The sequence below is a fragment of the Neofelis nebulosa genome, chromosome 5 (genome assembly GCF_028018385.1).
Source record: "Neofelis nebulosa isolate mNeoNeb1 chromosome 5, mNeoNeb1.pri, whole genome shotgun sequence".
Lineage (NCBI taxonomy): Eukaryota > Metazoa > Chordata > Mammalia > Carnivora > Felidae > Neofelis > Neofelis nebulosa.
In genome coordinates this window covers 155,299,071-155,369,095 of record NC_080786.1, presented here as the reverse complement: position 1 = coordinate 155,369,095, position 70,025 = coordinate 155,299,071, and the positions used below count along the sequence as shown (strand labels likewise).

At 54.1% G+C, this 70,025-nt stretch overlaps 1 protein-coding gene and 1 long non-coding RNA gene across 6 annotated transcripts; one reads left to right on the top strand and one right to left on the bottom strand.

Annotated features, from left to right (window-relative positions):
• Nucleotides 1–16,341: 16,341 nt before the first annotated feature.
• On the bottom strand, nucleotides 16,342–35,164 carry LOC131513219 (uncharacterized). Its single transcript, XM_058732552.1, has 6 exons — nucleotides 35,069–35,164; nucleotides 34,795–34,920; nucleotides 33,642–33,974; nucleotides 19,504–19,610; nucleotides 17,209–17,291; nucleotides 16,342–16,546 (listed from the first exon to the last, which is right to left on the bottom strand). The coding sequence occupies exons 1-6, from the start codon at nucleotides 35,100–35,102 to the stop codon at nucleotides 16,342–16,344; spliced, it is 888 nt and encodes a 295-aa protein (XP_058588535.1). The 5' UTR covers nucleotides 35,103–35,164.
• Nucleotides 35,165–51,199: 16,035 nt separating this feature from the next.
• LOC131512879 (uncharacterized) lies at nucleotides 51,200–67,641 on the top strand. 5 transcript variants are annotated; one of them, XR_009262353.1, is made up of 4 exons: nucleotides 51,202–51,432; nucleotides 51,523–53,775; nucleotides 55,257–57,176; nucleotides 67,237–67,641. It is a non-coding gene; the product is annotated as an uncharacterized LOC131512879 (long non-coding RNA). The 5 variants fall into 5 exon arrangements; XR_009262354.1 differs by lacking the exon at nucleotides 67,237–67,641 and adding an exon at nucleotides 65,855–66,365; XR_009262351.1 differs by lacking the exon at nucleotides 67,237–67,641 and adding an exon at nucleotides 61,142–65,464.
• Nucleotides 67,642–70,025: the final 2,384 nt, after the last annotated feature.

The window sequence follows — 70,025 nt, the reverse complement described above, 5'->3', positions numbered from 1 at the left end:
TGAGGTCACGGAACAAGCGTCTCCCTCAACAGGAAACGCGAGATGAGTGGCAAGCCTGAAGGGCAAGGGTGATTCCGAGCGAGCGAGCGATCCGCAAAGACAGGCTAACAGAATAGCCTCCGGGCTGCAGGGCAGCAAAGGAGGAGGGCCAGAGAGGTCCACGATCCGGGGCAGGGAAGCTTTCTGGCACCTTCTCCACTGGCTCAGGGCCACGGTGAGGTTGCTGGGAAGAGGAACCAGAAAAGGAATGGCTTCCAAGTGCCGAGAGCCCTGCCGCATTTAGACGGTGCGAACATCCGCAGCCTTGGACTTGCCCCTCGGTCATCTGGTGTAGCAAGTAAAATGGGATTTGGGTCTTGGGCGCGGAAGAGGCATTCTAAACACACAAGAATGAGCCGCCAGCAGAGAGAGGGGCCGGCTGGCGGGGGTCCTCGTCCGCCCCAGGCCGCACGGCCTCACCCGTGGATGCGTTTCTGGCCACGCTGTCCACGGAGGATGCGGCAAACTTGGAAAGAAGGAGAGAGAACCTGCTTTGAGAAGTGAGTGTCTCTCCCGGCACCTGGGTGGCTCAGTCGGTTGAGCATCTGACTCCGGCTCAGGTCACGATCCCACAGGTTTGTGAGTTCGAGCCCCGCGTTAGGCTCTGTGCTGTCATCACGGAGCCCGCTCCGGATCCTTTGTTCCCCCCACCTCAGCCCCTCCCCCTTTCACACTCTCTCTCTCTTTCAAACATAAAATAAACATTAACAAAAAGAAGAAGCAGGTGTTTCTCAAGGGCTAAGGTTAGAGCCCAGCGTTCACTCTGTCCTGCAGATGCACTGCCTCGGTGGGCCTTCCCCAAGTCCCCGGAGCTGCGAGCTTCCCCAATCCAATGTAGAGAAGAAGCTTGTTCATGCAGGCGGTTGGAGGCAGAGAGGGGACCCCAAGTTCACTCTGTCTGAAGCCAAAGTCGCTACACGTGCTGTTGGGGGAAGTTGAAATATAGGTGGTTTCTAATTTGCTTTTGGATTGTGAGCCCCTCACAGAGGGGGCTCGTCCTGAGCTCTGCCCTCAGCCTTCGCAAGTCTCAGAGCCTCTTTATTTGCTGGGAGGTTCAGGGGACATTGATGGCGGGCATGTCACAGCTATTAACGGTTGCCATGGTAGCGGCTGACCCCAGCTCAGGGAGCTGGTCAGCGATAGGCACCCGGGCCCCCCTCAGAAGACGGGTGCAGCTTGGGGAAGGTGAGCTCATGTGGAAGTGACCGGAAGGCTCAGGTACGACCAGATGTGCTATGCGGACACTCCCTTTGCAGGAGCCCAAGGCCAGAGCCAGGCTTTGCACAGGCAGTGGTGACCGGGAGACAGGCTGTGGGGGATTTTGGTGAAAGAGAAGGAAGAGGGTGCCCTCCATCACCAGTGCCTGCTGAGTCTGAGCCATCTGGGGAGATGGGGATTCCTCAGCTCTCAGCCCCGTGGGACCAGACACGCCCGGACAGACAGGACGGAGGAAGGGGACACTTTGTGGCACATGCAGCATTCTTTGCGGGACTTGCATGCCCAGATGGGACTCTTGAACTTCCTTGCTCTTCATGGTGCCCCGATAGGAGGCTGGCTGTCAGGTCCCAGATCCGCTAATCTGCCCTAACCTCTCCTTCTTATGCTGCTGTCTGCATTGACCCCACTGTTTCTCATCGAGGCCATCGCTTTGGATAAATTCATCTCCTTATGTCCAATCCCACCATCCTCTGGGTTCCATCCCTGGCTCTGACCTTGGGCAAATTACTTAAACTCCAGATTGTGCCTCAGTTTCCTCCCTGGGTGGTCATGAAGCCTGAGGGAGTTAGTGTGTGCGCAGGAAACACTGAGAACCTGCGGGCCATTTTCATGATTGCCCTTGTTTTTCCTGCCACACTGGAGCCAGCAAGCTGCCCAAAACCATATCAAATCATGTCACTTTCTGCTTTTCAATCCATAATTATTCTCTGAATGGTGTTGTGAAAGGATCTGTTTAGATCCTCTCCCGTAACTTAGACAAAATAGTCTGCCTGTGGACGTAACAGATAGGTGGAAGGATCTCAGTGATTTCCCCCCCAAATGGAGAGAAAATATTTAATTGATCTCAGTTCTGGGAAGGAATTGTTGGCATAAAATTAATGGAAGGAGTCATCAACAAAGATAAGAGTGTGTTTGTTTACATAAAATAAAAATCTCTTGGAATACCAATGATGCAAAGCCAAAATAAGTGGAAAATGTTGCAAAAATATCAACATAAATACAGCGAGCAAAGGGTTAACACCTTAACATCCAGCAGAACTCTTTTAAATTAATATGAAAAACACATCCCATTAGAAAAACAAAACCATCAAAAAGCATGCAATTTGAACATAAGACATTAAGGTCTGAGAACTCTGGTAACACAGAAAACATGGGGAACATTTCTGGAGGACTCGGGCCCCCCGACACCAAGCTGAATGCTTTGCGTATCTGTCTTGATTCAGTCCTCGAAAGGGCCCGTGAGGTGGGCTCCACAGCCCCCCTCTGGTTTGTTAACGGACCCAGAGGCCAGAGGGGTTACAGAACTTTCCCCAAGCCCCCCTGTTTTGAATCAGCAGAACTAAGATCTGAGCCCATCTTGGACTCTGAAGCCTTTAACCACTATGCCATATAAATAACATTTTAAAATAAACCAATTTGGGATGCTTGGGTGGCTCAGTAGATTAAGCATCCAACTTTGGTTCAGGTCATGATCTCACAGTTGGTGAGTTCGAGCCCCGTGTCGGGTTCTGTACTGACAGCTCAGAGCCTGGAGCCCGCGTCAGATTCTGTGTCTCCCTCTCTCTCTGCCTTTCCCCTGCTCATGCCCTCTCTCTCTCTCAGAAGTAAATAAACATTAAAATTCAAAAAAAAATTTTTTTAATTAAAATAAACCAAATTTTAAAAACGTAATTTCACAAAGAGTCAAAGAAAAGCAAATCAAAACACAGAAGTAATGTCTTCAGCTATGGGACCAACATATGTTTTTGAAGCAGTGATGTTCCACTCAGGGTGGGACAGGAAACCCTATACACGGGGAACTGAGCACAAATTGTACAGTCTGTTGGGAAAGTAATTCTGAAATTCGTAGGAAGAAACTTAAAAAGTGTTCTTCTCCCTTGACTTAGAGATTTTGCTTCTAGAAATCTATCGTAAGGAAGCAGAGATACGATCAAAGACGGTGAACGAGAAGGCTTATTACAACATTACTCATAACACAAATGTGGGAAACAACCCAAATGCTCCCAAACCAAGGACTGATGGAATAAATCATGGTGTGTCCATGGGGGAATACTATGCATCCATTGAAAAGCACGGTTTGGAAGGACACGGAAGAGCCGGCAGAATTGTAGCAGACCGATGGTGCTGTGAAATTCAGCAAGGAAGATGTTTAAACTGGGTCTTGAGGAGTAAGGGGAGATTTTGCAAGCAGAGGTGGAGGTAAGAATGCTCCAGACAGAATTCAAGGTGAGCCAGAACCAGAGGTATGAGAAAGCCTGGCGTCCTGGGGTTCTGTGGGGGGTGCTCCAGGAGGCCAGTGGCCCAGGGCAGCGGTGGGCGGTGGGCACGGGACAGTCGGTTGGGCCAGGTGCGGAAGGGGCTCGGGAACCAACCAGACTTTTAGGCAATAAGAAAACACTGAAGAGCTTTTGAGAACCTCCCACCCCCGATACAGTCTGCAGGTGGACAATTTGGAAGCTGTAGAAGGTACTAAATGGAACGAAACAGTTTGCTCTCATCTCACCAGCTTCGTGAAAGTGTTTATCACCCCAAGACAAATGTGCCCGCAACATTCTGTTCTGACGGGGATGGATGGGCAGATATTTCACAAAAGAAATAACTGAAGTTTTTAATAGAAAATCAATAATTCTTTTTTTTTAATTTTTTTTAACGTTTATTTATTTTTGAGACAGAGAGAGACAGAGCATGAACGGGGGAGGGACAGAGAGAGAGGGAGACACAGAATCGGAAGCAGGCTCCAGGCTCTGAGCCATCAGCCCAGAGCCCGACGCAGGGCTTGAACTCACGGACTGTGAGATCGTGACCTGAGCTGAAGTCGGACACTCAACCGACTGAGCCACCCAGGCGCCCCAGAAAATCAATAATTCTTCACGATCCCTTCTCTCCCTCGAGTGTGGACACCTCAAAATTGGGGGCCGTGCCACACTGAACTTTAGATTCCAAGCATCAGGTGCAACGCCTGTGGGTGGACGGGTGATGGGTAGGTAGGACTTTCTTCTGTGAAGTCCTATTTACCCAATCCCTGCCACCACCCCCCTGGGGATGGCCCTGCCACCCACTGACGGGCAGCTTGTGAAAACCTCAGAGGCCTCACTTTCCTTGTCCTGGAGATGATGACCCTGCATTTATAAACAGATATGGGGACCCTCTCGGGACCCCAGGGTTGGCATGAGGATTATTCTAAGCTAAGACATCTGAGATTCAACAGATGCAGACAAAGCCTCCTTGGAGCTTGCCTTAGGGGACTAAAAGCAGCCACTTCTGAGAAATGAGGCCGCCATAATCCCCTCTCTGGGGATTTACAGCCCTGAAGAGGACAGAAAGACCATTCATACCTGTTGAAACAAACATTATCACAAATCCTCTCCTGTCTGTTGTCCTAAAAACTCATTTGTCTTTCCTAAAGAAACCTATTTGTTTTTCCCACAGAAAAAGAAGCCCATAGAAGCTGTTTCTTCCCCTCCCTTATCCCTACTAAGGTAGATGTATGCGCCTTTAACTGTAACCATTTAATGAGTCAGCTGCTTTTGCGCTGGCTCCCACGTGCATATGGAGGAAACATTTTCCTCCTGTTGATGGCTCTTGTCAGTTTACTATGCGGGCCCTGCTACAAGAACCTAACAGGGTAGAGAAGAACTTTTTCCTTCCCGGCACAGGCAATGGCCAGACCATACATGGCGCGAGAATGACCCACAGCCTTTGCAGCGATTGGCCCGGAATGGTCAGGACTTGGTCAGTGAGTACCAGCTTCCCTAACTTTGGTCCTCACTCCTAATTTAGGGCCAGAGAAAGCCAAATACGCTCCCCTAAACCGATCCCGTGGATGACCCGTGAGTGTCTAGGGAGCCCGTCCCATCTCAGCCATGATGACAGCCTCCCCCCGGGGAACCCCTGAAGCTTTTTGTGTTTTCCACCATAACGTGTCTCCAGTCTCCTGTCTGTCTTTGAGTCTCTGCCGAACTCACGTGATGGTGGCTAACTCCCCTCATGGAGCAAACTCTGGATATACAGCCTCTGTGTGTTCTCGTCTGGGTGGCCTTCATGATTCCCACAGTGGGGACAACGGTCGCTTCAGGCATGTCAGGCTCGGACAGGCTCTTCCTGCTTTGGGGCAAGGAGTCTTTCCAAGGGCACTTCTCCACCCCACGGAGCCATCGGACAAACTGGAGGAGGTTTGGTCGATGTAAATATTCTCGTAAATGCTCTCTTCCCCAGCAGCTGCCCAGCAGAGAAACGGTGACCGATCGGGAAGAGCAAGAAAACGCTGCCTTTGGGAGCCGAAAGATGCCAGCAGTTTGGCAGGAAGGTGCAGGGCGGCTTTTACACGCACAGGCTCTGGATTCAGAGCTGGGTTCAAATCCTAGCTGTTCCCATCAGTAACCTTTGCCGGAAAGTTCTCTTGTCGCTAAAACAGGTCTGGGGTGAGTCTGGGTCTGGGGGAGCCCCTTGTCCATCATCGTCCCTGGGCCAACCCGAGGCTCCAGGCTGGGGCGGGGCCTGGAGAGATGTTTCCAGAGGGGCATCCCAGGGCCAAGCAGGTGCAAGGAGCGCAGCTCAGTCTGCTTGCCCGCCCCCGTCAGCAGAAGGAGAGGGGCTTCCAGCTCTTGCTGGAGGGACAGGATAAGGGAGGAACGCGGAATAAGGTCCTGGGAAAGTTCAAGACGCCTGAGCGGAGCCTCACTTCGGCTCTGCGTGAGCTGGGAGGCCTCAGGGGGAATGTCCCTGCACACAAGAGATAGTCCTGTTGGTTTTGAGGCTTCCCTGGGATGGCTGAGGTTTAGACCTCAGGGGGAGGGCCCTAGTCTGGCTGGAAGCAGAACTTTCTGGATCTCAGCCCGGCCTTTCACAAAGGAGGAAGAATCCCTGCCCTGCTGCCCCAGAGCCAGTCGGTGAGTGTGGAGTGATGGGAAATCGGAACGTGAAATGGCCTATGGGGATGAAATTCTTGTAGAAGCCCAGGCTGGGCGCCTTTGCCCTCCAGAGACGTGGGTGAGGCGTCTCAGAGAATGAGGGGAGCAGAGGGCCCCGTGCTGGGTGTTGAGGGGCCTCCATTGGCCCCACCTCCTTTGCTTTTAGCAAAACTCCCCTCTGGAGAGATGAGACACCCTCGTCTGAATTCTTACCCTGCCAGAAGCCACTGAGCAGGAATGATGGCACTCAGTCCACAATACAGGTGAGGTCCCCCGTGTGAAGGGTTAGGCCACCTCGTCTACAACTTCATCGTCAGTGAGGGGGAAGGATGGTTCCACCCCCTCCCGGAGAGGATCCACGGTCTCGTCCTCGGCCCACACTTGCCCACCTACGAAACTTGCCCTCTAGCGGGGCCCTGTTAACACTCAATGTCAAGAGCATGACCTCCGTGTTTGCTTCCTGAGGCAACTGTAACAAATGCCATGCATCCAGGGGCTCACAACAGCGCAGAGGTAGCCGCTTACAGTTCTGGAGGTCAGAAGTCCAAAATGAGTCTGGAAGGGGCCACACCAAGGTGTGGGCGGGGCTGGTTCCTTCTGGAGGCTCCAGGAGCAGCCTCGCCTCTCCCACCCTCTCAGGCCCGCACCTCTCTGACCGCTGTTTCTGTTGTTACCTTGACGCCCCCTCACTTGGCCCTCCTGCCTCCCTCTCACAAGGGCCCTGGAGATGACATTGGGTCCACCTGGATAATCCAGGAAAATCTCACCATCTGAGGTCTTTAATCCCGTCTGTAGCATCCCTGTTGCCAAGCAAGGAAACACATACATACGGGTCCGGAGATTAGGACACGGACATCTTTGGGGGGCAGTGTCGTAAGTCTCTCCACTGCACCCACAAAGGAGGGAGAAAAGTAACAAGACTGCCTTCGGGGTGTGACTGAAAGGAACAAAGATGCATCCATGGGCCACGGCATCCGCTCGCCTGAGTGGGTCTCAGGAACCGCTCTTGGGAAGTGGAGACTTAGAAGAGTTTCATGCCTGCATCGTCTGATGAGAGATCACACCCAAGTCTGATCGCAAGAACAAACTTTTTCCGAGAGCTGAGACCAAGCTCAAACGTGTCACCCCAGGGCGACAGAAAGCACACACCTCTCTGCATCTTCCAACTGCAAACGCTGAGGGCCGGGAGTGGGTCAGAGCGCACAGAGGGCGGGGTCTCCGCACGTCTGATCCAGCGTCCTTCAAGTCTTTGGTTTTCTGAGCCCCCAGCCTGGCCCAGGTGCAGAATCTGGGGGACGTTTGCTGGCATCCGTCGGTGGCCTCTCCCAGGTACCTGCTGTCCTAGGCAGACCTGTGTCAGGGCCGTCCTGACGTCGTCGCAGGCTGGACTTCTCGCTCCGACAAGCATTGTCACGGGCCACGGGAGTAGCCGCTTCAAAGCTGGTAAGAGATACGCAGTTCTTGGTGGACACAGATGTTACTGTGGCTCACTGGTCATTGGGGGTGTTTTCCTGATAACAAGGGTGCATTTGCCCCCATCTGTTCACACTCTTACAGCAGAAGTAGGAGGGGCGGAAGCAAGCAGGAGAGATGGAAGTAAGGGGACGTCCCCTTCCAACTTGGGTTGGCACACGTCTGTGGCTGGGAAGCGGAATGGAGACCCGACCCTCTAGAAGGTGCAGCGGAAGGCAGGGCAGAGGAACAGAGGGGCGCAGGAAACGGGTGAGTGTGAGTGGTGCGGGATGACCTCCTTCCAGAACAATCCGATGGCTCTCCTGCGTTGGAGATACCTGGGGTGTGGCAATAGTTGCCTCCTGTCAGTTAGGAGGCTGCCTACTATTGTTATAGCAGAGAGAGTGCGCTATAAATAGCGAAAAGGAACAGGAGGGAAAGCAGAAATGTTCGAGCGTCAACCACGGCCTCCTCGGCCCAGCTACTGTGACGCCAGCTGCTGAAAGAGGTTGTTAAAACCCAGGCATCCAATGCGGAGTGGGAGTGAAAGTGAGTGGGGGGAGGATCACCCTCCTTTCACCTGATGGAGGAGTTATTTAGATGCCAGCTACGTATTTCGTGGTCAAATGGGGGGTCCCAGGAGTAGCGATCCCTACCTTTAGCTTTGCCGTGGACATCTGTCACGCCTGCCGTAAGGGGGACAGTTGGCCTGCCAGGATGGCACTTCTGACACGGGCCATCTTCTCCCCCGGGCTCTTCTGGGCTCTGGGCGTGGCCACACGCTGCTTAGTCAGCCCTGGAAGGAGGCAGTGTGAGGGAAAGCGCCCCAGGGAAAGGGCGGGGACTTTCCAGCAGGGCCAGGCGGCATCAGCAGGCGTCAGTCTTGACACATGGCCGCCATGTTTGCTTTGCCCAAGTGGCGTTCTTGGGGAGTCCAGACGATGCCAGCGACCATCTTCTCTTGGTTTGACCTTCAAAAATCATTTAGCACCTGGACGCTCTTGCCCACAGCTCTCACCTCGCTGGAGTCAAATGCCACCTACCTTTTCCATATGGCTTTCCAGCACCCCCGCGGCTGCCGGCGCACCCCCACTCATGGGCCGTATCCCTGGGACCATGGATGCATGTCAGTCTTCAAGGCAAAACGAAAGCCCCTTTGCTTTAAATGCAAAATCCAAACTAAACAGGAGAGCTGTTTCTGTGCCTCATTTGGCGGCCAAATCTGGCCTGAAATGTGACTCATTTGGTAGGAGTTCCTGGCCTGAAATGACTATGAAAATATTATTTCATACCAGTCATCGATCCTGCTCAGGGTGAAGGGTCTTTGTTGCAGAAATATTGACAGAGCACCCGCTCCAGACCTGCTGGGGGAGGGGATTGTTTAGTACATGTGTCACTTTACCTTCTGGAAATCCAAGGATTCTGAAGGCTCTGCCCCTAAGTGTGTGAAGGGGGCTAGTGGAGGCATATAAGAGAAGAGGCTCGAGGGCATAAAATCCAACAAAGAAGCTCTCCCACCTGGTTTCCATGGTAAGCCTCACCGACCCTCAGGACAGCCCTTAGACGAGTGGCTTAGATCACCCCCATTTTACCGATGAGGACACTGAGATATGCAGGGGTAAGTTGCCCAAGGATCCATGGCCCAGCCAGAACTTGAACTCAGACATTCTGCTTCCAAGATCGATGTTCTTTTTTGTTTTTTTAATGTTTCTTTATTTTTGAGAGAGAGAGAGAGAGAGAGAGAGAGAGACAGAGTTCCAGTGGGAGAGGGGCAGAGAGAGAGGGGACACAGAATCGGAGGCAGGCTCCAGGCTCTGAGCTGTCAGCACAGAGCCTGACGCGGGGCTCGAACCCACGAACCGCGAGATCACGACCTGAGCCAAAGTCCAACGCTTAACCGACTGAGCCCCCCGGGCCCCAGGCTGCTTCCATATCTTGGCTGTTGTAAGCGATGGTGCAATAAACACCGTGGCTGTTCTCTTAAGCCACTGAGTTTGTGGTATTTGTTACAGCAGCCACAGACAACTCATAGTCCTGGGGTGGGGGCCGGCTGAGATCCTGGGGGGGGCTCAGGGGACCCAGGTGGCTGTCAGAGGGAATTGGGGCAGGATCAGCCCAAAGCCCCGCCCCCTCAGTGTCTCAGGAACGGAAAATGTGTGGGAAACTTTGCAGAGGTGGGGCAGAGCGGGGCTCTCTCCCTTCATCTTGGAGCTTCCTGTGGCGCTTGGATCGTCTACCGATGTTTTTATTTTTCAGAGTGTCATTGGGAGTTGCTTATCAGGGGAGCTTTTGTGCTTCCTTGTTTGTCCTTATCTCCTTTAAAAGGACAACTAGGACTCCCACCACCTGGCGAATGTCACATTTGTGAGTGGCTTACTCTCTCCTGGGGAATTTCGCATCACCCGCCCCTCCTCGCCCCTGCCCCTCCCGGCTCCTCCCTCTCCCTCCTCATATTCCTCCCCGTCTGGGAAATCACCCTCTCCTCCAGTGCCTGGAGAACCACCTTCCAGTCTATGGGCCCCCAGGTCCTCAGGTGCCTTCCTAAGGGTGCATTTCCAAACAAAGATGATTCCTTTTCCAAGCAGAACACCTGCCTCTTGGTCGCTTGGCATGTTTTCACCTCATTACACACATTCACTGCATATTTATTTTGGACCCTGCCAGCCGTTCAGGGCTTTGGAGTATTTTTCCTGTCTTCACAACCAGTTCATAAAGTGGCTAGTATCAGCTCAGTTTTAAAGATGAGGAAACGACAACTGTGGGAAGACTGGCCCAAATCGAGGCCACGACCAGGGTGTCCCGGGGCTGCAGGGTCTCTGGAGGGGCTTGCTGCCCTCGCCACCCCCCCCCTCGGCCTCAGTGGGCATACACAGAGGCTCGCGTGCCTCTGGGGAAGGCGCGAGGCTGACTTCTGACGGGCGCGACAGCACGCACAGGATTTGCACGGGGAGTCTTTGAGATTGGTGATGATAGGTCACACTGAGCCTCCAGCTTGACTGTTGTGGCCTCAGGGCATCCTCCCGCTTGCCCTCAAAGCCAGAGGCAGAGAGTGACGGGTCTTTTCTGTCGTCGCCGTCTCTGGGTCTCTGACTGTACGTGCGCACCCTCGTGGACCATAAGTGACCTTCAGTCTCGCTTCCCTTAGCCTGAAATAGTCTCTAGTGTGTGAAAACCTGATGCGGAAATGATAAAACCTGGTGTGCCTGTTGTACGGGCTCAGCACCTGTTTGTACGTGTGTATATGTGTGTATATACGTGTGCTGTGTGTGTGCCCTGTGTGCTGTGTATGTGTGCATGTGCACATGTGTATGTATGATGTGTGTCTTATGTGTCATAAGTGTGTATGTGCACACATGTGTGCCCTGTGTGCATGTGTATGTGTACATGTGTATATGTGTGTGCGATGTGTGTGCCCTGTGTGCATGTGTATGTATGTGTACATGTGTATATGTGTGTGCGATGTGTGTGCCCTGTGTGCTGTGCATAGGTGTGTTGTGCCCTGTGTTCACGTGTATATGTGTGTGTGCATGTATACATGTGTGTATTGTGCATGTGTATATGTGTGCAGGTGTGTATGTGTGCATGTGTGTGTATATGTGTGTGCATGTGTATATGTTTGTGTGCATACATGTGTATGTGTATATGTGTGCATGTGTGTGCCCCGTGTGCATGTGTATATGCATATGTGTGCATGTATATATGCGTGTGTATATGTGTGTATGTGTGTGTGCTCTGTGTGCATGTGTATATGTGTGTATGTGTGCATGTATATATGTATACATGTGTATATGTGTGTATATGTGTATGTGTACATGTGTATATGTGTGTGTTCCCTCTGTGCATGTGTATATGAGTTCATGTGTATATGTGTATATGTGTATATGTGTGTATATGTGTGTGCGCCCTGTGTGCATGTGTATATATGTGTATGTGTGCATGTATATATGTGTGCATGTGTATGTGTGTGTATGTGTGTGCTCTGTGTGCATGTGTATATGTGTATGTGTGTATGTATATATGTGTGGATGTGTGCATGTGTATATGTGTGTGCATGTGTGTATATGTGTGCACGTATATGTGTGGGCCATGTGTGCATGTGTATATGTGTGCATGTGTATATGTGTGTATGTGTGTGTGCCCTGTGTGCATGTGTATATGTGTGCATATGTATGTGCGTATGTGTATGTGTGCGTATGTGTATGTGTGTATGTGTATGTATGCATATGTGTATGTATATGTGTGTATGTGTGCACGTGTATATGTGTGCGTGTGTATATGTGTGTGCCCTGTGTGCGTGTGTATATGTGCACATGTGTATATGTGCGCATGTGTGTATGTGTACACGTGTGCACATATGTATTGTGCGTGTGTATGTGTGCGCATGTGTGTGCCCTGTGTGCATGTATATATGTGTGCATGTGTATATATGTGTATGTGTGTGTATATGTGTGTGTTCCCTGTGTGCATGCATATATGTGTTCATGTGTATATGTGTGTATGTGTGCATATGTGTATGTGTACATGTGTGCATATATGTGTGTGCGCGTGTGTATGTGTGCGTGTGTGTGCCCTGTGTGCATGTATATATGCATGCCTGGGTGCACGTGTATGTATGATGTGCGTGTGCCCTGTGTGCCGCATTCGTGCGTGTGCATATATGTGCATGCCCTGTGTGCTGTGCGCAGGTGTGTGTGTTCACGTGTGTGTTAGATGTGCATCCTCGGGCTGCTTACCGTGTCCCCAGCACAGCCAGCTCTGGCACCTTACGGGACAGACGCAGTGAGCAGGGCGAACGCTCCGGCGGGTGCGGATGCCGTGTGCTGACTCGGGGGGGGCAGCCGGGTGAGGATGGCTTCCGGCTTGTTGGTGGCCTCCGGTGGGCCTGGGTTGTCCCCCAGTCCCCCAACATATATTAGATGCCTTGTGAGGACAGCACGGGGGCCAGCGAGCAGCAAGAGGTGTGCTCCCCACGGCAGCCCCAGCCGCCAAGAGGAAGAACAGACGCTGACGTTGCCCTCCGAAGGTGCAACCAGCAACCCCCCCCCCCACCCCCGCCGTGTCCGAGCGGGGCTCAAGCTCCCGCACCCCGGAGGCCCCCCGCCTCCTCGGCAGCTTGAACATGCCAGACCTCGGGGCCTGGCACATCCGAGGAAGATCATTGCAGCCTGGAGGGCGGGCCTCCAAATGAGAAGGCGAGAGGAAGGAATGTTCCAGAAGAGATGGCAGGAAGCACTGGCTGGATAGGGGGCCGTGAGCAGCGACAGCTGCCCTCCAGCGTGGAGATGCACGGCCCGCCACCCCCTCGCTCCTCCCTCCCTGCGAGTGGGCTCCCCCGCTGCCTCCTGACGCCTTGCCTGTCCGCAGGCCAAGGCCGTGCCAGGCACCATCTGAGCTGCCTGACGTTTGCTTTTCTCATCCTAAGAAGCCGATTGCTGGTTTTCCCTCAGTCCCTCGTGGGTGTGTCTGCGCCGGGATCGGCTCAGTCTTCCGAGTCGGAGGTCAGACCCATTTTGCAGATCAGGAATCAGAGGCTCCGAGAAGGGAACGAGCGTGCTCCGGGCTCGTTCGTGAAGCTGGAGCTCGGGCCCGGCGGTCAGAGCCGCGTCCCGCTCTGGAGTGCGGTGCGCCAGCTGCCCCGACGGGACGAGGCTGGCGTGTCGGAGCTCGCCTGAGGGGCGAGTACCAGGCTCACCGTGGGGCCCTCTGCTCTCAGGAGCTCAGGGTCCAGCCAGCGATCCGGACACGCGGGTAGGTCGCGTTCCAGACCGGGGGTCAGAGCACGGCTACAGGTGGCCAAGAGATGGGGGTGACCGTTGTCGTTCCCGGAGGAAGCCCCCGCTGTCGGGAGTTTGCGGGGCCGACAGGTGAGGAAGGGCCTTCCTGGCAGGGAACAGCTGGTGCTAAGGCTTGGACGTGTGATGGTGGCTGCCGGGAGGCGGGGACAGGGCCGTGCAGGATGAGGGGGGAGCGCCGGGGCTGGCCCAGAAGGAGCCCGTGAGCCTTCTGGTGACCATTAAGCAACGGTCGGGGCGGCCACAGGATCTGGTCAGATTCCAGAATGTTCTCCAGCTGCTCCGGACCGGGTTTTGAGGAGAAGGAAAGTTCTTGTCCCAGGCTCGTGCCGTCACACATGGAGAGATGTAGCAAGGGCACAGGACGGAAGGTCTTCATTTCTTGGGGCGATCAAAGTAGGAAAAGGAGGTGCAGGTGCCCTTCGGGGTGCCCTGACTGCAGACCTTGCGCTGGGCCCTGGGCCTGAGAGCAGAGGCTGCTGGGAGGGCCCCGCCTCCCTCAGGAACTCTGCGTGGCTTGGGGGTGGGGGTGGGGGACTGTGCAGGTGTGGGGTGTTCGACTGTTCTGGAAGGGGCTCCGTGGCACTGCCTGATGCTTTCTCACGGCTGTGCTGGGCGGGCCCCAAATACCTGCGTTTCCTCCTTCTTCCTTCCTTTCCTCTGGAGCCTCTGTTCTGGCCCTTCCGGTTCTGTGAGTTCAGGTGATTGAACCGGAAGAGTCTGCATTTGGCCTTGACATCTTACCCACCTCGAGGTCCCCCCTTCTGGCCAGGATCTGCTCACTCCAGCTCCGTGGGAGGGGGGGGGGGATGGAAGGAAAGGAAGGAAACACGGAGCAGGGGGAGTTTCGCGCCCTTTGTTCCTCCTCCCCAGGTACGGACTTATGTTGTAAATAACACGTGACATCTGCTGCGTGGGGTAGGTGTTAGTGCTCCCTCCATTTTACAGATGAGGAAACTGAGGCAAGGAGGGGCTGAGCAGCCTGTCCTTGTCCGTGGACTCGGGCAGCCACGCTGCAAACTGGGCCGTCTGCACCAGAGACACACTCTATCCATGAAGCTGGTGGTTTCAAGCTGGGTCCCCAGCCAGCAGCGTCAGCCACACCTGGACACTCGTGAGGAATGCACGTTCTCGGGCCCTGCTCCGACCTGGGTTCAGATGATCGCTCCCGGGGATTTGGGTGCCGTTCAGGGGTTTCTTCGATTCGTTGCCGCCTTTGCTGATCAATTATTTGCAGCACAAGCCTTGTACGAGATGGTGGAAAAGCCACTTGTGACCGCGATAGAACCCCAGACGTCACCTGCCTTCTCAGAGCCTGTGGTGAAGAACCTTGGCCTTGCAGCCAAAGTGTCTGCAGTTAGGGGCAGCTTCGGATAGCTCTCTGCAAGCCGGAGGAGGGGCAGGGAGCCACCAGTTAAAGGGGAGACGGGCAGGGAGCCACCGGTTAAAGGGGAGACGGGCAGGGAGCCACCGGTTAAAGGGGAGATGGGCAGGGAGCCACCGGTTAAAGGGGAGATGGGCAGGGAGCCACCGGTTAAAGGGGAGACAGGCAGGGAGCCACCGGTTAAAGGCGGCTGCACCCAGGACACAGACAAGGGCATTTCAGGTTGGGATGACCTTGCTGGCTGAGCACGCCGGTTAAATATGTATTATCTGGGGACTTGTTTTTAAAATTTAAAGACCATAGGAGATTCGCGATGGCATCTGTGTGGACCTTGTGTCTTTGTTTCAGCATTTGGGCTGCTGGAAGATTTTTTTTTTAACTTTAAAAAAAAATTTTAATGTTTATTTCTGAGAGAGAGAGAGAGAGAGACAGAGCATGAGCAGGGGAGGGGCAGAGAGAGAGGAAGGCACAGAAGCTGAAGCAGGCTCCAGGCTCTGAGCCGTCAGCACAGAGCCCGACGCGGGGCTCGAACTCACGGACCGTGAGATCATGACCTGAGCCGAAGTTGGACGCTTAACCGCCTGAGCCCCCCAGGCGCCCCTGGCTACTGGATGGTTTTAAGAAGGAAACAACTCTCCCGTGGCCCACAGCCCCGTCGCACAGGTTGTAGGCGGGGTTTGCCTCCAGAGGAGCCTAGAGCCCGTGCTGGTCCTGAGCGTCTGTCCCCTCTAGGCCACCTCCTCCCCCTCCCATACTTAGACCCAGAGGAAAGTGCAGGCCCCCGGCTGCGAGACGGATCATCTTTTGCACAAAGAGCAGGGATAAGCTGAACGCAAGCAGGGACACAAGCCTAAAAAACGCCAGCTGTCCTTTGTATAGACGCCGCGGCCCCACCCCCAGGCGCCTTCTCGGACCCGCGTCCCTGTCCACAGGAGAGGAAGGGGGTCCTCAAGTTCTGGCTAGTCTGGCAAATGGGCTGTACCTGGAGACACTACCAATTCCAGTTCGTGGTTGGCCAAGGACACCGCGGGGCAGGGTGCACCCCGACCCAGGACCCGGTCTCCCACGGGACACTGGCACCGACGCTACCCCTCACGTCTTCAAGAGTGTGCTTCCCTTCCTCGGTGGGACCAGATGAATGGCCTTTGGCCTTGGACGGTCCTCTGGGCCGGGCCCTCTGGCCTCTCCCTTCCTAGCGGGGCTGTCCGTGGCCGGTCCCCGGGGCTCTGACCGCACAGCGTCACTTGCTGGCATTCTGCTGGCCAGTGCGGGTCCCGGGCCCAGCCGGACACATACGACGGATTCCGGGTGTCGGGGAGACTCCACCCCGGGCCGGGCAGCTGCACACCCACCTTGCGGGAGGGTGTGGACTCGAAGAGGTGGGAGTAATTGCAGCTCCTTTTGCAAACAATCTACCGCTGGGGCATCGTTGCATTTAATTCTCAAAGCAGCCCCGGGGGTCGGAGGGGGAAACCGAGGCATGGGGAGCTTCCTGGTTCCTGCCAGGAGCTGGCGGAGCTGGGACAGAAACCCCGAGTCTGGGCTCTCATTCCCTGTAGTCTGGGCCTGGGCTGCGTGCTGGGGAACCGAGGCACGTGAACCCGTTCTTGTCCCCAGCCCCCACCTCCCCGGTGCTGCAGTCTTCATGGGGCGTCCCGGAGATGGTGGGAGGTGGGCGTTGATGTGCTTCTGGCCGCTGGGGCTGCCCCAGAGAAGCGGCCGTACAATCCTTCCTCTCCCCCCGTCGTCCTCTGCAGAGGAGACCCGTGGCCCTCACTCAGGTGTGGGGTTGCAGACAGCCCGTTCCCTTGGCCTCCGCCAGAACCCCAGCAGTGTGCACATTAGGCTCATAAATAATTCCGGCTGGCCATTCTCCAGGGAGGAAGCAAACACCCGGCACTTAGAGCCTGGGCAGGCTGCGACAAGAGCCGCGGTGAGTCATGGGTCAGATGGAGAGGCAGGAATTCACGACAATATGCCGGGGCTAAGCCTCGCACTGGGCTCGTCCCCCAGCAGCTGTGGGGCCTAGGCCCCGAGGGTGCCCCCGGGGTGGGACGGCCACCCTAGCCTCGGCCCTGGCGCTCTCCCCCAGCCGCCCCCACCCCAGAGGACGGGAGGCTAACCTCTCTGTTTGGGCCACCAGGTAACGTGCTCATCTGCGGCCCCTGCCTGTGACTTGGACAGAGAGCGGGGACCTGGGGCGATGCCGGGAGGTGGGGCTGTGAGGCTCCAACAGGGACACCCGCAGTCTTCCTGTGTCGGGGGGAAGGACAGTCCCTGCTGTGGACGGCACTGTTGATGGCATTTTCTGTCTCTGGTGGCCGGTGCCACCCAGGGATCTGACCCGTCCTTTCCTGCTCCCTCCGTCGGAGCTGAGCCTGGTCCCCATCCCCTTCTGCTGCCCACCTCCCACCTCCAAGGCTTCCTGGTGAGGTCCTCCCTTACGCTACTGGACTTAGTCATCCAGAGCGCCTCCCTGCCATTGACCTCCAGCAGCTGTAAGAAAAATGGGAAAAGAGGGGCGCTTGGGGGGCTCAATCAGTTGAACGTCCGACTCAATTTCAGTGCAAATTAGGACCTCACGGTTCGCGAGTTGGAGCCCCATGTCAGGGTCTGTGCTGACTCTGGGGAGCCTCCTTGGGTTTCTCTCTCTCTCTCTCTCTCTCTCTCTCTGTCCCTCCCCTGCTTGTGCTCTCTCTCTCTCTCTCTCAAAATAAATAAATAAGCTTTAAAAAAAGGAAAATGGGAAAAGAGAAAGGAAATCAAGTCTGCACAAGAGCCGAGTCTCGGGAGTGGCCCGTGAGAAACAGGCATCGCGTGCCTTCGGTGCTGTGGCTCAGGATGTTTCATAGACTTTAATGTCCCTAAGGCTTTGGGTCCGGGTGTGACCTCTGTGAGTCCTTCTCCTCCCCAAGCCCAATTCCAAACCTACTCCTTCCACTGGCCAGGGATGTCCGTGGGGGAGGTGACGGCTTCTCCCACCCAGTGTGTGCCTGTCTACCTGGACAGGTCCCCTCCCCGTCACACAGGAGCTCAGGGTGCAGTGGGGGGGGGGGCGGGGAGGCAGCCTGGGGGCGGGGGCACTGGGCGCCACCACGCAGAGGCAGGGTGACGCCGGGTGCACCACCTGGCCTCACTCACCTGCTCCCTCATCGTTCAAGCAGGTGTCTACCTGAGGCGGTGTTGGGGGGCGTGTTCATGCGGCCCGGGGTCTGGGCATGCCGACCGCCAGCTGTTACTAAACCCCGAAAGGTTTCCTTTTCAGATGCCGCAGCCCTGTCTCCAACTGCCCCGGGGACAGTCACAACGCTTTGCCTGCATTCGATTGACCTGTGCCATTCTGTCTTCTCTTGTGGCGGCAGGTGCTTGCTTGCCAGCGCGGTTCTCGCACCCAGACGGGGCCCAGAAGAGAGGCGCTCGGTCGTCGGCGTGGACTCGAAGGTGGCCTGACTCGCCCTCCAGCCCCTCGCTGCCTCCACCTGCTTGCTCGTTCGTTTCTGCATCTGTACGCTCGCACGTCTTTTGTCAGACCTTCCCTAGGCCAGGAACTCCACTGCCTTTGATCCAGAACCCCCCCTCCAGGCTCCTGTCCCCAGTCGGCCTGAGGAAGACTAATTTTCACCTTTGCCAAACTGCTTGAGAATAACCAGCGGAAACAAAGATGGGCTGGCCTTCTAACAACCGAAGCGCCCTGCCCATAATCCATCCGCTGGGGATCGAAGGGCCCCCTGGGCCGCGTGTGACCGGTCTGTTGCTCCCCGCCACCCCCGGCCCTGGGGGACTCCGGGACTCTGCGTCCCCTATCTTCCTCTGGGAGCCCGGTGAGATCGGGCCCTGCCCTCTGATGACACATGACACAGGGAGCTCCTTCTGGAAGACCGTCATCAGACACAGCCAAGCGTCCCTGCAGACAAAACCAGAATCACTTTGAACTTGTTGTTTTGAGGCTGTTCCTTCCAAAGGGGCATCAGGGCCCCCACAGTAGGTGCTCCAAGCAGGTGCCCCGTGCACCGTGACAGCCGCCAGCGTGGCTGTGACCCCACAGTCCTCCCTCGGTTGCTGGGATACTCACAGGCTTGGTGACTGGATGCTCCACACAGGGCGGTGCCCCAGAGCTTGCCCCCCAGACGGGGTCTGGCCCTGCTGCCCCGTCTCTGACCCAGCGATCTCCTCGCCCCCCGCCGGGGGCCGCACCTCGTTCCCTTTCTAATGACGTTTGCTCCTTGGGGCTCATGGTTAATGCTTGCAGCTGGCACAGTGAGTTAATTACAGCAAATCATAAAATAGCCTTTAAATGGGCTGCCCCCCGGGTAAGCCGGTGGGCCAGCGAATGTGTTCCGCAGCTCACTTGTTGGGGGGTCGGGTGGGGCAGGGGGCAGGGGTGAGTTTCCAAGTCGGATTTAATAAGTGAGTGATTAGTCTTTTTCCCAGAAAGAGGGGCCTTTTCCGTCTGCCTCGACCAGCTACTCAGACCCTGCAGAAGAATCCTTACCATTCGTGGAGCTATTACTGTGTACTTTGTTTATTTTTTTTAATTCTAATCATTCCATCCTTGAAATCCTTATTTAGGCTGGAGGTGACCTCCACGTCCCAGAAGGCAAAGGGGAGGCTCCCTTGTCCGTCGTCAGAGAGTGAACATCTTCATTTTCCTCTGCAGAGCGTCCCCCCCCGCCCCCAACTCTGGGCTCTGGGTGTTGGGAGCTGTCACCTGCACGCCCCCCTCGAGGTGGCCATGTGCCTCCTGGCTGGTGACCCAGAGCCCCGCGTGGGCAGCCAGGAGTCCAGTCCGTCGCCTGGGGTCCAGTTGCATTACTCCTAAAATGAAGGACTGGAAATCGTTAATCACCACCGGTCTCTTCCCCATCTGGCTCATGGGGACCAAATGTCTCCTTACGCAGGCCTGCAGGACATTACACAGTCTGGGTCTGTGTTTCCAGTCATCTGTCAATCAACCGTGTGCCGGGGCCCTGAAGGAAAGTGGATTTCTCTCCTTTAAGCCTTTGGCCGTCATTATCTTGGGAGCTTTCAACACCCACCTTCGTTCTTACCTCCACCCATCAAAGCACAGCAAACCCAATCTGTAGACCACCTCCTCCAGGAAGCCTTCCAGGAGGCTCGAACCTCAGCACTCAGTTTCCAGGGAGAGACAACTCCCTACGGGGTTCTCGGTGGTCACATCTGTGTGCACACATTCCCCTCCCACCCCCGGCTCCTAGAATGTGGGCCAGGGAGGGGCTGGGACTGTCACTTGTTTATCTTGTCCCCTCCCTTAGACGTGGATTTGAATAGACACCTTTAAATAGATGCCGGTTGGATGCGTAGAACTTTGGCGTCGCAGAGGAGCTGGAAGGATGAGCAAAAGAAGACATTCCTCCACTTACGAAGTGGTTGGACCAAGGTCCCCAAAGACCTGCACATTCGCCAGATTTATTCAGTGCCAAAAGAGGTCATACGTCAACAGGAAAAACCCAGCCAGCACCAGCTTCATAGGAAAAACCTACCGCTCTCACAAGCAGGAAACACTTCCAGAACCCAGTCTTGCAGGAAGCGGGTCACTTCTGTGGCTCAGCAGCGTCCACAGGACCGGGTTCACCCCCGTCTGCTCCCCAACCCTGTGGTTGGCTTGTGCTTTACATCAGGATGCCCCGCCGACGGTCCTGAGACAGCGGCCGCTGTTAGCATCAGATGCAGACCACAATATTCAGAGAGGAGCTCCCCTTCAAGGACAGGTGTTCTCCCCGAAGCCCCCAGTGGGTCTCTGTGTCTCGTTGGCCAGAACTGATCACCTGCCTGTGCCTCTGTGTATTCATTTTGTTTCAGTTTCTTAAAACATAGACAAAATTTTCAGGCAGTTCTAGGTTCACAGCAAAATTGAGGGGGAGGTTCGGAGGGCTCCCGTATAACCCCCCCGCGGGCCCCCCGCACTGCCTCCCCCGGTGTCAGCCTCCCCACCAGAGAGGCGCACCTGCTATGGTACTTGAGCCCACACTGACGCGCCCTCGGCACCCAGAGCCCACGGCTGACAGTGGGGCTCGCTCGGGGCTGCTCGTTCTGTGGGTCTGGACGAGGGCGCATCGCTGCACGTCCACCGTCACGGCATCACACAGGCCAGCTTCACCGCCTTGAAGTCCCGTGTTCTTCCCTCCTTTTGTTTTCGTTTTAGAAGACATTTCGGACCCATTCAAAAGTGGGCAGACAAGTAAATGCATGGTGAGGATGTGGAAAAGAGGGTCTCTTTTGCCCTGCTGGTGGGAATGCAAGCTGGTGCAGCCACTCTGGGAAACAGTATGGAGGTGCCTCTATTTTTGATAGAACTGCCCTACGACCCAGCAATTGCACGACTAGGCATTTATCCAAGGGATACAGGTGTGCTGTTTCGAAGGGACACATGCACCCCCATGTTTATAGCGGCACCATCAACAATAGCCAAATGATGGAAGGAACCCAAATGTCCATCGATGGAGGAATGGATAAAGAAGATGTGGTACATATATAAAATGGAGTATTACTCGGCAATCAAAAAGAAGGAAATCTTGCCACTGGCGACTATGTGGATGGAACTGGAGGGTATTATGCTAAGTGAAATTAGAGAAAGACAAATATCATATGACTTCACTCATATGAAGAATTTAAGACACAGAACCGATGAACATAAGGGAAGGGAAGCAAAAATAATATAAAAACAGGGAGGGGGACGGACATAAGAGACTCTTAAACATGGAGAACAAACAGAGGGTTCCTGGAGCAGTTGTGGGAGGGGGGATGGGCTAAATGGGGGAGGGTCATTAAGGAATCTACTCCTGAAATCATTGTTTCACTATATGCTAACTGACTTGGGTGTAAATTTCAAAATAAATAAATAATTAAAAAAAAAAAAGAAAAGGACAATAAATGTAATGTGCCTGGCCCTGACCTCCAGATTCAGCACTTACCAAGACCCTGTACCTTGGCTTTGGCCATCTTTTTCCTTGGCTTTCTTCTTTGCTGAAGTATTAAAAAAAAATTTTTTAATGTTTATTTATTTTTGAGAGAGAGAGTGAGAGAGTGTGAGTGGAGGAAGGGCAGAGAGAGAGGGAGACACAGAATCCCAAGCAGGCTCCAGGCTCTGAGCTGACAGCGGTGAGCCCGATGTGGGGCTGGAACCCACAAACGGTGAGACCATGGCCTGAGCCGAAGTTGGACGCTCAGTTGACTGAGCCACCCAAGCTCCCCCACAAGGAAACTTTTTAGAGTGATGGAAATGTTCTGGATCTCAATTGCGATAATGTTACATGACTGTTAACGATCGCCGACTTGAGCAAACTGCACACTTAAAATGGGTGGATTTTATTAGATATAAATTATCACTTGACAAAACCGGGGGAAAGTGTATTTGCTCTGCCCCAAATCTGAGCTTAGAAAGACAAGAAAAAAACCACAATGATGTTATGCAATTGTCATTTCTAATAAAGCGAGAACTGCATTTACAGAGAAAGAATTAACTACTTTCTGCCGAATAAAGATAGCGTTTGTTACATTAAAGCAAAAAAGTTTGCACTGATTATCTGGATGTTAAAGAGCATCTACCTGCTGAGTAATAATTCTCGATAAATGTTCACTTTCTTCAATTAGTTTTTAATTTTATGTGATTTTTTTTGCCATGTTAGTGGCATATTTCAGAAGGATCTATTATTTTCAGAGTTGCCTCCTGACTTTTAATTTCTCATAAAATCGCCTGGAATCTTCCTCAAAAAGACATATTCGATATGGCTGCTATATTCGAATTTGCCGATGAGTTAAACAGAATCTTCTCTGTACACCCCGATGTGGTCAGGTGAGCCAGCGTTAGACGAGTGCTGCTCAAAGAACCCTGTCAGTGCTTTGGTAACGAAGGTATTCAGCCCAGATATTTTCATAAGCTCTCCGATTTGGCTTCCATCCAGAGAATCTCTCATAAATGTTTTTATAAGGCAAAATGTGTCCAAGGGTTTTTTGAATGTTTTGTCAGATGTATATGCTGACAATCATAAGCCTACTCAATTTTATTCCGCTGTGATCGTATATATACATATACAGATATACGGGTGTATATATGTCTACCCGATTAAAATGACCTCTATCAAAAATTCACCTCGGGGCGCCTGGGTGGCGCAGTCGGTTAAGCGTCCGACTTCAGCCAGGTCACCATCTCGCGGTCCGTGAGTTCGAGCCCCGTGTCAGGCTCTGGGCTGATGGCTCGGAGCCTGGAGCCTGTTTCCGATTCTGTGTCTCCCTCTCTCTCTGCCCCTCCCCCGTTCATGCTCTGTCTCTCTCTGTCCCAAAAATAAATCAAAAATGTTGAAAAAAAAAATTAAAAAAAAAAAAAAATTCACCTCATACACGGAGATACTCCAAAGGGCAATTTCAGGATTCCAAACTCATTCTCACTCACCATGCAATTTGTTCATTTCCTTTCTTTCTGTCGCAGCAATACATTTTAATAGTCTTTCTGTTTGCCATCTTTTATTATTTATTTATTTATTTATTTATTTTTTATTTCTTATTTAAAAAAATTTTTTTAACGTTTATTTATTTTTGAGACAGAGAGAGACACAGCATGAACGGGGGAGGGGCAGAGAGAGAGGGAGACACAGAATCGGAAGCAAGCTCCAGGCTCTGAGCCATCAGCCCAGAGCCCGACGCGGGGCTCGAACCCACGGACCGCGAGATCGTGACCTGAGCTGAAGTCGGACGCTTAACCGACTGAACCACCCAGGCGCCCCCATCTTTTTTTTTTTTTTAATTGAAACAATTTGTCAAACATTTCAAAAGAAGCAGTTTTTGATCATGTATTTGTTGAACAGTCTGACCAAAGAGTTCCAACTAATTTTGAACAAAATGCAACCAGAGCCTGGCGGACCCAGTTACGCACACCCACAAATCTAGCATCACCGTAAGCCATTTGGTGTGACTCGTGAACGACTTTCTGAAGGCTCCATGTTTCTAAAACCTGGCCGATGATGGCCCTCTGGGGGGAAGGGGCGTATCGCCACGAAAAGTAGTTCCTGTTTGTGAACTGTATTAGCTCTGTCACTGAAATTTTACTGTTCAGTTACTCTAACTCTGCATATGTCAGAAGGTTTGTAAGTTGTTTTTTTTTTTTTTTTATTTTTATTTTGTATTTATTTTTGGGACAGAGAGAGACATAGCATGAACAGGGGAGGGGCAGAGAGAGAGGGAGACACAGAATCGGAAACAGGCTCCAGGCTCTGAGCCATCAGCCCAGAGCCCGACGTGGGGCTCGAACCCACGGACCGCGAGATCGTGACCTGGCTGAAGTCGGACGCTTAACCGACTGCGCCACCCAGGCGCCCCAGAAGGTTTGTAAGTTTTGAGATCTGCTGGTTTTACTTTTTATTTTATTTTATTTTATTTTATTTTATTTTATATATGAAATTTATTGTCAAATTGGTTTCTGTACAACACTCAGTGCTCATCCCAACAGGTGCCCTCCTCAATGCCCATCCCCCACCCTCCCCTCCCTCCCGCCCCCCATCAACCCTCAGTTTGTTCTCAGTTTTTAAGAGTCTCTTATGCTTTGGCTCTCTCCCTCTCTAACCTTGCTTTTTTTTTTTTTCCTTCCCTTCCCCCATGGACTTCTGTTAAGTTTCTCAGGATCCACATAAGAGTGAAAACATATGGTATCTGTCCTTCTCTGTATGACTTATTTCACTTAGCACAACACTCTCCAGTTCCATCCATGTTGCTACAAAAGGCCAGATTGCATTCTGTCTCATTGCCACGTAGTATTCCATTGTGTATATAAACCACAATTTCTTTATCCACTCTTCAGTTGATGGACATTTATGCTCTTTCCATCATTTGGCTATTGTTGAGAGTGCTGCTGTAAACATTGGGGTTCAAGTGCCCCTATGCATCAGTACTCCTGTATCCCTTGGGTAAATTCCTAGCAGTGCTATTGCTGGGTCATAGGGTAAGTCTATTTTTAATTTTCTGAGGAACCTCCACATTGTTTTCCAGAGTGGCTGCACCAGTTTGCATTCCCACCGACAGTGCAAGAGGATTCCCGTGTCTCCACATCCTCACCAGCATCTATACTCTCCTGATTTGTTCCTTTTGGCCACTCTGACTGGCGTGAGGTGATATCTGAGTGTGGTTTTGATTTGTGTTTCCCTGATGAGGAGCGACGTTGAGCATCTTTTCGTGTGCCTGTTGGCCTTCTGGGTGTCTTCTTTAGAGAAGTGTCTATTTCAATTGGAGGTGGGTTGCAGCTTTCTAAGGCTGATTTAGGAATTACGTGTTCACTACAAAAAATTCCAGCTACATTTCCGGTCCACACTTTCCTAATTTAATAACGGCGCCTGTTTCCATAATGCCGAGTGACATCAACATCTGTCTGGGTGTTAGCACAACACCAACAAATGACCTCATCAATAGCGACGATTTAACTGAATTTACATTTACATCTAGCACTTGTAAGAACATCAGAAGACACATCCTCAGCAGAATAAATGCTCAGAGCTTTACTTTTATTTAATATTTTGAATGAAAACGAGGCAATTAACTCTGATTAACTTAATTGGCTTTTCCATTTGAAGCGGCTGATAATGCTTCTCTTAACCTGGCATCGCTTCACTGCGAAATTCTGCTCTTGGAGCCAACGTCATCCCAGCTACCACCTTCTGTAAATGCACACGAGAGCAGGAAGACGGATGAAATTAATTGGAATTGTCACTCGCACTCGATACACGCCGTGTCTCGCAGAGGGCGGCCACACCAGCAGCACGCACCGAGTCTCGGTCTGTCGAGCGAGTTGTAAGAGGGTCTCTAACTTTGAGGTGAGCGCTGGCTGACTCAGCAGAAACGTGTCCTCTGGGCCTCACACGGTCCGTGGTCTCACGGCGCTCGGAGTGGAGCAGTTTGGACAAACGATTTGTGTCAGTTAGGCATTCGTATCATCCTTCTCGAAAAACGCCAGTCCGGTAAGTTAACCTTTTGATTTAACGTGCACTTTAATTTTTTAAAGCTCATCATGGCCCAAAGGGCTTATCACAAGCATAGAGCTGCTTGCCAAACCGTGAAATCAAGGGGGGCAGACTTACGCCATCAAATGCATGGTGAACCCATTGTGGCGGGGGTCTGACCATTCCCTACAGGGACGTGCCAGCGCCGTGCCTCCTTCCCGAACCCCGGTCCCGGCACCCAACCTATCACTTCTGGCAGCTTCCCACTGGCCTTGCCCCCTGGGGGTCCTGGAGCTCTCTGCGTCCTTCTGTTCCTGCTCAGGCCGCACATCGGGCACGGGAACAGGGACATGGGATGCTTCTCCTACCCACCCCCCCCCCCCAAGGCTAGAAGGGGTTACCTGCCCCTAGCCAAACTGGGCATCAGTGCATTTCCTGTTGTCCCTGAAGATGTTTGAGGACAGAAGGCAGGGAAATGGTTCACGGCGGGTCCTCTTGACTGAACCCTGTGTTAAAGCCAGAGCTCTGCTCACTGCCTGCCTCTTTCTCCGCCTTTTCCTTGGCGGATGAAGTTCCTTCCTGAGGTCCCTCTGTCCTTGTCCTCCTGACCTGGCCCGACTGCCCCTTTGTTTTATGGCTCCCAGAGATGCCCCAGGTCCGACCGGTACCGTTCTTGCTCCGGCCCTAAAGTTGGCGTCCCTCCAGAGGTTCACAGTAGGGTGTGGAGGGTGAGGTCCCCCGTCAGGGCATAACCCCCTTGCTCTGATGGCCAGGAGAGGTGAATTCACGTACGTGAGGTCTCACGCCGGCTCGTGGCGAGCCTGGTCTCCTGACCCCATTTATTCAGTGTCCTTTTCCCTCCCCAGGTGGCCCCTGTGGCTTCCACGTGGCCAGCGGTGGCAGCCCCCGGCAGCCCGGTGCCTGTGAGGTGATGTCCGTAGGCTCATGCTTCGGAGGGGACCAGCCAGGGCCTCGGGGACACACACAGCCCCAATGGCCACACCCCCTCCTTGAATAGGAAGGGAAACACAGCCAGAAACTGGGATTGTCCGCTTTTGTCCTGTAAGCTTGTGAATGACTGGTGTGTGCACATGTGTGCGTGAATGTGTGTGGGCATAGTGTGGGATGGTGTGATGGTGGTACAGTGCGGGTGTCAGGGGAGATGGGCGTCTGGGACCTGCCCCCAGCACCCCCTGTGCCCAGCTGCTCCCATAGGAAAGCTCTGCGGGTGTCACGGCCAGCGGCAAACCCCAAATTCTAGCTCTGTTCTCTGGCTTTTAACCCCCTCCTGCCCTGGGCAAGTCTTTTAACCTGCCCGTGCCTCAGTTTCCTCAGCGCTAAGGGCCAATTAAATCCCTCCCTGCCCCTCTCCGGAACTCCGAAGGATTTGGCACAAGAAGGATGCTCTATAAATCCAAGCTGTCATTACAATAAAACCCTGGGCTCCGCAGGGAGCGGGGGCCTGATTACAAGCCCATCCGAATGTTGAGAACGGGCCTCCGGACTGACAGAGGTGGTTCTGGGCCTTGGGGAGACTGTCAGCCGCCCCCTGTGGGATCGGCATCCCTCTTACCTGGGCCGGCTGGCCTGGCGTGCCTTTGAGGCTGGACGCGGAGTCCCTTCTGGTCTTGCTGTTGTCTCACGGGGTGCCCAGGGGTCTCTTTGCTCCCGATTCCGGGCCCGGGTGCCTCACAGATGGGGCCTGCCTTCCCGCTGCCTCCCCAGTCTGGGGTGGGGGGTGATAGGATGTCTTCCGACGCCTCGCGAAAAGATGGCCTTGGGGAGGAGGTAGGGAGAATATTCCATCAGCTGCGTGGGGTCAGAGTTCTGCTCTGTGTTGCTGACCAGTGTCCATGAGACATGAAATCCAGCTGAGGGTGTCCCCGTAGAGGTGGCTCTGCATTTGACAAATACCTTCCAACAGGACGTCTACCTGGGGTAAATGTGGTTCTTCTCCTAAAAAGAGAAAAAGTCTCCAAAGGAACTGGACCTTCTAAGAATGACCGGCTTTCTTTTGTTTGTTTATTTATTTTTTGGTCAAGTGTCAGTTTTTAGAAAATATAATTCCAGGGGCGCCTGGGTGGCTCGGTCGGTTGAGCCTCCGACTTCGGCTCAGGTCATGATCTGGCGGTTTGTGAGTTCGAGCCCCGTCTCGGGCTCTGTGCTGACAGCTCAGAGCCTGGAGCCTGCTTCAGATTCTGTGTCTCCTCCCTCTGCTCTTCTCCCACTCACGCTCTGTCTTTCTCTCTCTCTCTCTCTCTCAAAAATGAATAAATGTGAAAAAAAAAAATTAAAAAGGGGCACCCGGGTGGCTCAGTTGGTCAAGCAACGGACTCTTGATTTTGGCTCAGGTCATGATCTCACAGTTTGTGAGTTCAAGCCCTACATTGTCAGTGCAGAGCCTGCTTTGGATTCTTTCTCTCCCTCCCTCTCTCTATCCCTCCTCTGCTCGCTTGCTCTCTCTCTCCCAAAATAAATAAATAAACTTAAAGAAAAAAAAAATACAACTCCAGAAAAAGTAGCAGATACAAGGGAAGTGGGTACAGTACCCAGATCTCTTTAAATCAAGGGCAGAGAGGGTCAGAATAAAATGGGCTACAAGCAAAAGCCAGTAACGCATCTGTGGTCCGTTCATCTGGAGAAGCTGCACCCTTGCTCCCCACCTCCCCCAGCCCCTCCCCACAATGGCTGAAACGGACACAGAGGCTCTCCCCATGGACTGCAGGCCTGGAGGGCTTCCTGGAGGAAGCGGGGGAAGTCTTCCCTTGAAGGACGTGTCGCGCTGTGCTGGGGGACTGTTATGGGATGAAGGGTGTCCTCCTGCCCCAAATCTCCATCCCTCAGAATGTGACTATATTTGGGTGTAGGGTCTTTAAAGGGGGTAATTAAGTTAAAATGATGTCACTGGGTTGGCCTTGATCCAATCTGACTGGTGTCCTTATCAAAGAAGGACACAGACGTGCACAGGGACGACCGCGTGAGCGCACGGGGAGCAGGGGGCCGGCTGCGAGCCACGGAGAGGGGCTGGGGAGGAACCAGGCCTTGCCCACCCCTTGATCGCGGGCTTACAGCCTCGAGCAATGGGGAAAATAAACTTCTGTTGGCACAGCCGCCCGGCCCGTGGTACTTTGTTGAGAGCTGAGCTGCCTTCTGGAGGGGATTTGGGACCCTTGTCGGAAGGACCTGCCTGGGCGTCCGGAAAATGTCCCGCAGATGTGGCCGGAGGGCAGGGGAGGGAGAGACGTCCCTCCAGAAACCTGGGAAGGTTCCTCTCACAGAACCTCCACGCCCTTCCATCTGAGTGACAGTGACTGAGGAGTGACAGTGCGGCCTCACAGAGTCTGCAGGGGCCCCGGCACCACTACTCACGTGTGGTTTTTATGGCTCCCAAGTGGGACCTCCTTTTTCCACAAAGAGGCCCAGAGCGCCCAGGGAGGGGGGGGGGCAGGTGCAGCAGGTTGTCCCCCGGGAAGAGGGGTGTCCCGCCTGTTCCCCTCGCCGTGTCGGGTCCCTCACCGCTGTGCTGGGTGGGCGGTGGGTGGTCCCGCGGAGCTCAGTGCTCCCCGGGCCCCAGCCACCCGTCTCCGCATTTGCTGCTGAACACTGGGAATGTTCCAGTCGGGCCGCCGAGAACACCTGTCTGAAAGCCCCCGAAGCCAGAGCTGGTGCCTAGCAAATTCTCAGAGGCTGCAGGTGGGGGCTGGGGAGGGGCGAGTCCCGGATCCCCACACTTTCCTTGTGAGGTAAGTGTTACTGCACCCGGTTTCCAGGTCCAACAAGACGAGACAGGCTGGAAGATCTCATAAACCAGACCTGCCTGGGGCAAGCCGGTGGGGGGCAGGGGTGGAGTCTGGGGGACAGCCGGTGGGGTGACAGGAACTCAGAGCCCCCGCCCCAGCAAGCTTCCCCCTCCCTTCACCCCATGCCCCAAAGTCCCCCTGTGTGGCTGGGAGCTGGGGGCTGTTCTGGGGGCCCGTGGGGTGCCGTAGGCACCCCTGGTCAGGGGTGATGGGGTTTGAAGACACGTGAAATGGGATAGACTCTGGGGTCTTTGAGGAGGGCCTGGGGGGGCCCTCAGCCGCTGCCAGAGTTTAGGGGACAGATGTAGTCACACCTTGCCTGGGGCATTTTCTTTTGAAGAAGAACCTGACATCTTTGAAGACACCTCAGCTTCCCCTGGAGAACATCTTCTGAAGCCAGATGTCGCCGCCCCAAGATGGAGCCGCTTTGGGGCACCCGGCATCCTGGCCCGAGTATGGGTCCGCCCCTGCCCTGGCTTTGGGTGACAAGGTCTCTTCCTACCTGTCTGACCCCTCCTCCCCGTTATCCTGGACACCGTCATGCAGGGAGCTAACCCCAGCGGACCCCTCTCGGGACAAGAATCGGGCTAGGAGTCAAGGGTTCTGGGTTTGAGTCTAAATCCCGGCCCCGAACCGCTGCTTTCCCATTCCGGGCCTTGGGTTCCCTGTGGGGACACGGGGGAGGGTCCTGAAGGGTCTCAGGAGTCCCACTCGCCCTGTCTTCTACTCAAACAGGGGGATTCCAACCCACTTCTAATTTTCTTAGGGCCCCCTCACCATGCTCCCCAACAGCCACGCTTCGGGGTACGGGATAACCTCGGTGTTTCTCACACCCCTGACCTTTGATAAGGCCTATTGACTTCACCTCTCTTCATTTTAGAAAAAAAAATTTCAGGAGAAAAAAGTAAATCCTGTTTTTACTAACCTTTAAATGAATTTTCGAACGGTCTCATTTAGAACACAAACAGTGAGGCTCCGTGGCGTTGGCCGAGCCCTCGGATGTTTTCACATCATGTCACACGTGCCCGTTCCCGCTCGAGACACCGTGGAGGTGCCTCACCGCATGGAAACAGCGGTGTCATTGCACCCAGCAGCCTGATCTTACCATCAAAGGTGTCCACAAAGAAGCGGGTGCGATGCTCTCTCACTGGGTTTGTTCATCTTCGCGGACCTGTGCTTTGACATCGGTGGGTTCCTTGGGAATCCTGTGTGTGTGATCTCAGCACATTAATCTGAGGGACATCCTCGGTGTGAGATGCCCCACTAATACCAACCCCATCTCAGCCCTCTTCTCCCGGAGGTGGCCCTCCCCGCTCTGGGCTGGCCTGTCCCACCGGCTGCTCGTGTGCCTGGGCCCAGCTCTAGCCACACAGTTCCACAGAGCACTGCCCTTAACAGAAAACCTGGAAATCCAGGCCCTCAGCGGGCTGCCCCACCCCACCCTCGCCCTCACCCCTGATCTAGCTGGGGACCTGTCCCCAAGCAAAACATGTTTCATATAGAAGGTGTCCGCTGTGTGCTTAGCGATCAACAGTCAGAGTGAGCGTGGGGGCCCAGCTGTGCCTGGGAGGGGCTGGAAGGCGGGGCCTATTCCCTATTCCACAGGGAACCCCTTGGTGCCCTCTTTCCCCTTCTAGAATGGGAGGCCCAGCCCTGTTCTCTTGGCTCATAGGTAGTTGCGGGGGTGAGGTCATCCTTGGAGCTCCCCAAGGAGATGATGGAGAAGGCGCTATTATAACCTTATCAGATCCTCTCTGTTGAGGCGCTGGAGGGAATCCACAAGCCCCACCCACACCGAAGTTTCACCTCCCAACAGCCTGCGGTGGGGCGGGTGGTGGGGGGAGATCAGTGGAGAGGCAGCTAGGAGCATTCGTCCCCCTCTAACTCCCAGAAACAGCCCCAGCAGTGAGGGATGCCCTCCGGGTCCCCTGGGGAGGCGGTTTCCTGTCAAAGGTCTGCCAAGGTCATGGGTGTCAGGGGTGTCAGAGGTGAGCACAGGTGTCCCCAGCGTTTCTACCTTGGGAGGGGGGAGCCTGGACCACAGGGAGGGAGAGCAGAGCTTTGGGGTATATAGATCTCCCCCCACTGCTGTGGGGCGGCCGGTTCCTTGGCCTTGCTGAACCTGCACACGTAAACTGGGCTTACCCCAGTTACTGTCCACTGGGGGTACAAATGCAATGAACGTGGGAAGCCCCCAGCCCAACGTGTCTGGCCCAGGGTGGCTGTTAGCGTGGAGACAGTTCCCTCCGCCTTAAAGGAAGGGTGGCGAGGACTGGCTAGCCGTCTCAGGCCTCCTGGGTGGTGCTGCCCCGGGGACACACAGGACCCCAGCTCAAGCTGGTATTTTCATCACTGGCCAGCAGGGTCCACGTAGGCCACTGGGGCCCGCTGGGACTCAGGACAATCAGTCCTCTTGCACTCTGGGAATGACCCTGCCTGGAAACTGGTCCCTGAGATCATTAGCGATGTTTGTAAACACAAGACACCTCCTTGCCTTGCGGGGGAGCTGGGGGGGGGGGGCTACCGTGACTGTCTGAGGGGGCTCCCTTACCCCAGAGGGAGTTGGGTTGGGGCCCTACTCGTGGACAAGGGCAGGCTTGCTGCTGCGATGACTTCCCTCTCACGCCAGGTGCCTGCATCCAGATTCCAAACCAGTCCCTTTAATTCCATAACCTGGGGGCCGGCCGCGCCCATTTTATGCATAAAGTTTTATTGGAACGCAGCCACACCCATCCGTTTCTTCTGGTCCGCAACTACTTTCTCACAACAAGCAAAGAAGTTCGGGGTGGCTCCGGTTCCGGGGGTGGGAGGGGGGAAAGCTGGTGGCTAGTCTGGGGGCAGGGGGCCCCTTGACCCCGGGCGGATGTAAGCGTTCTGAGCCACATGGAAGGTCGGCCTTGAAAATCTCTCGTCCGGGCAATTTATTTTGCAGCCAAACTCACGGGGCCCCGGGGCCTGAACCCAGACCCTTTCCCTTTGATGAAGTACGTTCACGTCTGGACTGTTCGTGGAGGGACCCCAGGACCCCTTCCTGGAGGCCAGTCCGAGCTTGTCACCGCCCCTCTGATGGAACCCTCCGGAAATACCTGTGGGATGAGGATAGGAAAAAGGACTAAATGAAATCGTATAGACTCTTACCCACTCAAGACAGTCACTCACTCGGTCATTTTGTTGACATTGAGAGTGTTCCTTCTGTGCTTCCAGATTTTCCTCCTCCTCCTGCTGCGGCTAGCTCCTCCTCTGCGGCCGTGAGCCCCCTCGAAGGCCGGGCCACTGAACCGAGAGACTGAATTCACCGGCCCTGTGACGGAGCCGACCCAAGCCGACACGGTGGGACCACGGCTCCGTCAGCCCGCAAACAAGGTCAGGGGCGGTGCGGGGCTGAAACTTGCTACAAACACCCGACGCTGGAGGCATCGTGCAGCAGACAGGGCAGCCTCGTGGGGACAGGGGTCTTGTGTGGGAGCCCGGGACCCGCGTGTTAGGAGCTCTGGCACCCCCGTTATAGGGCAAAGCATAAGCCCAGGCTGGTGGGTTTCATTGGAGCTGCCACCACCCCCTCTGTGTGGGTTTATGGCTTGGGGCTGATGTGCCTGAAGGAGAGGACAGTGCTGAGACACCCCAGCCCACTTCCCCAGGGCACTTGTTAACAACTCTGGTAAAATGTATCTAAATACGGGGGCACCTGGGTGGCTCAGTCGCGTCCGACCTCGGCTCAGGTCATGATGTCACGGTCCGTGAGTTGGAGCCCCTCATCGGGCTCTGTGCTGACAGCTCAGAGCCTGGAGCCTGCTTCGGATTCTGTGTCTGTCTCGCTCCCTCTGTCTCTCTCTGTCTCTCAAAAATAAAGTAAACGTTAAAAAAAATTTTTTTTTTTAAATACACTTCAATAAAAGTTTCCGTCTGAATGTTTTTGTCCCCCGTAATTCATGGGTCGAAATCCTAACCCCCAATGTGAGGGTGTCAGGACTCAGGGCCTTGGGAGGTGACGGCGTCATGAGGGTGGAACCCCCACGAATGGGGTTGGTGTTCTTAGAGGAGACCCCCTCCCCCCAGAGCATCCCCGCTCTCCCCCCCCCCCCCCCCCCCCCCCCCCCCCGCACCTGAGGACACAGGGAGCACCGGGCCTTCACCAAACACCGAATTAACCGGCGGTCTTTGCCCTGCCCCAGGGGGCAGTTCAGCAACGCCCAGGGTATTCACATTGCTGTGTGTCCTCCTCCAGAACTTCCTGCAAAACCGAAGCTCTGTGCCCGTTAGACAACGGCTCCCCCCACCCCCCAGGCCCTGGTGTCCCCCCCGGGGAACTCGCACTGACGTCAGTTTTTCTCCAGGATAAAGACGGAGAACTTGGGCTGCGTGTCCAATGTCAGGGTCTGCAAGGCTGGGCTGCCTCCGGAGACTCCTTTCTGAAGGCCTCCTGGCCTCCTGGGGGTCTGCAGGGCGGAGGCAGAGGACCTGTGGGGGTGGGAATCCTGCTGTGGGACTTTGTGTTTTAAGTCAAAGGGTGGTACAATGATCCCCGTCAGGCCCCTACCCTTCCCTGGGCTACTGCAGCCTGGGGGCCGGCCCCTCCCACTCGCCTAAAGGCCAAGTCCACATGGCGCCCCCACCCCTTGCTTCTTGCTCCTCCCCCTCCTCCCCTGCAGAGCCCCTGTGAGGGGAGGGGGAGGAAAGTTCACGAACACAGAAAAATCTCTCAAGTCTTGCTTGGAAACCAAGCCACATTTCTTAGGCATCCAGGCCACTCTGGAGAGGTGGGGACACAGAATGTCAGGGGACAGGCCTGGAGGGCCTTTAGCCACAGAACGGTCAGGTAAGTGCTTCTCCCTCTGACAATCTTGCATCAGATTAGATTCCTTCCTCCCTTCTTCCCTCCTTCCCTTTCTCCCTCCCTTCCCTTTCTGATTTCCTTCCCTCCTTCCTTCCCTCCCTTCCTCCCATTTTGTGGGGGGCTGTACTAACTGCTTTTACATACGTCCCTCTCCCAATTCCGGAAACTGCCTTTTAAAAAGTTCCCATTATGGTTCCCCATGACAGAGAAGGGGTTTGGGAGAGCTGAAATCCCCGCCTGTGGCCGTGTGTTACTGGTGTTGGTGGATTCGAACCACTGCACTCTACCCCCACTTCTAGTGACCTGGCCGGGGTGCCTGCTTGCACCAGGGCTGGCCCCTCAGAGGTGGAGCTGGCCCAGAGACGGGAGTCCTTGGGGACAGAGCTCCACAAGACGCTGACCCAGCGCGGGGACAGGCTTACCCCCCATGCCACATGCCACGTAATGTTCCTCTTGTTGGATTCCACGGCTCTGGCCACCACTCCAGTCCCTTATCAGGCTTCCGAGAAGGAGATACTTCAGGTCCCTCTTTGTGCTTTGTTTTTCTCCTTGGAAGGAGAGAGAGTCTAAGAGAAGCCCCTTTACCTGCACACTGGGGCTCTGATGGGGTCCCCAGAGTGCAGGGGGGGGATTTGTTGGGACTCACGTGACTCAGGGAGAGTAGTAGGTTGCCCCCCAACTCCCCCCACGACTCACCAGCGGCAGCTGGGCAAGGTGAGAGCCGGCACATTCTGGCACATTCTGGCACATTCTGCCCCTGCACACACCTGTGACCCAGCTCCCCGCCCGTGGGCCGGCACTCCTCCTTATGTTACTCTTCCGAGAACACAGATCATCCTGCCAAGGGGAACCCCAACCCCCTGGCTGAGGCCCTGGCTGGTGGCTGAGAGGCGCCAACCTGCCGGAGTGCCCGCTGTGCCCGCCTCTGCCGCCGGCTCCTGGCCACGGCTGCCTGGCTCGGGGGTGCGTCCCATTCTCCGCAGGAGGCTCTGCTGGCCTGTCCACTGGCAAGGGGCAAAATTCCCCGCTGACAGCAGGGAGCCCTATGCAGGGCTCGAACCCACCAACTGTGAGATCATGACCTGAGCCGAAGTCGAACGCTTACCCGGCTGAGCCGCCCAGGTGCCCTTAACTTTCGGCTTTTTTTTAAGTTGCAGACCAAACCAAAAAAAGCCACAAGGTCCGAAAAGAGCTTCGGCGGTGACTGCTGATTGATCAGGTTTAGAAACAACCAACTCATGCCCCTGGGATCTGGCCGTGGTCAAGGGGAGGCCAACAGGCTGTCGGGTAGGAGGACAGGGCGAGGGCTTTCGGCTGAGTTTGCAGACCGGGGTCCCGTGAGACAGAGCCGCGTGGCCCCCTCCTCCCTGGCAGACGAGATGGGAACTGACAAGTCTTGGGGGGAGGGGGCCCTCCCCCACTCCTTCCCCACAAGTCCTGCCGAGTGGTGACTGCATTTATATGGCGTCCTGGTCCCTACCACCTTGCAGAGCTGGTGTGGACCGTGGGGCCCCTCCACCTTCCCGGGCACAGGGAAACCGCTGAACTGTCACCAGCGCAGTGTCACCGCAAGCAGGGCACGGTGTGGGCCCCTGCTCCCTGCCCAGGTCCCCGCCGCACCTCGCTCTCTGGAGTCCCTTCTCCGGAGCTCCCGGAAGTGACCCTCCTTCCCAGCCTTGCAGAGCCAGGGGTTTAGGGACACTGAGAGCAACCGGCCCACCGCCTCAAGGAACGATGAGGCTGAGATGTCTGTCTGCTCCCCCTCTCCCCCCTCTGCTCCCTCCATGTCCGCCTCCTGGGGCGCCCTCCCTCCTTAGAGCAAGCTGACACCTCGGCCGGCCGGGGGTCTAGGGGAGGTGACCGAGGACTGAGACTTTAAAGGTGAGAGTTTCCAGAGCAAGGCTCCCCCACGGGCTAGCAGGGAGGACCCCGGCACATGCGGGGCGAAGATACGTGGCCCCTGCACGTGAAGGGCCTTTGCCCGGCAAGCCGGGTGGGGTGTGGGGGAGGGGAGGCGGGGACGGTGGGCGGGGAAGTGACCGCAGTAAAGCCCTCAGGTGAGTGACAACAGCTTCCAGGAGGAGAGCTGATGTCTCAGATCTACTCATCGGCCACTAAGAGTGAAACATGGGCGTCGAAGGCCCGCGTGGCGGCATCTATAAAGCGCCTCATGGCCTGTGGCGGGTGGAGCCCGGGGACCAGACCTGGGCCCTGACGGGACAGCACGTTGCTCGGATCCCACGAGCAAGAAGGGACTGGTTCTCTGGATGCCTTGGCAAGACACGCGCCTTCCAAGGGGAGGGGCCAAGCCCTAGAAAGATTCCGGAGCCTGTCGCACGGGTGCATCTTGCAGGATGACCTGGGACAGGCCGGCATCGTCCCTCTGAAGCAAAGGACCAGTCTTTGCGCTTTGCCCCTCCCGCCACGAAGCCCAAAGCACGCCGTCGGGCAAGGCTTCTCGGCTTTGGGAGACAGGACATTCTGCGCCTCGGGATAACTCTGTGGCCCACCTGCCGGGCTGGGAGCTGCCAGTCTGGGGCAAGGCCCAGAGGGAAGGTCGGGCCGCAGTGTCAACAGGCCCGCTGCTTGGGTCGCGTGACTCAGCAAACTCCCGGCCGCCAGAGGTATCTCAGGGAGAGAGATGTCGGGAGAGCCTCCAGGGAGGCCCAACAGGCGAGACCAGGGCAGACCCCCAGCGTCGCAGAGGGAGGCCGTTCCAGCCGTAGCAGAGGGCCGCCCGTCATTCCAAGGGCACGGGGGGGCGGAAAGCGTGGGCATGCCGAGGACCCAGACGTGCCCCGGGGCAGAGCCGTAGGCTGGCATAGCCTCATGCGGGCTGCTGTCCAGCCGCAGGAGGGAATGACCTTCGGACACCTGCTACCACACGGTCATCCGTGATCCTCGAGGACATGATGCTCAGCCAAAGAAGCCAGATAGAAAAGGCCACGTACTCTATGTTTCCCTTTGATTTGTTTTAATGTTTATTTATTTTTGAGAGAGAGAGAGAGAGAGAGAGAGAGAGAGAGAGAGAGAGAGACACCGAATCCGAAGCAGGTTCCAGGCTCCGAGCCGTCAGCACAGAGCTCGACCCGCGAACCGTGAGATCGTGACCTGAGCCGAAGTCGGATGCTCAACCGACTGGGCCACCCAGGCGCCCCTGTGTGTCCATTTACGTGGACTGTCCAGAGTGTAGACATCCACGCAGAGAGAAAGTAGCCTGCTGGTTGCCTAGACCTGCGGGGAGGGCAGGAGGGACCCGGAGGGGACAGCAAAGGGTGCACGACTCTTTCTGAGGTGGTAGAAATATTCTCAAATTGCCTGGGTGCACACACCAAGCATACCGAAACTGAATATACTAAAAAAACATAGTACATGGGTCATTTGTCTGGTATGTGAGTTACAGCTCAATAAAACGGTTTTTAAAACACGTGTAAGGAAAACGTGACAACATCAAAGCGTCCACACAAATGTGCTAAGACTTACTGATGCCTCAGGTCAAATATGGATTGTATTCTGTCCTTGGCCCGCTCCCCTCTTGACTCTGCGCTGTCAGGGGGCCAGGATCCCCACTGACTGCAGCCTGGGCCTGGGAATGACCCCCCAGGGGCTCTGGGGCCGAAGCTGGGTCTCCTGTAACGTTGCGCTCTGACCTTTCTCTCTCCAGCCCACTGACTCCTCCGCATCAGCCCCAGAACTAGAAGAACAGGATTGCATCCCTGGTTCTCTGCTGCTGGCTGTGTGATCCTGGCCAGTTATGCTACCTCTCTGGTTTGTCCTCTTCCGTCACCATAAATCACTGGCAGCGCCCCGGGTCTAAGACCATCAGATCCGGCCTGAAGGCTTTCTCCATTTATACATTTGTGCTGTGTCTGTGGGTCTGTTGGGAAATGATGAGGGAGTGTTATAAAAATTCCACTGCTCTTTGCTCTTGGAATTTCTGTTCTATAAATTAATAAGGCCCTTACCAGTTTTCTCGGTTTTGCAAATTTGAATGCCTGGGAGGGGCTTTCAAGGACCGCATGGAAGAAATGTGCCATGTTCAAGAGCAGTGGCCATCCGGAGGACATCTTCCCTGACACCTTCAAGTCTCCAGAAAAGGGACAGTGCCCGCCTGTGCGGAGAGCCTGCCAGGCTCCAGCCTGAGCCCCGGGGCCAGGGGAGGGGCCTCGAGGATGCAGAGAAGGAAGCTTGACATTGTGGTAAAGCATTTTGAAATCAACCTGGCATGATGATGTTTATCCTTCGTGGGTTTCAGAAATATGGCCCTCCATCGAGGGATGCATCCGAAGACCAGAGAACAGTTTTGCCCTTTGCTTTTTGCTAAATAGAATCCAACTCCCTGTCCCTTTCTGGAACTTGGAGGGCAGAATGTGGCGATGAAGAGGGCCGCCCTCTACACGCCCCAGACCTGTTCCTCTACCCGCTGGATTGTTCCCCTATTACCTCCTTCAGCTACTCTAAGGCTGTTTCCTTATGATCCACCTCGCCCTTGAAGAGTTTATGACAAAATGAATGCACAGGGAGTCAGGCTGAAGGGGGTGGCAGGCGAGACGGGCTATAGAATTTGCAGAGCCCAGCGCAAAATGAAAACGAGGTGTTCCTTGTTCAAAAAGTATTAAGAACTTCATGAGGTCGATAGAGCTTTAAAACAAGGGCGGGCCCTGGTTTAACCGGAGTTAAAATGGAGCTGGGCCAGGGGCATGATTAAAAGTCAGTTAGTGAGGGGCGCCTGGGCGGGCTCAGTCAGTTAAGCATCCGACTTCGGCTCAGGTCATGACCTGCCAGTTCGTGAGTTCGAGTCCCGCGTCGGGTTCTGTGCTGACAGCTCAGAACCTGCTTCAGACCCTCTGTCTCCCTCTCTCTGCCCCTCCCTCCCTGGTGTCTGCGTGCTCTCTCTCACTCAAAAATAAAGAATAAACACTAATAAAAAAGTCAGTTAGTGAGGCTTATACGGAGTTCTCAGCCTTTCCTGCTTGGCCTCGGTGTGATAGACAGGTTTTAGAAAACAACAAAAACAGATTGCAACACTGAAGTATGAGGAGTGGAGACAAAGTGGGTCCAAGATGTTCCATGAACAAATCCATTAAAAAAACGGGCAGAGGACCTGAGTAGACACTTTTCCAAAGAAGACACACAGATGGCCCACAGATGCACGAAAAGATGCTCAACATCGCTGGTCATCAGGGAAATGCAAATCAAAACCACACTCAGATATCACCTCGCACCTGTCAGAACGGTTGGTATTAAAAAGACAAAAACTAACGAGTGTTGGCGAGGATGTGGGGCAAAGGGAGCCCTCGGGCCCTATTGATGGGAACGTAAATTGGTGGAACCACCGTGGAAAACAGTACAGAGGTTCCTCCCAAAATTAATAATGGAAATACAATGGGATCCAGCAATTCTACTGCTGGGCATTTACCTGAAGGAAACAGAAACACTAATTCAAAAAGAGATTGCAACCCCACGTTCATTGAAGTGTTACTTACAATAGCCAAGATACAGAAACAACCCAAGTGTCCATCCATGGATGACTGGATAAAGAAGGTGTGATATATATATATATATATATAATGGAATACTACTCAGCAATGAAAAAGGATGAAATCTTGCATTTGTGACAACATGGATGGACTTCGAAGGTATTATGCTCAGTGAAATATGTCAGAGGAAGACAGACACCATATGATGTCACGTCAACGTGGGATCTAAAAATGAAAACACACAAACAAAATAAACCAGAAACAGACTCATAGACGCAGAGAACAAACTGGTGGTTGCAGGGGGGAGGGAGGCGCTGGGGGCATGGGCGAGGCGGGCAAAGGGGGCTAAAAGTACAACCTTCCAGTTATAAAATAAACCAGACATGGGGGTGGAAAGCACAGCACAGGGAATAGAGTCAGTCAGATCGTCACAACGTTGCCTGGTGACAGGTGGTCCCTGGGCTCATTGCGGTGACCATTTCGTAATGTACAGAACTGTCGAATCACCACGTGGTGGGCTTGAAACTCGCATAAAATTGTATGTCAACAGTACTTCAACTTAAAAAACAAACGAACAAACCAAAAGCCCCAAAGGGAAATGTTCCTCTAAGTGAAGCCCCAGTCCCCAACCCCGAGGGGCCGCAGAAGACCGTTCCCTTCTGGCTCCCTGATGCCTTCTTGTTGCCTTCACTTGCTGCTTACCCTTCCTCCGGGGGACAATACCCAGGTCTCCCGAATCCACTCCAGACGCTTTTTCATCCTGCCAGCGCTGGAGGGTGGAGACCCCACACTTCCTGTAAGTTCCATCATCAGGAGCCTTGAATCGTGCACCCCGCCGGTGGCTGGGACATCTCGCTCTCCAGCAGAACAAAGCTCTCAGGCTCTGCTGGTTTCTAACAGACTCAGGTGAGACCATCTCCAAAGGAAATTAGTGGGTGACCCTCGATTCCAATAGGGTTTTTAAAAATTATAATTTTTTTTATTTTAGAGAGAGAGAGTGCACGTGAGTGCATGAATGAGGAAGAGACAGAAGGGGAGAGAGAGAGAGAGAGAGAGAGAGAGAATCTCAAGTAGGCTCCACACTCAGTGTGGTGCCCAATGTGGGGCTCGATTCCACGAGGTCACGATCCTGGGATCATGACCTGTGCCGAAACCAAGAGTTGGACACTCGACCCACTGAGCCACCCAGGTGCCCCTTAAATGATTTTTTTAAATGATTAATCTTTATTGGTGAACCTTTTTATTGCTGCTTAAAATTTCGGGTTTAAAAATTACAGATAAGTGCTTATACAAAATTTGGATCGTGCCGTATGTATTTTTTTCACAGACCATGAAAATTTTCCCAAACGAAATATTCTTCCGCATCACGAAAATAACTTTTTTTAACCTTTATTTATTTTTGAGAGACAGAGAAAGACAGAGCACAAGCAGGGAAGGGCCAGAGAGAGGGAGACACAGAATCCGAAGCAGGCTCCAGGCTCTGAGCTGTCAGCACAGAGCCCGATGCAGGGCTTGAACCCACAAACCGCAAGATCATGACCCGAGCCCAAGTTAGATGCTTAACCAACTTGGCCAAAATAAACAGTTTTTTAAAATTTAAAAAAAGAGAGAGAATTTGGCACCTTATGGTAACTGTCAGATCAGCCTTGTAATTGGGGTTTAAATTGTGCCATTAAGTAATTGATTTTAGACCCATGATTTCATTGGAAAAGCATAAAGGCATTTTGCTAAATCTATACACGACACTGGGACAGTCAAGGACTGATATTCACCCCATTCAAACTCTATCTGTTAGATTTAGTGGAACTATCTTAGTACATGGGGGGTTTTGCTTCTTGGAGCCATTTGAAGTAATGTAAAATATATATATATATATATATACAGTGCAGTTTAAATTGTTTAAGGGAGTCAGATTTATTAAGTTTTAAATATGACTGATTACATTAGGGAGTTTAGTAGTTCAAACTGAGTTGTTCAAATATCAATCAGATCAAGCCCCCCTGGAAGTGATATTAAAATGTCCTGAATTTACAGGAAAATGATTGGATTTGTAGGTTGAACCTCAAAAACCGAAGGAAAACTGGATGTTAAAATGTGATACATTTTTAACAATACGTGTGACACTAACCTAAAACACAAAAACCACCACTGCTCTTTCTTGCCACGCGAGCATCTCTCGAGGACACTCACCTCCTCCACACTGATGGTTTTTCTCCTCACATGTGCTCATGGGACGGCTCATACAAGGACGCACCCCAATCATGCCCTTCCCACCGCCTCTCCACCGGGTCACCTCTCACCCGAGGGAACGCCACGGGCACCGGACAGTTGCCCTGAAGTTTGGGGTGGAAAATATGGCTTCCTGGTTGAATTCCTTTAAGACTGCTCTACGGGCTAGTAGACATTTTCCCTTGAACCTGACCGATTCCAGCTCGTCTATCCCCACCTGAACGCCTGGCCACCTGGAGAAGCATTAGTCCCTCTTTTTGCGCCGCAAACCGCAGAGGAACGGCTTGTTGGAGATCTCTTTCTAGGGGTAAAGATGACCGGGTTATTAAAACTCAGAAAAGTTAGCCGCGAAGTGACTCACTTGGGTGTTTATTTCTGAGCTGTTTCTCTCCCGCTGCGTTCGAGCGGGAGAACTTGAGAACTGTGTCTCTATTTGTAGCGAAAGGAGAGACGGAGACAGACGCGAGGGCTGCCTTGGTGGTTGCGTGTGACTGACACAAACGCCAGGCGGGCTCGCCTCTGATGGAGGAAGCGGGACTATTGTGTTCCCGCTGATCCTGTCTGAGCCTCCCGGCGGTCACGGCAAGAGGTAGGTCAGTGGGGTTATCGTTCGCCTTGGGGTTTCCAGGAAGACTCGGACACTCTCCATCCCCTGCGATTAAGCTGTGATAAGCCCGCGGGACTCTTTGCCTTTGCAATTTCCTCTGGCTCCCCCACACCAAGCCCCCTGGGGATGGCTTCTCTCTTTCCGTATCTTCGTTACCTCTGGTGAAAAGACACATCCAGTGAAAGTCTGTCTTGCTCTGTTCCCCCCAACGTTAGCACCCACCACAGTGAGGGGGTTCCCCCAGAGAAGCAACCCTAAGCCTGGCCTCGCTCCAGCGAGCTGTGGGACCCCGCGTCTTGAGACGTTCTTTGGCAGCAATGAACTTGGTGCGAAAGAAAGTCGATACAAATTGCATTTTCAGGCGGGGCGTTTGCCGTGCCTCCCCCACAACCGAGGCACTTCTCGGCCGGATCGTTCCTTTTGGGGTCGCCATTGCTTTCCCTTTGCAGGCGTCCCGGGAGTGAGTGAGGTCCTCAGCCAGCTGCTTACTAGCCCCAGGACCTGGGAGCCTCCGTATCAGACACCTGCATCTGTGTCCGGCTCGTCCTCTCTGGCCGTGTGACCTCAGTTGAGCTTAGCTCATCCAGCTGGGTTTCTCTTCTGTAACCAAGATCCAGGGACTCATTCTCGGCCACGTGGGGCACGCCGGGCCTCTGTCTTTTGTCTCTCGTGGGGGAGCATGGTCTCCCCAGCCAGCACGAGGCCTACCCAGCGACGTGCTGGAAACCACGGGGAAGCCAAGGGGCCCTGGGCCTTTTCTACTGATGGGGTGACGGTTCTGCCAGGGTTCACGTTAAGCGACAGCGATGTGAGTGACTCCGACGGCAGCACAGCCAGATTTTGTCCCGCAGAGACGCTGATGGTTCATCCACCGATACGTTACTTCCCAACGGGGACGGTCGGAGTGCCCTGTAGAGCCCTGGGCCACGTGGCAATGTCCTCCCCACGCCTTCCTCCTACGGGACTGCGGACCGCTCACTGGCTTCCTCGCTGTGGGGATCGGTAAATCGCTAACAGGGGCTCACTTTCCCCAAGAGTCATGCCTTTGACTTCTAAGCGATCCTCCCCCACTGAGGGTGAGGGTGCCATCGGGTCCCCACGCCTGCCCGCTGGCCCTGTCCCCTCCGCCCGGCCCTGCCTCGTTCTCTGGTCTGCATTCCCCCCCCCCCCCCCAACCACCCCTCGGAGGTTCACCCAGCCTCAGACCTGCCATGTCCTCATGTGACCCCGAGCCTCCTCTCCCTCCGGGGCCGACCTTTCCCCGGAATCCCCAGGTCTCATCCTGCCCATCGTCCCATGTCTCACGAGCATCCAGGCGTAACGGGTCCGAACCGAACTCCCGATGACCCACCGTGCCCTGCCTGACCTCACTTCTTGCCGAAGCCCGCAAGTGGCAACTTTATCCTTTCTGGTTGTCCGAGCTGAGGGGAAGCAGTGGAGAGCAAGGTCCCGAGATGCCGCAGCTAGGAGCAGCCCCCGTGTCGCGTGCCCCTGAGTGCTCGTCTCTTCCACGTGGCCCCAGGAGCCACCTCGCCCGGCGCTCAAGCCTGTGCACGGTCCCCTCTCAAATCTGGCCGCCTCGTGACTCAGTCTGATGGACGCAGTGTGGCAGAAGTGACATCTGCTGACCTAAGAAAACCTGGCAGCCTCCACGTTCGCACCTCTGAGCGCCCGGGGCCCCTGCCTGCGAAGGCCAGTGGGCTCTCCCTGACCGTTGCACACACAGAAGTCCGGGAAAGGCCACAGGAGAGAGAGACGCCCTGGGACCGCGTGCAGGGAGATGCCCTGCCATCCGGCTGGCCCACCAGCCTGGGGCAGCCACACTGAGGGCCCCTGGAGGACCAGCCCCGGTTGCAGACCCCCCCCCCCCCGGAAGAAGAGTGGCTGTTGTTTGCAGCTGTGGGGTTTTGGGTGATGCCACCCCTCTGCTGCCTGTCGTCTCCTGTCGCTGTTCCCTTCCACCACGTCCTCCCCACAACGCTGGCCTTTCCACTGTTTCTCGGACCCTACCAGCACAATCCTGCCTCAGGACCTTTTCACTTGCTGGTCGCCGGCCAGAATTTCTCTTATCCCATCAGCTCTTTGGGGTTCTCCCTCACCTCTTCGGGTCTTTGCTCAAATCTCACCTGAACATCCAATTTAAAAGTGTGGCCCTCCCAAACAGTCCCTCTCCTTCTCCAGTTTCCTCTTTTTCAAAGGACTTATCTCCATCTGACATATTACAGGTTTACTTCTAGTTTGTGTGTGTCAGTTTCCCCCATGAGACTGTGAGTTCCGTGAAGTACAGCCTTTCTCAGAGCACTATTTCAGCAAGGAAATATTTGGGGGAGGACGAAGGAAGGAAGGAGGGAAGGAAGGAAGAAAGGGAGGAAAGAAGGAAGGAAGAAAGAAAGTACAGCCTTTCTCAGAGCACTATTTCAGCAAGGAAATATTTGGGGGAGGAAGGAAGGAAGGAAGGAAGGAAGGAAGGAAGGAAGGAAGGAAAGAAGGAAGGAAGGAAAGAAGGAGGGAAGGAAGGAAGGAAGGAAGGAAGGAAGGAAGGAAAAAAGGATGGAAGGAAAGAAGGAAAGAAGGAGGGAAGGAAGGAAGGAAGGAAGGAAGGAAGGAAGGAAGAAGGGAAGGAGGGAAGGAAAGAAAGAAGGAAGGAAGGAGGGAAAAGAGGGAAGGAAGGAAAGAAGGAAGGAAGGAAGGAAGGAAGGAAAGAAGGAGGGAAGGAAGGAAGGAAGGAAGACAGGCCTCATAGGTTGTTATATTAAACATCGGGCAGGTTGCCTAGCATATCATAGAGGACCCATAATTTGAAGTCCCTGTTCCACAGAGTCCCTTGTCTAATAAAGGAGGCGAGCAGCAGGGGAGCTGAGACCAGGGAGGCAGGTGAAGAGGAGGGAAGGGCAGGAGGAGGGGATAGAGTACCGACAGTAGGCTTAGCCCACTCTGGATTTTACCTGGGGCTGGACAGGCCCCAAACCCTGGTCCTCATCGTGAATGATGGAAGAAGCCATCTTCCTGTCCTTTGCAAACCCAAGGCTTCTCCTCTATCATGCTGGCTTGTGGACCTGGGGTCAGGATTGAGAGCAAGAAGAGGACAGTCCACACCCAGCAGGATCGAGGGTCCCCTGACAGCCCACAGATCTCTGCCATGCAGGCAAGACTCAGCCTCAATAGGTTCAAGGGGTTGGGGACATCCCAGGACAGGGTCAAGTGCACACTCGACTTCTGGAGCTGCAGTTCTCAAGCACCATGCACAAAGAATCCCTGAGAAGTTGTTCACACACAGATGCCTGGGCTCTCTCAGATCCTAATTCGAAAGGGCTGGGGCCAGGTTTGTGCGAATGCTAAATAAACTCCTGGGGGGTTCTGAAGCTGGTGTTCCTTGGACCACCCTTTGAGCTCCTGGGGAGTCGTTCAGAACCCACAGTGGGCAGCAGGTAAGGAGCAAAGGACTTCGGCTCCTCTGCCCATCCTCTGCTGGTTTGACCTCCCTTTGACGAAACTGACCCTAGCTTTGGATTCTTCCTCAAGAGCCCACACATGGCTGCCTGCACCACAGTCTCCCCAGCAGAGAATATCCCCAAATCAGAGGGGTGCAGAGAGGAGCCTTGGGGTCATCCCCTGTGTCCCAACACCCTCACCCCTGCAGAGGAGCAAATGGAGTGTAGATCAGGGCAATGAGAATGAAGAAAAGCCTCTTGGAGATGTGTAGAGTGGGACAGGGAATGTCCTTTGAGAAGCCGGGCACTGTCTCACATTTATTTTCCCAGGTAAGCCCTGTGCTCTGCATCTTGGCTGGAAACTGGAGGTAAGTCTGAGTTCATCTGAGTGACTCCAGGGCTTAACATGGGCCTGAAAAAGCCAACATTGGGTGGGGGGTTGGAAGGATAGGTGGGTAGATGAGTGAATGGATGGGTGGATGGATGCATGGATGGATGGATGGATGGATGGGTGGACAGATGGATGGACAGATGGATGGATGGATGGATGGATGGACGGATGGACGGATGGACGGATGGATGGATGGATGGATGGATGGATGGATGGATAAATTGGTGGGTGGATGGGTGGATAGATGGATGGATGGATGGATGGATGGATGGATAAATGGGTGGGTGCATGGATGGATAGATGGATGGGTGGATGGATGGATGGATGGATGGATGGATGGATGGACGGATGGACGGATGGACGGATGGATGGATGGATGGACGGATAAATTGGTGGGTGGATGGATGGATAGATGGATGGATGGATGGATGGATGAGTAAATGGATGGATGCATGGTTGGATGGATAGATGGATGGATGGATGGATGGATGGATGGATGGATAAAATTGGTGGGTGGATGGGTGGATAGATGGATGGATGGATGGATGGATGGATGGATGGACAGACGGATAGATGGATGGATGGATGGATGGATGGATGGATAAATTGGTGGGTGGATGGGTGGATAGATGGATGGATGGATGGATGGATGGATGGATGGATGAGTAAATGGATGGATGCATGGTTGGATGGATGGATGGATGGATGGATGGATGGATGGAAAAATGGGTGGGTGCATGGATGGATAGATGGATGGGTGGATGGATAGATGGATGGATGGACGGGTAAGTGAATAGGTGGGTGGATGGATAGATGATTGTATGAATGAATAGATGAATGGATGGATGGATGGACAGATAGACAACATTAATCTTTTCTGGCTTGGGGCTTGGATTCAATGCTCCCCAGGGTCCTTGACAGTTCTACTTGCTTGGTTTCCATCACTTTGGAGGCAGAACACTCATTGTGGGGACTCTTTAGAACATTTTTTTAAATGTTTATTTATTTTTGAGAGAGAGAGAGACACACACACAGAGTGCGAGTGGGGGAGGGTCAGAGAGAGAGGGAGACACAGAATCCGAAGCAGGCTCCAGGCTCTAAGATGTCAGCACAAAGCCTGACGCAGGGCTCGAACCCAGGAACGGTGAGATCAGACCTGAGCCGAAGTCAGACGCTCAACCGACTGAGCCACCCAGGCTCCCCGACATTGTGGGGACTCAAGCTAGGAAGGAAAGTGTGAGAGGAACTTGCCGGTGACACAAGAAGGACAAAAGGGTGAGGAGGGGGAGAAGTAGCCAGATGGACACAGAGAAGAGATCAAGAGGGGCCGGAGAACCCAGGCGAAGTAAACTGAGTCTGGCAGCTTTGAAGATTTGTTCAATTGCAGGCCCAATTACTTCTAATAACACCTTGTGGCTCCTGGCGCCTTTCTCCTGGGAGCTCAAAGACTTTTACTGACACTGTGAAGCCGCACACAAGCCATTGAGGGAGATACTGTTATTATCTTCATCACCGCTTCAGAGGCAGGATGGCGAGACTCAGAGAAGTGGGGCGACTTGCCCAGGGTCATAGGCCGCTCTTGCGGGGCAGAACCAGCACACAGGGCAACATTCCCTCTGTTAGCATCTCCGTCCCCGGCGAGGTGTGTGGTGTGGACTGCCCTCCCCAAGCTCCCAGACAGTGTCCAGCTTTGCATTCATAAGAAGTAGTGAGTCACCGATTCTCACAACATACTGTGAGGCCACAGCTGCTGCCAGCCTCTTCCTTTCCACCCTCCTGACTGCAGGGTGAGGGAGCAGTGACTTCTCCTAAGTCCCTCCATGAGTCAAGGCTGTATTGGGAAGGGGTGAATTTCAGGATGTGGAGACCAAGCTTTAGCCCTGGGTAGAAGAAAACACCAGCTCAGGCAACGCAGAGCCTCGGAAGACCTGTGGGTCGGCTGCCTCATCTTTCTGCCCTCACTACTTGGGGCTTGAAGCCATCTTGCTCCTCCCCTCGTTGTCCCTCCCTCTGCTGTAGTGGGCTTCCCTCCTCCCAGCCTGCCCTCCCACCCGTAGTAGGCGATCCATCCATCCATCCATCCATCCACCATCCATCCTCCAACCATCCATTCATCCATCCATCCATCCATCCATCCATTCACCATCCATCCACCATCCATCCACCATCCATCCTCCAACCATCCATCTATCCATCCATCCATCCATCCATTCATCCATCCATCCACCATCCATCCACCATCCAACCATCCATCCATCCATTCATCCATTCACCATCCATCCTCCAACCATCCATTCATCCATCCATCCATCCATCCATCCATTCATCCATCCATCCACATACCCATCCATTCACTCATCTATCCATCTATCCATCTATCCTTCCATTCCCTACCCAGTGCTGACTTTTCCAGGCCCATGTTAAGTCCCGGGGTCACTCAGATGAACTTAGGCCTTCCTCCAGTTCCCATCCCTCCCTGCCCCCAGTGCTTAACCGAGCTCCTGGAGTTTCTGGTTCCCACCAGGCAGGGCCAGGGGTCTGCAGGTCAAGAGGTGGGCGGGCCAGCATTCCTCACGCTTGAGTCAAAGAGGTAAACTGTCAAACCAAGCAGCCCCCTCCCTCAAAACAACATAATTCCCAGCCAGGCAGCCAAGAATGTACCTCAAAGGGCGTGATTTCTTGGCTTCCTCCCTCCAGAAGTACCCTTTGTACCTTTATTGAAATGAGAAAAATGCAGAGCATTCTTGAGCTGCTGTGGCCTCAGGGGAAGTCTTGTGCAGACTGGCAGGGGTGAGGCTGCTAATCACCTGTGCCTGGGGCAAGGAGTCCTCCTCCGGCTGGTTCCCAGGCTTTGGAGGAGGGAGGGGGCAGCATCAGTGGAGGGGACCGCCCTACTTTGAATGCAGCTACTAAGAAACCGGACTAAGAGCAAGGGAATGAAGGTGAAGGGGGCAAGGCACCAGCTGCACCCTGCTTGCAACACTGCCTGTGCTTTATGCCTGCAGATGACACCCGTCACACATGTTCTCTCTGCTTTCTCAGTACCAAAGGCTCCATGACGTAAGACTCTGTTCTTGAAACCTTTGTAACTCCAAGGGCAAGCACAGCTCCTGGCACATTAGCAGGATCTCAAGACTTTTCTAAGAGACGGATAGATGATGGGTGGTGGATAATGGAGGATGGACAGATGGATGATGGAGGAATGTTGAAAAGTGGGTGGATGATGGATAATGGAAAATGAATGATGAATGGACAGTGGATGGATGGATGGATGGATGGATGAATGCATGCTGGGTGGATGGATGGATGAAATGATGGGTGGTGGATGGCTGGGTGAATGGATGGGTGGATGGGTAGATGGGTAGATGGGTTGATGGATGGGTGGGAGGATGGCTGGCTGGCTGGCTGGATAGATGCATGCTGGGTGGATGGATGGATGGAATGATGGATGGATGGATGGGTGAATGGCTGGCTGGCTGGCTGGATAAATGCATGCTGGGTGGAGGGATCGATGGATAGGAGGATGGAAAACTGAACAGGATTCTGGGATATAAGGAACAGATTTGGGATCCTTCCAAAGTCCCCAATGTAGCAGGCGATTCGAAAGCATGCTTCAAAGGGCCAAGCTTAACTGTGTGGGCAGGAGCCACCACCCTTTGTGCCCTATGCAAGCAGTATACCCAGGACTTTTGGGCCAGCCCTGAATCTTCAGGAGTCATATGGCTTGAGCAGACAGGTGCAGACTGGGGAGAGCAATGGCCAGGGGAGAAAGGAGTAGTTCTGCACCCTTCCCCTGAAATCAGGCCAAGTGGCCCCAGCTGGGTTTGCAGCCCTGGGGAGATCCTCACCTGGGACCTGCCTCTGCCCTTGTGATGGGGTTTCAGGTGGCCCCATCACACCTGTCCTTATACCGGCATCTTTCTTCTGGCTGAATCATAGCAGAAGGCTGTGATTACACTTCCATCTTACAAGGGACATAAAACCGAGGTATTGAGAACATGCCTTTCAAGCTGTGGCATGATTTACAAGCTGCCAGGGAAGCTCTCGGCGCTGGGGGACGGGGGCACTCATTGCGTGTTGCTGCTGAAAGGAGCCCCCTTCCCAGTGGTGGGTTCTCTGTGGGGTGCACGGGGAGCAGAAAGCCGAGAGGTGAAGGAGGAGGACGGTGACCACTGTCCGGCTGGGCCAGGCTCCCAGGCCAGCTACAGTCTGCGTCAGGTCAGGGTGCTGCTCCTTCCTTCCTGTTGAGACTCTGATACTCCCACCCTCCCCCAGTCCCCTTTCCTGTCCTGTCTGGCCCCAAAACATCTTTGTTTAAGCAGAGGGGCTTTCGCTGGAATCAGATGAGCCTGAGCCTCAGGGCTCTCCTCTGCACAGCCGAGAGGAGTGCGCAGGGCTTCTGGGAGCCACAGAGTGTTGTAGACAGGGAGAGAAGGCTGTGAGGTATTCTGTAGAGGCTGTGTTTAGACAACAGGTTTGAGCAATGGGAACTGATCAAGGCAAAAGGGTCTACAGGGACGGACTGACTGAATACAGACCGGCCCATTTCACAATATCCACAAGTCCTATGGGTTACTTACAACGGGGCACAGTTATCAAAAAAGGGAAGATTCCAAGACTTCCTCACCTTCCTGTTTTAAAAACAGCCCCACCCACTGCCTCCGTAAGGACAGTTCCTCCTCTGCTGTCCTGCCCCCTGCTCCCTGGCCAAGCGTTCTAGAAACTTCTGCCTCCTTTGTTGTGCCTGGGGAGAATCCTTTCACACACACTACCTCCCTGCCTGCCCCCCAAGCCACTGGCTCCCACCTGATCATCACCCCACATTTGGGGGCCCCCGTCTGATCCACACTTTCCAGGTGGGTGTTTCTCCGAGTTGCCTGAACAGACTGCAGAGGGAAGGCATCTGACGTTCCACAGCTCCAGTAACTTCTTGTGATTTGTCTGCATTCTGAATATGCATGCACATTTGCACCTCATTTTTATTTAATCATTTTGTATTCTTTTCCTTAAAGGGCACCTCCAGTTTGTAGAAAGTTGAGTCCTACGAAGCCTGGGCGTGGGCCCTCAGTTCAGCCACCAGTGTCCCTCTAAGAAGAGGGGAACTGGGCGCAGACATGAGGGAGAAGGCCGTGTGAAGGCGGAGGCGGGGACCGGGTGACACATCTCCAAGCCAACGAGCGCCAAGGATTGCCAGCAAATACCAGAAGCTGGGAGAGGCCTGGATTCGCCCTCAGAGCCACCAGAACCAACCCTGCAGGTGGCCGCCTGGATTTCTGGCCTCCGGAACTGAGCGAGCGTACATTTCTGTGACTTTTAATCCCCCAGCTTGTGGTGCTAGGCCTCGAACGCCTTTTTGGTGGGGGGGGGGGGGGGGGGGGGGGGAAGGATGGCTCTATAGAAATGAAATCAAATCCCAGCTTTTAGGGGAAATGATTTAGACTGCGCAGCTGGCCGCTGGGGTTGATAGTTTTGACTCTCACCCCGCGGTTGTAAACAGCGATCAGCGGGCTTTTTGCTACTGATTATGCAACAGTCCCAGTCGGGAGGAGGGGGAAGGCTAAGATCCCGTCAACGCAGCCTCCAGCCCCTCGCGCTTCGGCTGCTCCAGGAGCCCCGATGATGGAAAACTCTGTTGTTGTTGTTGTTTTCTTTTCAATCGCAGTGGCCTGGATTGCTCACCGTCTCTTAGACAGTGTGTCAAGTGGAGACCAACATGTTGCCTCACAAAGTCCTTAGGAGCCCTGCGCAGAGCCTCGTGAGTCACTCCAGGGTTTTTGGAGATGAATGGCCGGTGAGCCGGCTTCTCAGGAAGATTAGCCACAAGTCGTGGCTGCGCTTGCCGGGCCGGCCGGTGCAGAACTGACTCACGTGGACCAGGAAGCAGGCAGACAGCCTGACAACAGCTCGGAAGGCCCCGGGCCCGCTGTCTTCCCATGTGCGGGGCGGGGGGCGGGGGAGGGGGGTGCGTCTCCCCATTTGGTCATTTCTGTTTGTTGTTGAATAAGGTGGACACTATTTCAATGGGGACATTTTATACATAGGTATATATCAGTGCATATGCTCATCTCTCTGTCCCTTTCCCCCTCTCTATACACACACACACACACACACACACACACACACACAGTATGTAGCTATACGTTGCATACACTATAGATACAGTATAATGAGTGGGAAGAAACTGATGGTTTTCAGATTTTTAAAGCCGGAGAGACTTCTTTATGGTGAAATATTGGCATACGGAGAATAATGTGCAAAGAACCAAAAAAGCAGGGCTCCGTGAAGGATCCCAAAGTAAGGTAAAGCCTCCGTGACCCTCCCACAGCAGCTCCTGCGGGAATCCTTCCCCAGGGCCTTGAGAAAAAGAAACACTTCCTATTGAGGGAGGTGTGCTTAGGTGGTAATTATGGCCAGGAAGTCGTTACAGCCACAGATGGGTGGTGGAAAGCAGGAAAGTTGGGGGGGGGTACTCAGGGGGGGAGGGGCTCAGGCAGCCAGGACCTTGCCAGCCCCCAGAATTGCCCCTGTGCCCCCCGCCCCAGATGTCTCCATGGCGTTCTGGCCAGCAGTGCTGTGTCCCCGTTCATGGCTACAGAGTATTGCCATGTATGAAAGCACCACAACGTATCTGTTCCGTGAATGCCCTTCTGGGTTGTTTGAAGTTTGGCTCTGTTACAAATAGATGGCCGTGAACGTCAATGCCTTCTCTCCACCCCAGCGAGGGTGCACTGTCTACCCAATTTCCAGCCCTGCCTACCAGACCTTTTCCTCCCCAGAAGGCATATGCCTGATGCAATTCATAGGGATCAGCCTATGATCTCAGGGTCCATAAAGGGCCCGGTCTTTGCTTGGGCAGTTTCTTATCTGGATGACCAACCCCAACTTCCCCTCCTTTTCTCCTCCAGATCTTGCGAATCCTCTTACCCTGCCATACCCCACATCCTCCAGGAAGCCTTCCAAGGTTGCCCCAACCCTGTGCCTCCTCTGTCCTGTGCTCTCAGTGCCCTGAGATCCGTATCTTGACTCCCAGTCCCCACTCTGTGTGTGGTAGAACGGGTATGTGAATGCCTCAAGCTTTCTGGACGGCACTTTGTTCCCTTTCTCTCAAAGATAAATATGCTCACACTCCCTGGGTGGGCACTCCCGTTCCTGGAAACTGTCCTCCAGAAATGCTACCCAGAGTGCTTCAAGATGAATGGACCAGAATGTTCGTTCCAGTGCTGACCAGAAGCACACAGCACTGCAAGTCGTCTAAACGTCTATGGGTAAGAGAACAGTGGCACATGCGTCCGATAGAATATTCCGCAGCCATTACAGATCTGACGAAAAGATGTGCAGGGAATATAGTTAATGGGAAAGCCAGTTGTGGTACGTGTTTCATGCCCCACAACCTGGGAGGACACATGTTGGCTGTGTTCACTTTGCCTTCAGAAAGTAGGGTTGGCAGGTGGGGGACCTCCCACTGCTTCCTCTATGGGGTCTGTGTTGTTCCAACTGTCTGGTAAGCCTGAAGTTGCTTTTGTAATTAAAAAAATAGTAATAATATATTAAAAATGTTTTTATTTATTTTTGAGAGAGAGAGAGAGAGAGAGAGACAGCACAATCTTGGGAGGGACAGAGACAGAGGGGGACAGAGGATCTGAAAGGGTCTCTGAGCTGTCAACACAGAGCTCAACACAGGACTTGAACTCACAAACCATGAGATTGGGACCTGAGCCGAAGTCAGAGGCTCAACCGACTGAAGGCAACCAGGTATCCCCCCCATAATACATTTTTAAATGAAGATATAAAACTGTCAAAACTCGTAGAATGTACACCAAGAGTGAACCCTAATGTAAACTATGGACCGTAGTTAATAATAACATATCAAAATTGATTCATCAATTGCAACAAAGAGACCTCACTAATGAAGATGTTAGTAATGGGGGACACTGTGCCCCGGGGTATATAGGAATTCTATACATCTATGTGATTTCTCTGTAAACCTAAAACTTCTAAAATATAGTTTCTTGGGGCCCCTGGGTGGCTCAGTCAGCTGAGTGTCCGACTTCAGCTCAGGTCCTGATCTCGTGGTTTGTGGGTTCGAGCCCCGCATTGGGCTCTGCGCTGACAGCCCAGAGCCTGGAGCCTGCTTCGGATTCTGTGTCCCCCTCTCTCTCCCTGCCTCTCCCCTACTTGTTCTCTTTCTCTCTCTCTCAAAAGTAAATAAAATGTAAAAAAAATTTTTTAATTAAAAAAATAAAATATAGTTTCTTTCAGAAAGAAAGAAATAAGGGAAAGAAGGAAAGGAAGGGAGGGAGGAAAGAAGGAGGTGAAGAAAGAAAGAAAGAAAGAAAGAAAGAAAGAAAGAAAGAAAAGAAAGGAAGGAAAGGGAAGCAGGGAGGGAAGGAAAGGAAAGAAAGAGAGAAAGAATGAAAAGAAAGAAAGGAAGGAAGGAAGGAAAGGGAAGGAGGGAGGGAAGGAAAGGAAATAAAGAGAAAGAAAGAAAGAAAGAAAGAAAGAGAAAGAAAGAAAGAAAGGAAGGAAAGGGAGGGAGGGAGGGAAGGAAGGAAGGAAAGAAAGAAAGAAAGAAAGAAAGAAAGAAAGAAAGAAAGAAAGAAAGAAAGAAAGAAAAAAGAAAAAAAGAAAGGAAGAAAGAAAGAAAGAAAGAAAGAAAGAAAGAAAGAAAGAAAGAAAGAAAGAAAACAATTAGTGGATACTTGGAATAGAGCTGGGATTGACAAGCTTTTTTTCTGTTTGGGGCCAGACAGTGAGTAATTTGGGCTTTGGAAGTCACGGCTACTCAGATTTGCTATCGTCCTGCAAAAGCAGCCAGGGGCAATACGTGAGTGAGTGAGCAAGCCAGCCGCTGTGTTCCAATAAAACTTTATTCACAAAAGCGGGCAGCAGGCCGGAGCTGGAGCCTGCGGCCCCCAGCGCGGAAACAGAAAAGGGTCCTCACGGTGGGAGGAGGAGGAGGAGGTTGAGGGGCTGCCCACTCACCCCGGACAGGCGGAAAACCCAGGTTCTTTGCCGTCCCATGCGGCCCTCCCCAGAATCGGAATGGATTCCAAAGACTGATTTCGTGTCAGTTCAGTTTCGCGCGGCCTGACCCCGAAGAGCAGAGGGTCACTGGTAGCTGGAGACACGGGGAGAGCCGGGGCTGGCCATCCAGCTGGAAGAGCTTCTCCGACGACGGCCTGCCTGCTTCCTCAGCTCCGGGGCTCCTGCACACGCAGCCCCACGGCCCCCACGCACCCCTGCCTCTGCACCTACTGTCTTTCTCCGAGAAGCTCGCAAGCGCGGTTGCCAAGGTCAGCTCAAAGACCTAGCGCTCTCACTTCCCAAGAAAGATGACAAAGGGAAATCACGCGACGTTCTTTCGGCAAGTTGTGAGGTTGTGGTGGGCAGAGAGGAGAACGGTGGCCGTGCTCACCCCGAGCCATGAGGCCCTGCCCTGGAGTGGGACGGCGAATGGACAGACACGGCCATGCAGGGAATTTGTCCCCTCTGGCCAGAAGGGCCCGATGCGCTGGAGGTGCAGCCGCTGACCCCGCGTCGTGCCTTCGGCAGCCCTGTGAGTTAGGATAAGAGTCCCATTTTGCGGATGGAGGCACATGAGGCTCCAAGCAACTTTTCGAGAAACGATACCTTTAAAACGGCCGAAGGCTGAGGGGCGCCTGGGTGGCTCAGTCGGTTAAGCGTCCAACTTGGGCTCTGGTTACAGTCTCACGGTTCGTGAGAGCCTGCATCGGGCTCTGGGCTGACAGTGGGGAGCTTGCTTGGGATTCTCTCTCTCCCTCTCTCTCCTTCTCTCTCTCTGCCCTTCCCCTGCATGCTCTCTCTCCCTAAATAAATAAATAAGCTTTAAAATAAAATACAACAACGGAATACAACGAAACTGCTGAAGGCTGGAGCTGACCCAATCCACGGCCCCCACGTTTCACCACCTTGAGCCCCAAGCCCTGCGAGACCCTGTCGGGCATCACGTTACATCAACCTCAGGAAGGTGCGTTTGCAGTTTCGTCAGACTCAGGCAGTGACACTGGTCGATGTTTCCAGGTTATATTCTGGGGCGGGGGCTTTGGCAAAGCTCCCAGGTGACAGGAGCCAAGTCTGCCCGTCCCCGTCGCCTTCTTCTTCCTCTCCTGGTGCCTTTGCCCATGTCCACGTGTGTGTTACACCAGCCGTGACTTAGGATGTACGTGTGTGGGTCACCACCCCATGGGCGGGCCTGATTCAGCGCCACCGAGAGACAGCACTGAAGCTGCCCACGCCCGCCGGGCCATGAGGAAGACCAGAGAGGGCCTCTCCCCGGTCCCGACTCACATCCGACGTGCAGGGAAGGGCCGCTCCGGAGAGGGGCTGATGGTGGAAGGCTGACCATCACCTGTGCCCACCCAGCCCGCCATTGCTGTCTCTCGAATGGCCACCCTCTGAGAGCACTGGACCCGGTGCCGCAATGCCCGTCCCAACCAGGCAGCGTGGACGGCAGCCCCCGACACGGAGCGATCACTGCACCTGCGCTCGGCTCTCGTCCGCTGCGCAGAATGAACGTGTCTAGCACCTGCTTCTCTCGTCTCCACTCTGCCATCTGGGCGCTGGGTCGAACAGCATCCGCCCAGAACTCCTGTCCATCCAGAACCCAGGGACGTGTCCTTGATTGGAAAGTAGGGTGCTTGCAGAGGTAAGCAGTTAAATTCACATGAGGTCATAGAGCATCAAGGTCGGCCCTAACTCCAATATGGCTGGTTTCCTTATAAAAAGAGGAGAGAGGGCTGCCTGGGTGGTTCAGTCAGCGTCAGACTTTGGCTCAGGTCATGATCTCACGGTTCGTGGGTTCGAGCCCCGCATCGGGCTCTGTGCTGACAGCTCGGAGCCTGGAGCCTGCTTTGGATTCTGTGTCTCCCTCTCTCTCTGCCCCTCCCCCACCCATGCTCTGTCTCTCTCTGTCTCTCAAAAGTAAATAAATGTTAAAAAAATTTTTTTTTAAAAGAGGAGAAGACACACACACACACACACACACACACACACACAGAGGAAAGCCAGCCTTGTGACAGTGGAGGCATCATTCCAAGGGTGCATATTCAAGCCAAATTTCCCCAAAGGCTGCCAGAGCCTCCAGGAGCTGGGTGCCGCGGGAAGGGTCCTCCTGGACCCTCAGAGGGAGCATGGCCTTGCCCACGCCTCGATTTCAGAGCTCAAGCCTCTGCACGGTGAGAGAGGAAACTTCTGTGGATCAACCCCCCCCACCCCCCGCCCCGGCTAGATAAATGGACAGGGTCTCAGCCACGGTGGGAGCCTTTACCACCCCTGGGGAAAAAATCTGCTGACCCAGAAGGCCAGCCGGGTGTGTTCAGGAGAAACTCCTTCCCGGCTGCACCGGGGGCCGCAGCTTTCTGTCCCAGCTCCTGTGGCCCCCCCGCTGTCCTCACGGACTCCTGTGCTTCTTCTCTGTTGCTCCCGGAGAGAGCCCCGCGTGGGGGAGGTCTGGTTGCACTTAGGCATCCCTGTGTCACCAGCCCCTGGAATAACGCCCTGCGTGCACCATTAAAAATAAAAAACAGTTGTGCTTCCTTACCACACGAGGTAGAAAGATATGGGACGTTTTTCCCGTCTGTGCAAATTAACCTCATTCTTCCAGGGGGCTGCACCCTATCCCATTGTGCAGCTGTGCTGTAATTTATGCAATTCAACCTTTGCTGATAAACTTGCAGGCTGTTTTCAGACTGGGCTCTTACACACGTGTTGCAATAAATATCCAGCGTGCATATTTTCGTGTCCTTGGGTAGGTGGACACACTTCCGGAAGCTGGGTCGACGTGTGTGGAAGGCTCACCTGTTGTAGGACTTGGCCCCACTGCTCTCCTGGAGGCTTTGGCTGGCTTACATTCAAGCAAGCCCCACACCGTCAGCACAGAGCCCGATGTGGGCTTGAACTCAGGGATCATGACCCGAGCCAAAATCAAGAGTCGGATGCTTCGCCGATGGAGCCCCCCGATGCCCCCAAATCTTTATCTGCAAGGCTTTCGGCACACTGTCTTAGAACCAGGTTGGCCTTGGGGTGTCGTCTGGGTGTCGTGCTTTCTTTCTGATGTTCACGAGTGTACGTGTGTGCCCGTGTGTGTGTCCGTGTGCGTGCACATGTGCTTATATATTTTCATGTGTCGCGATGCATTCACATGATTGGGTCATCTGAGCGACCGCTTTAAATCGTCTGGCACCAAGGGGCTCCTGGGGGACTCAGTCCTCGAAGAGTCCAACTTCAGCTCATGTTACGTTCTTGGGGTTTGTGGATTCGATTGGAGCCCCGTGTCGGGCTTTGTGCTGACGGCTCAGAGCCTGGAGCCTGCTTCGGGTACTGTGTTTCCCTCTCTCTCTGCTCCTGCCCCGCCCCCCTCCCCCTGCCCCAAAGTAAATAACATTAAAAATTTTTTTTTAAATGCTATGTGAACATTTAAAAAAAATTGCCACCACACGACCTTGTTACCTACTTACACGGGTTTTATAATCATAATCATGCTGGCATCTGGTCCCAGTGAATGAATGAAGGCTTTCTAGCTTACTATGTAGAGCAAGCCCATGTCACCCGTGACGCAGAGGAGTCTGACGGCCGAGGGCTCGCCCTGGACTGTAGCATCCAAGACGGTCCTCCTTCGGAGGGGCAGGGAGATTGTAGGGGATTTCTCCTTGTAGAAACTGCAGCAGTCCATCAGCGGTAAGTACAGTAGGGAAAAAAACCCAACAACAACAAAAAAAACCCCACGGTGTAGACTTTCTCATTGCAAGTTAATTACATTTTGAGGTACTCTTATGCTTTTAGGATCGTCACAATAGGGGACTGGAAGTTAGATGGACTTCTTTGTTTAAAAAGAGAAGTAATTGTTTGGGGGCACCTGAGTGGCTCGGTTGGTTACACTCCTAATGCTTGGTTTCTGCTCAGGTTATGATCTCGCAGTTGGAGATTGGTCCCCACATCGGGCTCTGTGCTGACTGTGCAAAGCCTGCTTGGGATTCTCTCCCTCTCTCTCTGCCCCTCCCCTGCTCATGAGTGCATGCTCTCTCTCTCTCTCTCTCTCTCTCTCAAAAATAAATAAACTTTTTAAAATATATTTATTTATTTTTGAGAGGAAGAGAGAGAGAGCATGAATGGGGGAGGGGCAGAGACAGAAGGAGACACAGAATCCCAAGCAGGCTCCAGGCTCTGAGCCGTCAGCACAGAGTCCGACGCGGGGCTCGAACTCACAAACCGTGAGATCGTGACCTGAACCGAAGTCAGTCGCTTAACTGACTGAGCCACCCAGGGGCCCCATAAATAAATAAACTTACAAAAAAAAAAAAAGGAGAGAGAAGTGATGATTTTACCACACAAAACTCAAAAGAGGGATGGAGAGACCAGGGGCTAACAAGACCCTGCAATTATCCTGCCTGACCACAGAATGACTATAAAGGGAAACTGAGGCACGACACCAGGGCACACGGTTGGGGTGGGAAGTTACTGTCTGAGGCAGGAGGGCAGTGACTCGGGGGTCTCTGCCGTGGTGTGCAGGGGCCGCGGCAGGCTGTCCCCGAAGGCTGGGAGGCGGGGCCGCGTGGGACAGCCATTGGCCACGCCGCCCTGGGTGGACACGTGGATTGTTTCCCACCCGTCATGACCTTGAATAACATGAGAATTCCTAGAATTCTCCAGGCCCAGAAAATCCTCTCTCCTCACTGGGGAGCAGACCTCTGGACTCCTAATTCCATGCTCCTCCTAGAACTTACGCAGATTCAAGTGTATCGAGGACATCTCTTGTCTCTTCCCATAGGCCCCTGCCCGCGGCGAGGAGGGGTGGCCGGCCCGTGCGTGAGGCGCCCCCCGCTCCTCTGTGTCCCCTCTGAAGGCCCACGCCGCCTTCTCTTCCGTCACCTGGGGCGCTTTGTTCTCTGTTCGGTGAGGACCACAATACATGGAGTTGGTATTCTCGGGCTAGACCGACCGATTCTAGTTCCTGCCAGAAGCCCGTGTGCCGCCGCTGGGGTGGACGCAAGTCGTAGGGAGAGCTGGCCATTTCCGTCAGAACTACAGATGCCTGTGCATCTTTTTTTTTTTTTTTTAATATTTATTTTTGGGAGGGAGAGTGACAGAGACAGAGCGGGAGCGGGGGAGAGGCAGAGACAAGAGAGGGGGTCACAGAATCCGAAGCGGGCTCCAGGTTCCGAGCTGTCAGCCCAGAGCCCGATGCGGGGCTCGAACCCACAAACTGTGAGATCATGACCTGAGCCGAAGTCGGACGCTCAACCGACCGAGCCCCCCAGGCGCCCCTCTGCTTGAGCATCTTTGAGCCAATCCTCTGACTGCTGGAATGTACCCCACCCCCCACCTCTGCTTGCCTGTGTGCAAAGTGTTACCATGTACCAGATTATTCGACGCAGGGTTTTTAATAAGGATGAAAGGTTGGAAAAAAGCCAACTATCCGTTAACGGAAGAGCGAGTAAATGCATTTGCAGAATTTCTCTGCTGTGGACTATGGCTTATCTGTAAAAAAATAAAATAAAATGAAATAAGGAGGGGGTCTCCAGGTATGACAGGCAGAATAATGGTCCCCACTGTCCTCGTCCTGATCCCTGGAAACTGTGTGTTCCTCAGACAAGGACCTGGGTTCTCCCACAGGCCTTCCAGAAGCAACCGGTCCTGCCAGCATACTGATGTCAGCCCAGTGAACCCCCTGATGGACTTCTGACCTCCCGAACTGTGAAGTAATAACTTTGTGTCGTTTTAAGCCACTAAGCTTGTGGTCATTTGTTACAGCAGCAACAGGCAACAAATACATGCAGGAAGGAAACACTGAGACATTGTTGGGGGAAAGAAAGAAAAGAAGGGAGGGAAGAGAGGAGGAGAGAGAGACAGAGGAGGCGGGAGGGGGAGGAAGGGGCAGAGGGAGGGGAGGGAGAGACACAGCAGGTGGAGTTCTGGCAGAGACAGGATGGGAGGCAGGGCACCCCCAGACCGATTCTGGATCGTTTATTGAATTTCTCTCCCTGACCGGAGCTGGTAACTTAACCTCTCTGTGCCTGGGCTCTTCAGTAAAACGGAGTCAATAATTTATTTACCACCTGACTCTGTCGCACAGGCTAAATTAGTCACACACGAAAGTACTTAGAGCCGGGCCTGGCATAGAAAAGCACTCCATAAATGTTAGCGGGCACCACAATAGCTCGCTCTCTGCCCTGCGCAAAGACCGGGAGAGGAGCGTCCGTTTTTTGTTTGCTTCCGTTTCCCTAAAGAAACACGTGAAGGGTATCTTGGAAACCCCTCCATGGTTATCTGAGGAAGGAGGGCCGATGGAGGGGAGCCGAAGGGACTTTTCAGTGTGTGTAAAACACGCGGTGAAGATACGCATGTGTATTTTCTAATATATGGGTGTGTTTGAATATATATTTAAGCCATGTGAATGTGTTACCTCTGCAAACACACACACACACACACACACACACACACACACACAGATAAACGTGTGTACCTTTGATGCCTGCTAGAATTTCTCCTGGGGAAGGAGGCCGGCCCCTGGGGGATCTTGCAGGCATTCTGTGGGTGACGAGCCCCTCCTGGCTCCGGTCCGTCCTGCCCTGGGTCCCAGGGGAGCGTGAGCTCAAGCAGCCGTCGGGTGTAGGAATTAGCTCCCCGCAGACACCTGGAACCTGCCCTCTAAGGGGTTTCTGCTCTCACTTTATAACTGTAGCAGAAGTGTCCTGATTCGTATACTGTGGCCCAAAATCCTTTGAGGCAGATGACAGACCTTCTACTTTAAATAATAAATAAATGTGCCATTGCTAACAACAGGTTTTATTTCTTGAGCTGCTATTAACTGCCAGACGGTGTGAGCCTTTACGCTTACCCTCTGCAGTTGTGCTGACAACCCGGACTTTGAGATTCTTGTGCCCATTTGGCAGAGGGGGAAACTGAGGCCCGGCTAAGCTCAGTCGCGGCCCTGAGTTGCACAGCTAGTTAGCAGAGAGCTGGGATTCGAGGCACGGTCGGGGCCTGGCTGGAGGGGGCGCCTGCCTCCCGACACCCGCCACCTGGACCCCCGCCGAGGCTCCGCCCTGCCCCTCCCCGCCCCACCCTGCTCTGAGAGAAGGCGACTGCACTTCTGCACTCTTCCTTCCTCACCCACAGACAGCTGCTTGTGAAGATCGCCAGAATGTCCTTGCTCATAAGCCGCATGTCATTTCCTGGTCCTGCGCTAACACTTGGAGAGAAAGAGCTTTGTCAGGTGTCTCAGCTTCCTCCTGCCTCTGTAACAAAGAACCACACGCTCAGCGGCCTATAACACACGCATCTCTCATCGCACGCTTCTGGAGGCCGGGAGTCTGCCGCGGGCCTCCCTGGGCTAAGGCCAAGGCCCGGTTCCTCCCGGAGGCTCTGAGGGAGCATCTGCTTCCTTGCCTTTTCCAGCTTCTAGGGGCCGCCCGCACCCCTCGGCTCATAGCCTCTTTCTCCTCCTTCACAGCCAGCTGTGTCGGGTCAGGACCTCGCACTGTGAAGGCCCCTTGTGACTTGGGGCCCCGCTGGGACAAAACAGGATCATCTCCCTGTGTTAGGGTCGGTCGCTTAGCGATCTCACATCTGCCTACAACTTGAACTCTCCTCTGCTGTGTGATGCAGCCTCTTTACAGGTTACGGGGACTGGCGCGTGGGCTCTTTGGGGTCATTGCTCCCTTGGGGACTGGAAGAAACCCCTCCGGGTCTCTGTTGTCCCCTGCCGGGACGGCTTCTCCATTCCCTGTGTTCCCTGCCTCGCCCTGTCTCCTCTGCCCCGGCAGAGGCTCACACGGGTGCCCTCCCGCCTGCCCGGCCCCGGGCAGCTCCCTGATGCTTATCCTTCCCGGCTCCTGCCGAAGCCCCTGGTGCCGTTCCCTGCTCGTTGTCTCTCTTGCTGGACCACGTGCTCCAGGGGCGACGGCCACGTCCAGCACAGGCAGTGACCCATCCAGCCCTGAGCAGGGCCCCCTGGTCTGCGAAGCCCAGGCCAGACCTCACGTTCACACAGCACATCCGAAGTGTCACCTACTAGCTTGTGTCCAGCCCATCGGGCCGGCTCAGCTACGTCCGACCACAGAGGCCGGGTACCTTTTCACGACTCCTCCCCCTCCTGCACCTGCTGGCCTGCTTCTGCTTCAACTGGGACTCCGTCTTCCTGGGATCCACTTCATCTCCTGCCTTTTCCCCCCTTACGCTGTTTACTCGTGAGATCAGAGCTAGGAGCGACAAAGTCTTAAACACACTAATACACTTTGTTTCAAACGAGCTGAAGGAATAGTTTTGTTCTAGAGGATCCCATCCCTGTTACTTGTCTCTTTGAGGATCTTATATATAACCCCACAGTTCGATCATTCCCCTTAATTCTTTTTTTTTCCCCCATTGCCTTACACTTTCTCACAAGGCAAAATTTATTACGACCATCCTCCCCAAGATAAGTCTGTCCATCCCTCAGGAAGAAAAGGAAATTTAATAGCCATAGCAAAGGACAAGAGTCCTGCTCCGGCCAGAGCTGTGGAGCCCTCTCCCATGTACGGGTGGGTGCCTTGTTCCTTTCCCTTTCCCACAGAAACATCTTTCGAGTTGTGGGTTTCTATAAACGTTTACTTCTATTTTCTAGTGTGGCACTATTCAGACTGCAATACAGGCTTTGGAACATTTTCCAGAATGCCCAAGGGTAGTCTTTTCAAGGCACGTTTAAGGAAACGTATGATGCGGGGGCGCCTGGGGGGCTCAGTCGGTTGAATGTCTGTTCTTGGTCTCGGCTCAGGTCATGATCACATGGTTCGTGGGTTGGAGCCCTGCATCGGGCTCTGCGCTGACAGTGCGGAGCCTGCTTGAGATTCTCTCTCTCCCTCTCTCTCCCCCAGTGGCACTGTCTCTGTCTCTCTCAAATAAACTTGAAAAAAAAAGAAAAAGAAAATGTATAATGCCACATTCTATTCAGATCTTTTATTCAAGTAGTACATCCCCTTTTTCTAAACTTTTAGTTCTCTGTGTTTATAAAAATGTATTCTGTACATATCAAGTAGTCTATTTAACATATGTTCATAGGGGCGCCTGGGTGGCTCAGTCGCTTGAGCGTCCGACTTCGGCTCAGGTCACGATCTCGCGGTCCGCGGGTTCGAGCCCCGCGTCGGGCTCTGTGCTGACGGCTCGGAGCCCGGAGCCTGCTTGGGATTCTGTGCCTCCCTCTTTCTCTGCCCCTCCCCCGCTCATGCTCTGTGTCTCAAAAATAAATAAACATCAAGTAATAAAAAAATGAAAAAGAAACATGTGCATCAGCTATTTAAGTAGAACCTAGAATATCGTATCCACAAACGCATGTGGAAGCAATGAGCGCTTCGATGCCCGTGGCAGACCCTGGTGATAGGCTAACCGGCTGTCCACGTTCCTCCATACGTGATCAGGGCAAAGCAGATTAAAACCGTCACCCAGAGGCCACTGCGTACCTACCAGCATGGCCCAAATCCAGAACACGGGCAACACCAAACGCCGGCAAGGATAGGGAGCCGCAGGAGCGCTCACTCGCTGCTGGGGGAACGCAGAACGGCGGAGTCACCTTGGAGGCCGCCTTGGTGGCTTCTCACAGAACTAAGCACACTCCTACCATACGATGCAGCAGCCGAAGGGGCTGAACACTTAGGTCCCCGTGACAACCCGCCCGCGGTGTTTATAGCGGATTTACGCATAGTCGCCGAAACTCGGAAGTGAGTAAGCTACCCTTCCAGTGGGCCAACGGATAAACCAGCTGGGGTCCATGCAGTTAATGGGGTAGCATTCAGTGCCGAAAGGAAACGAGCTCTGAAGTCGTGAAAAGGCAAGGAGGCACCTACACGCATCTCACTAAGGGAAAGAAGCCAATCTGAAAGGACGGCCTACTGTATGGTTCCGCCCAAAGGGCATTATGGGAAAGGCCAAACTGTGGAGACAGTCCAGAGATCAGGGGCTGCCAGGGGCTGAGGGTGGGGAAGATCAGGGGGCAGAACACAGTTTTCAGGCAGTAAGACCCTCGATATGATACCCTAGTGGGGGATACCTGTCGTCGTACGCCCATACAAACCCATAGAACACACGGCACGGAGAGGGAGCCGAGATATAAACTATGGACTCTGGGTGGTTATGACGTGTCAACGTAGGGTTATCCTTGGTGAAAACTGTACCATTGAGCGCGTGATGTTGACAGTAAGGGGTCTATGAAGCGTGGGGGCAGGGGGTACATGGAAAATTCCTACATCTTCCTCTCAGTTTTATTATAAACCCAAAACTGCTCTAGAAAATAAAACCTTAGGGGTGCCTGGGTGGCTCAGTTGCTTAAACGTCCCACTCTTGGTTTCGCCTCAGGTCATGATCTCGCAGTTCGTGAGTTCAAGCCCCACGTCAGGCTGTGCGCTGACCCTGAGGAGCCTGCCTGGGATTCTCCCTCTCTCTTTCTCTCAAAATAAATAAGCTTAAAAAATAAGTAAATAAAATCTTTAAAACATTCCATTCCCAAGGATGCTGTCTCTCTCTCTCTCTCATGTACCAGCCACAGAGCAGGAAAGTGTCACCTCTGAGGCTCCGTTTCCCACATGTCTTTGGGGCGAGGCTCAAGTCTTCACCCGGCCAGAGGCTCAGATCGACTCACTGTCCACCCTTGGATGAAGCACGTCGCCCGGGGTGTGGGGACCCGGTGCATTTGGCGGATGGGTGGTTGAATGAGTAACAAGCAGGCACCGGCTGATTTAGGACGGGCGACGGGAGGGGGCCGGGAGCGTGCGTTCTGTGACCTCGTGGGAAGGCGTGGGTCCTCTCAGAGCATCCAGGCTGCAGGCTGGGACACGGTTCGCACCTGGACATCTGGAGCCTCCCCCATGAGATCGGCATTTCGTCCTGGGCGCCTCTGGCTGTCCTCACGGCCCCTCTACCGAGCACTGCAGGGGAGGGAGCGAGCTGGGATGCCCGGGCTTGTTCCCAGGCCTGAGCTGCAGCGAGCTTCCCACACTGCGCTCCAGGACCCAGATCAAAGCCCCGGCCAGGCCCTTCGGCTAGGGTTGCTGGAGGCGGGCACACATGCCTGTGAGTCTTGGCAGCGAGGCTCCCTGGCAGAGGGCAGGATAGGAATCTGCGAGGCCCTGCCTTTGTTTGAAGGACGACGCATTCTGAAACCCAGAGGCATGGGTGCCCTCCTAGAGGCTGAGGGCTGGCCCGGCTGGATGGCCCGGGTGCGGAGGCCACGTCGGGGGCCGTGAAGGGTGCGGAGCCCCTGCTGTCATTTCTGCCCCATGCCCCCAGTTCCCCCCTGCCTGTGCCCGGTGTGTGGGGTCCCATCGCTCAGACAGAAAACTTCTGCCGTGACGGGAGGACTAGGATTCCAGCAACAGAATTCAGGGCGTTCAGTGGGGACTGGTTTTGCTAAAAAATAAAAGAAAACATCTCGTTCATGCTTGCAGTCCTCAAGATGAGGGCAGGGAACATTCACATCACCTTCCCGGATATGCAAGAATACACAGCAGGTGTTTGCAAAGGGACAAGAGGTGGGCTTCCAGATTTCTACTGCTTCCCTGCCCCCATTTCCCGGGTAGGGGTGCTTCCTTGTGTCCAGCACCCCGCGTTTCTGGGTCTGTGTAAGCGGAGGCGGCCGCGAGGCAGCTGGGTCACCGCCGGCTGAGCCTACGGTCAAGGCAAAGGAGAGAGCTCCCTCGTCTGGAAGTTACAGCCCTGAACCCAGGTTCTGTCTTGCTCAGGTCCAGCCGGGGTCCAGCCAAAAGGAATCACAGACAGACCCTTCCCCTCCTCACCCGAGGCGAGCGGACTTCGGTGCAGAGAATTGACTGGTCTGTGCGCGACAGGTGTGATGGAGCTCCAGACGCTGGGCTGCCTCCGTAGTCCCCGGGGGCTGATGATGCCGGTGCGGCACCAGAGGACTGTCTCTCTAGCCGGTGGCCTGCCGTGCTTCCCACCTCCCACCGAGACCCTCGTGCACCAGGCCCGGATGCGCCTCGGCCGGCCGGCAGCCCAGTGCAAGAGTTTGCTGTCTCTGCCTATCCAACCACGGTGCTCGTTGGATGATGCAAGCATTTTACAGCACTCCCCCTTCTCATAAAAATTAGAGGCAATTGAACAATCAAGGTGATGTAAAACACGGTGCAATAAACTGCATGTCTTATAGACGTAGCCCACGCGAGGCCAAGTGGGAGGTGTCGGGCAGGAGGAAGCGCATCCCATACCCTCGAGAGGAGGCTCCCTGGACCCCAGCGGGGGCGGCTCTGAGGGGAGGGAAAGCCCGAATGGGACAAGAGGTGCGGGGCGAGTCAAATGTGTCCCAGTCGATCGTTCCTAAAGGCGGGCAGGGATTTTATTGTTTTTTTAACTCTCTGGACCTGGGGTCTGACATTTGCACCTTCGTGCCCAGGGGATACATTCCTCATGGGGGTGGGGGCTACCCGCCCCCCTCCACCCCGTTCCCACCAGCTGAGCCTCGGGGGGGTCCCCATAAACCCTGCCGGGAACTGCCAGGAGAGGAGGGCCTCTTCCAAAGCCAGCATGTGCAGTACTGACTTGATCAATGCAAAGCACCAAAACAAAATAAAAGTGACAAAAAGTAAGCAGACAACCCCCAGAGACGCTTCTGAGGTGTCCCAGCAGAGGAAAAGGAGCGGTTGTGGTCCTCGGCCTCTCTCCCCGCTGGCCAGCTTCTGGAGATGCGGTGCGACTCTTAGACCTTCGTCCTTGAAGAGTCGCATGCACACAATTTACTAACGTCTGATTTATAATCTATCACACGTACCTTCATTCTCCCAAACGCATGACCCCGGGCTGGTGGCTTCTCCCTGCTCCCGGCTTCCCTCTCCTTTCAAATCCGCTGGGGTCTTTCCATGACGGCTCCCCAGTGTGTTCCTAGTATTTGACCGTGGCTCTATTCATGTCGAAACAGAGAATCAGCCCTTTTTAGAAAATGGGTTTGAAACATCTCCAGCCCCCGAGATCCCTCCAGGCCAGCAACGGTGCCCTCCAAAAAAAAATAAAAGATCACGCGCACAGGTCCGGGGGGGGGAGGGGGGGGGCCGCACCAACCATGTTTTCTCTGGGAGAGTGGGGGAGCAGGTGCTTGTGCCACGCTGCCCCCTGCTGGCCAGACAGTGCCAAGTCCCACCCCCCCACTTTTGCCCCGACCCCTCTGCCTCCTACCAGCTCTGCAGCTGCTGTAAAGGAAATGTCTTTTGTAGCAGGCAAGGGTGGGGTGCAATCACAGGGGGGCTTCGACACCTCCCCAGGTCTCCGGCCAGCCCATGAGCTTGCACAGGCTGTAAACGGAACCTGTTCTGGCCTCAACATCGCCGGGGCCGCCTGCGGCCCGTCAAGGGCTACCTTGTGCTCAGGGCCGGCCGGCCGGGGTCCTAGAAAGCCTGAATCCGGCCAGCCCTTGTCCTTCAAGAACTCACGGATGACTCTGCAGGCTTCCAGGCACCAAGCGCCCACACAGATCTGCTGCTACCCGTTACGGGAGGCTGGAGGACAGAGAGCCAAACACAGCTCGTTCCCCCCACCCCCAGGTTGTCCACCCAAAGGCTGAGTAGACCGTTGATGCCACCATAAATCAGAGTGAGTGGAAAAGGGTGGGGGAATGGGCATTTCGTTCCTTGGCAGGCGGTGGAGGCTCCCCGTGCCCCCGGTAGGTCATCACAGCCGAAGACAGCGGCCCCAGCCTAGACCCTGCACCCGAAGTGTGAACACCTGGAAACCTCTGGGAACTTACAGTGCAAGTGTCCCCGGCCCAGCAAGCTGACATCGCTTCTCCACGGAAGTCTGGGGGCGGTGGGGCCCCCCTTCCCTCCTCAGTTACACACGCCAGAAAACCTGAGCCACAGCTCTGTCTGGTGGAAATATGATGCTGGCCACGGATGGGAGCCACAGACGTAATGTTAGCCACGTTTTTAGAAGTTCGAAGAAACAGGTCAAATTAATTCTCTTTTTTAGTATTATTTTTTGTTGGTGTTTATTGACTCACTTTATGAGAGAAAGGGAGGGTATGTGCTCCTGCACATGTGAGCAGGGGAGGGACAGAGAGACAGAGAGAGAGAGAGAGACAGAGAGAGAGAGAATCCCAAGCGGGCTCCACGCTGTCAGCACAGAGCCTGATGCAAGGCTGGATCATGACCCGAGCCCAAATCAAGAGTCAAGACGCTCAACCGACTGAGCCACCCCAGTGCCCCCAAATGAATCCCAATAGTATAATTTAACCGCCCATAGCCAAAATACTATCATTTCAGCACATAATGATACAAAACATTACTAAGGAGACGTTTTACATCCTCTGTTTTGCACCGTCTTCGAAGGCCAGTGAGCATTTCACGTACGGTGCATCCTCTGAGCAGCGGGCCCCTGGGTCTGACGGCACAGCTCTCCCGTCCCGGCCCCGGAGACAGCTGTGCTACAAGGAGGGCCGGGGGTGGGGAAACAGAGCTGTGGACAGAAAAGGCTGCAGACTCCACCATCACCCCTCTCCCCCACAAAACAAACCCTACGCCATTGC

Coding starts and splice junctions, on each gene's coding strand:
- LOC131513219 (XM_058732552.1), bottom strand. CDS start 35,102: ATGTGCCGGCTCTCACCTTGCCCAGCTGCCGCTG. Junction 33,975..34,794: donor CGTGGCATGTGGCATGGGGG/GTAAGCCTGTCC, acceptor TCCGCCCTGCAG/ACCCCCAGGAGGCCAGGAGG. Junction 19,611..33,641: donor GGTGCTCCCTGTGTCCTCAG/GTGCGGGGGGGG, acceptor CCTTCATTTTAG/GAGTAATGCAACTGGACCCC.